This window comes from Lygodium microphyllum, chromosome 13 (assembly GCF_053477565.2).
Source record: "Lygodium microphyllum isolate KBCC chromosome 13, Lygodium_microphyllum_v1.1.10, whole genome shotgun sequence".
Taxonomy (NCBI): Eukaryota; Viridiplantae; Streptophyta; class Polypodiopsida; order Schizaeales; family Lygodiaceae; genus Lygodium; species Lygodium microphyllum.
In genome coordinates this window covers 38,086,410-38,158,498 of record NC_141147.1, presented here as the reverse complement: position 1 = coordinate 38,158,498, position 72,089 = coordinate 38,086,410, and the positions used below count along the sequence as shown (strand labels likewise).

The window sequence follows — 72,089 nt, the reverse complement described above, 5'->3', positions numbered from 1 at the left end:
ATGTGCCCTAAGCATGTCCTTGATGACTTGATTTATTTGCTCCGTTTGGTCATCAGTTTGGGGATGGTAAGCTGTATTAAAACAGAGTTGAGTCCCAATAGCTCCAAAGATAGCTCTCCAGAAGTGTGATGTGAAGAGAGAATCATGATCACTAATGATTCTTCTGGGTAACCCATGTAGCTTGAATATCTCCTTGATAAACAACCTTGCAATGTCTGAGGCTTTATAGTTTGTCTTTACCAGAATAAGGTATGCAACCTTAGTCAACATGTCAACCACAACCATGATGGAGTGGTATCCTCTCTGAACTTGGGGTAGGTCAATCAACAAAGTCCATACTGATGAATTCCCTTTTTATTTGGGGAATGTCGAGTGGTTGCAACTTCCCTGGCATTTTGACATGTTTGTCTTTGATACGTTGACAAGACAAACACTTAGCAAAATATTTGAGAATGTCACCATTAAGCCTCTCCCAATGGTAGCTTTTCCTAACTGCAATGAGAGTCTTGGCATAGCCAGGATGTCCTGAGAAAGGGGAATCATGAGCTTCCCACAATATCTTCTACTTAAGTGACTGGCTTGCTCGTATACATACTCTCGTCCTATAGTAGACAAGTCCACTACTGACAGAGAATTCATGATACTTAGCCTCTAGCTTTTGTTCCTGGTCCTTGATAGAGACTTCCCTTAGCATCCTTTGATAGGCTAGATCATGGCATCCTTCCTCTCTAGCTAGCTCAAGTATTAGGTCGTTTGGCATGGACACCTCTGTAGCTAGAGATCTAGCTATTGATGGATTTTGCAAGATTAGTGAATTAAGGAATGCCTTGCGATTGAGTGCATCAACAACTACATTCTCCTTTCCAGTTCGGTACTTGATCTCAAAATCATACTCCTCCAATACTTCAATCCACCGCCGTTGCCTCATGTTGAGCTTGTTCTGGGTAAAAATCCATTTGAGACTCTTATGATCGGTTACTAGAGTAAACTTGTTACCCAATAGGTAGTGTCTCCAAAGCTTTAGAGCATGGATGACAGCTAATAATTCCAGATCATGCGTGGCATAATTCTTTTCATGACTCTTCAATTTCCTTGAAGAATATGCTACTGGATGACCTTCCTGCATAAGTACACACCCCAAGGCAAGAATGCTGGCATCAGTTACTACCTCGAACTCCTTATTGAGGTCAGAAAGTTTTAGAATATGTGTTGATACCAAACATTGCTTCAATTGGTCGAAGCTATTTTGTTCAGGAGTTGACCATGTAATAGAAGTCTGCTTCTTTAGTAAGTCGGTAAGAGGTGCTGCAATCAAAGCATAGTTTTTGATAAAGACCCTATACCATCCTGTCAAGCCAAGAAAGCTACGTATTTCTTTGATAGATACTGGTATTGGCCATTCAAGCACATCTCTGACTTTGGCTGGGTCTACTGATATTCCTTCTGATGATACTATGAATCCTAGATATTCAATCTGATGCTTGAAGAATGCACACTTCTTCATTTTTGCATACAGCTTATGAGACCTCATTGTCTCAAGGACAATCCGAAGTTGAGGTTCATGATCTTCTTCCTGTTTAGAATAAACTAAAGTGTCATCGAAGAAGACGAGTACGAAGTCATCAAGATATGGTCTAAAAGATATCCTGCATTAACCTGTTGAAGGTGGCAGGCGCATTCGTGAACTCAAATGACATAACTAGGAACTCAAAGTATCCATATCTTGTGTTGAAGGTCGTCTTTGGGGTATCTTCTTCCTTGACTCTTATCTGATAGTAACCAGACCTAAGATAATCTTGGAGAAGTTCTTAGCACCTTGAAGGTGATCAAGAAGCTCATCTATTCTAGGAATAGGATACTTGTTCTTGACTGTTGATTGATTCAACCCAGGTAATCAGTACATAGTCGAAGTGTCCCATCTTTCTTTTTCTGGAATAGTATGGAGCTTCCCAAGGTGAACTGCTAGGCCGGATGTAACCCTGATCTAACAGTTGCTTGAGTTGTTCCTTCAACTCAATTGCTTCCGATATAGACATTCTATAGGGTCTCTTCGCAATTGGCGCAGCTCCTATTACTGGCTTGATCTCATGATCTACTTCTCTTTGAAGTGGGAGTTCTGTTAACTCTTCAGAAACTACGTCCCCGTATTCCTTTAGCCAAGTGACCAAATCACTTTACTTCTTTATCAATATTCACAGTGAAGACAATCGTTGATTTCAAAAAAAAAGTTTTATTCCATTCATATCAGCATAGCCCTTACAATTTCTTTCTTGGGGCGATGGAACAAGTTAATACTTAATTCGAGGAGAATAAGATGTTGTTGCATTCAGCTACAGGAACTGAGTAGTAGTACGGATTGGGGTCATCGATTTTCAGGAATCGATAGTTCATTGGAAGATTAGGGTATCTCTTCCTTCGATATCCATTCTTCTCATGACGCCCCAAAACCTTGATTCGGTCGGCAGGGATTCTTTGAATCACTTCCCCGTACACATACTTATTCTGGTTAACCCTTCGACCTCCAACCTGTAGGGTCGCATTTGTGTGAGGCTCAACAAAGACGAACAGCTTCACGATCTTTAAATCCTCCATCCACTTGATTCTCTTCAAGTTAATTTGAAGATACGCAGGTCGATGGGCAGCTATGTAATAGATCCCTGAAACACCCATCCATCTCTGTTCCATGTACACAGGTAATGGATTGTAAATGCGTTCTAGGATGTTCATCATCTCAACCCTTTGTCGATAATCCGTGGAATGCATAGCGGTCATAAACATAACTCGGAACACTAAGAACCTGTTCCATGCTTCATAATTCTGCAAGACAGCATTGGAGTAAAGAAATGTTTGGAACAGTAACTTTTGCTTTACTTCTTCTTATTAAAATTTCTTAAAAACAAGTCCTTTGCTGTTTGCTCTGATACCAACTGTAACTAGCCACTAGAATCATCCAGGACACGTCTTAGCAGTCCATCAGAAAGGATGTCTAGAAAACTCCGCCCAGCACTCCCATGGAATGTTACGGGTTTTGCAATCTAGGTCTTCCCGTGTCTGCCACGTAGCGGAAGTATCCTGGCCGTTCCCACTTCGGATCGACCTGAATTTGGGTTTTCATGTTTGGTCATTAGCTAGCAGCAACTAGCGTCAGACCCGAGCGAACTACTTTACGCAGAAACGCCAGGTCCAAAGCAGATTCACGTTGCACTTGGTTCAAGGAGAATGGGAAACGAGAGGGATGTAAGGCTCAACCTCTCTGCCATAAGGCATAGTCCCATTCCGTTTCCCTAAAACAACGTAAATTGGGTAAGATGTAACTCTAGGTCATCGTTCTCGTTATTCGTTTTTGATAATGATGATCATTCCGCTGTTCTTCAAGATTTTTGAGAAAAGTTCCCGGCTAACCGGGACCACCCATCCGTAGGACGGACCCATGGTCCATCCTCCGCACTTTCCTCAGTTTGTTTTAGTTATGTAATTATCTAACACATTAATTTGACATATAACAATCAGCTTCTTTAATTAACCCTGTTAAGCACTGGTTCCTTCACGTAATCTTATCACGTGACATAAAAAAACAATATCAAACAACTTCTTTATTATCATTTCATCATTTTATCTTTGAAATACAAGGAGTTACGCCCGTAGGCTTGTCCATAATCCGCCTGAAGGCTATCCAGTAATCCGCCAGGGATCACTATTCCAAGCTTCTGCCCGTAGACTAGTATGCGGGCCTCGAGATCCAATCCCGAGTCACGTTAGCCTCTTGTGCAGGACCCGGAAGGCGAGGGATTTACGGCCAGAGCCCCCCCTGGCACCCAAGCGTCCTCCTGCTCCAAGTAGAGCTCAACGGAAAGACCTCTCGCGGCGGGTTCGGTCCACGTTCCCGGCGCGGTCAACAACCCCCTTGGTTAGGGTCAGGCAGGCAGTCGGGGGTAACTGAAGCTGCCTCTCCCTTCAGGCCTTCAACCTGAAGCATTTAGATATCTTTTCATCCTTTAGTTCCTTGAGCAAACAATGCAAACAGTGATTTCTAAACTGTTACAAGCACAATCAATTCCAGTGGTAGTTTAATTTGGCCAACTGTTAAGGAGTGGATCCTTCTCTCCGAATGCACCCAGCATTCGATCTGGGATCAATTGCGACTTGGCAAGATCCCCAAGGGTTTGTTTGTTCACCCTTTTGTCCTTGGGTTAGGGTCATACCCTGCTAACCCAACTTAGCCAATACCTTAGGTTTTATTAATAGTAAATCCTGGCGACCATGTCGCTCTAATTTATTGATTGATCATTTGCTTCCAAGCAAATACCTAACTTCCCTTTACTTGGCAATTTTTCCCCAAGAAAGGTGATGTGGCAGGATGATTACTCATCCTCTTGCAAGTTAAACTTGTGCAAGAACCTGCCAACCTCATTCCAAGAAATGGCAAAAATCTCTTCTGATCAAACCACAAGACCATGCGACGTTGCTGCTTTGTTGCACAAGTGTCTCATCCATTCCATGGGATTATTTCACCCATTGAACGGCATTTTCTGGTCAAGAATTATGTTTAGACAAGAAGCAGGGTTTAGGGTGTCTTCTTACCCAACCCAATTCAATTTGCACTAGGCCGACACGATCGGTCCTAGGGATTCCTAACTCAAACCGAGTTTTAACATTTGAATGAATGATCCTTAAGGTAGAAACCCTAGATCGCTATTTGCATGAGCGTCCAATTTGACCCAACATTCCGCGAATGTGGGTAGGACCTTCGGTTCAACAGTTTCGAATTAGCAACAAGTTGGAACTAGGCTCAGTCTTTAACGTGCTAAACCCTAGTTAGCACTTGGGTTATTTATCGTATCGGTTGAGCCATCCTATGCGAATCCCTTGTGGGTTAGGCATTTTAGATAATTAGATCCACTTGTCTTGCGACAAGGACGAACCATCCCTAGAGATGTTAACTTGATCTTAAAGGAGAAAGCTAGTTGTAATATCTCACAATTCACGTAAACACGCAATTCATTGTTTCTACATACTCCTAAATTTGCAATAACCCTAGATTTTCTTTTTAAGATCAAAACGCAAGTTAAATTGCGGCATAACTTCCATTGATCCTACCAGGACTTGCATTCAAGAATCATGCCCACAATTCTTTTTCTAAGCTTTTAAGATTTCATGCTTTAATAAACCATGTAGCCTTTCCCTAAATACCACTCTTGATGAATGAAATTTTCCTTCTTTTTTTTTTCATCATATTGAAAATACCGATGACCCAATTTCATGTCATGAGTTAATTCTATTAATTGTTCAAATAGTCAATTTATTTCCAATTGCATTTGACATGCCTAGGTGTCTCCTAGTCCATGAAGTTCTCATGCTTAATGCATTACTTTTTGCGTGAAATCAAAATACTAAAAACCTGGACTCGTGGGCTCGAGGAAATGTCCACGTGAATGTTAGGAGAAGATCCTCCTGGAGGTGCGCATTGCGACTTCTTAGGGGCCATCGTAGGCGTAATTACGGACTTCTGGTTTGGCTTTTGCCCTTACATGATCGGTGAAACTCCTCAGCCTTCGTACACAGCCTCAAGATCTTGCCCTTCTCCCTCGTACGCGGGGGATCCCTTCCGAAGTGCGGACGGGATTTGGGCTTATGGCAGGCCTTGTGGGGTTAGAGCTTGGATTGTGGAGATGGGCCTTTTTTGAGAGAGCTGTGAAAATGGAGGCTTTATGAGATTCTTCTTCTTCTTTTAAAATGCGGGATAGCTAGGAATGGACTTATAGAGGCCTTGTGGAGTTTGGTTTGTGGAAATGGGACTCCAAAAAAAAAAAACTCTTGGGAATAGGGGCTTTTACGAATGGAGTTTCGGAAATTGAGGCCTTACGAGGGGGTTTGCGGAAAGGGCTCTTACGAATGGAGCTTGCAAGAATGGAGGCTTTATGAGCTTCTTTTAAAAACTGCGGGTGGCTAGGAATGGACTTATGGATGGCTTGTGGGATTTGAAGCTTATTTGCGGAAAAGAGCTCTTACGAATGAAGCTGCGGAAAATAAGCTTATGGGAAATGGGCTTCAAGGGAAGGCTTTTAACCCCCGGAATAGACCCTATGTGCACAAGGTCTTAGGCCTTGTTTTTTTTTTAAGAAGCTTCCAAAGCTTTAGGAATCTTTTGCTTCCCAGGAGTATGTGGATCAACGAGATGATTGAGGGGGAAGAATATGACGATTGGCGATGGCGGCTTCAGCCTGTGAGGTGGTGGCGGATTCAGTAGGCAGCAGTGGTGATCTTGGCACCCTCCATGACGGCGGCGACCCCAGAGCAGCACGACAGCTCTTCTTGCATGGCGACCTTCTTGCACGGCGGCCTCTTGCAACAACAGTCTTTTCCCTCCTTCTTTTGGGCAGAATGGCGTCCTCTCAGTCCCCTCTCCTTCGCGGCAGCCTCCTCACGGCCCTTCCGCGGCAGCCTCCTCACGGCCCCTCCGCGGCCTCTCAGCTTTTCCCACCACCCCCCTTCTCATCCCTTAGAGGGGGGTATTTATAGGAAGGGGGGTAAGGTCTCCCTCCCCCACGTGGTGCCTGCATGGCTCCTCTTCCTCCACCTCTCCTATTTCCCAACATAGCCCCCATCCTCTTCCCTCAGCCACGCTTCGGTTGGGGGAAAGAGGAAAAATTTTTTGAAATAAATCTAATATTATCCTCTTAACCTTCCCCCCAAGAGGAGGTTCATACGAGGATATGCAGGTTTCTTTAAACCATTAGTCGTCGTTTCTGCCACTATCGTATACAATCGCACTGTCCGTTAACATAATGCTAGCATTATCATTTGCCCGAGACTTCACACGGCCTCGTAACATTTTTAACGGGAATATTACAATTGGAATAGCTCGCACATGCACAAGCCAACTGATTTACATCAATCTACTCATGCTATGAATTGGCATGCATGGCTAGGTTAAGTGCACAACAAATGAGACATGTGAGTGTATTGATCAGTTCTCTCTCTCTCTCTCTCTCTCTCTCTCTGTGTATATATATATATATATATATATTGCAAATGCACAAGTCAACCTTTGATCTATATATACATCCAATCATCATGCCCTATCCAATCACATTTGTATAGGGCATGATTGGATGTATATTTGTAATACTCAGAAAGAAGTAAAGTTGGTAATGTATATCATGTCTATGCATGTATATGCCCTATACATGTATATCATGTCATATATACATGTATATCATATCTGTATGATCCTATACATGTATATCATGTCCTAGCTTATGATCCAGGTGTAATTATGTCGTATATAAATCCAATCATGCCCTATTCAAACAAATACCAGCTATTAAGAGGTTTGGTCATATTCAAGGACAGTATGAGAAATGAAAAATATGTGCGTTTATTTTCGCATCTATAAGCGCGTTTATCAATGCGGATATATAGATGCGTTTCTTATACTACCATGAATAGACGCGCTGATACACGCGCCCGCTTTTTCGTATGTACAGTGCGCGTCTATAGGGCCTTTCTCTTGTAGTGTTAGAGTGCGCACTCGTAATAAATTAAGGTTAGGATTGATTTCTAACCAATTTATTTTTGTAGCTGAAGATTGCTAGGTATTCACTTTTGTCAGTTTAATTGTATTATTTTTCTAACAATTGTGAATGCTTCAGTTGATGTGTAAAGCAAGCAGCGGTGGCATTGGAAAGCATTGGAGGATAGCGTGTATTCAAATTATCATCAATTTTTTATGGGCACGTATCTTAGGCATGGCGCTCATATTTTGTCGTGCTTATTTATTAAAGCGCTTGATATTTATTTATTATTTTTGTATGCACATGGGCGCACAATTTAAATATTTGTATTGGACATTGTATTTGGGTACCGCATGACTTCTTGGGCGCCCAATAGCTTTAATTCTTTAGTGGCACGAAAGAAAACACAAAAGCTAAAGCGTGCTATTTTGTAAATTGGGCTATTATTCGAGCTTGAAGATGAATAATATATAAAATACATGCTTTGGGGGAGATTGCACCCAATTGGTCTCTTATTCATATCGTGCAAGCTTTCTTCATTGGTTTTTGTGTAAAAAGTAGAGTTCTTTTGTTCTTGGGGACCTTCTGACACTCACTACACGCGCATACAGTGTCCGATCTTTGCACCACTGGTATCAGAGTGAAGCTGAGATCGAGAGCTTTGAATCGCTTAACATCTCGCGCGAAGGTGGAGCTCCTGGAACGATCGAGCTCTACAGTCAGTCTCGTGGCGAACAGTCGATACCAGCATGTTCCTGGTAGTTAAGAACCCCCTTGTGTACCCTCTGGTCGCGAAGGATCTCTCTCAATAGGCGAAGGACCGGCGGTAAAGCTTCTATATCAAGTCGTTTTATTTCAGAAGTTATAGAGAAGAGAAGTTTATCAACATTAAAGTTTTAAGCTTAAGGCTTAAGCTTTAAAAGCTTAAAGCCTTTCAAATCGTCGATTTGCTGTCGCAGTATGCCGTCGTCAGAATCAACGGTATGAAAAACGCCCCCCTTATGGCGACACAGCTTAAGCTTCATAAAGCTTAAGTCCATTAAGCTTAAATATCTTAATCGCCTAGATCACACTTAGCTTTCAACTTACTCAACCAACAAAACTTACCTTCTTAGCGGCCGTTCACACTGCTTGTAAGCTGAACCGATTTTGGAGCTTCGAGAAGTCCATGTTCACACTTGCAGTCTTGCTGAACCAGTTTCAACAAAAAAAACAGAAGTTCACACGTAGACTATACGCAACATTATTTTCTTAGAAGACAGTTGTGACAACGAGTTCCGCAATCGTAAAGGAGAAAGACCACAAAAGCCAAACTAAAATATATATATACACAAGCCTTGTAAACCCGCCTTTGAGCTACGATCATCCGGCTAACAAGGTTTCGAGTGTGTGAGATCTTTTGGAATTTTGCACGATGACTGAACAAAACATAGACAATCTTATGGCTGAAGGTGATCTACCCGAACCAACAATGGAGTAAAAGTTGGATTTGATTATGATGCAACTACAAGAGGAACGAAGAGCCCCACAAGCTTTGCAAAGCTGAATGGAGCAAATGTTGGATTTGATTCTGATGCAGCTACAAGAGGAACGAAGAGCCCGACAAGCTTTGCAAGCTCAATTGGCCAATCTGCAACAATCTACCACCGACCAAGATGGATCGCAACCTGAAGATCTTATACGACGTACCATTGATGCAACACTTGAAGCCCAATCCATTCGCAAAGAAACAAAGATAAGTAAAAGAAACTTCAAATTTCGTACTTTCAATGGATCACGCGATGGAAAGACTGTACTTGCTTTTATCAGTCAATTTGATGATTACTTGCATGAAGAAACATATGCTGAGAAAGACAAAATTAAATGTGTCACTAACCATTTAGTTGACCGAGCATCCTTATGGTGGATTGTGGTCCGCAAGAGCATTGATTGTCCCACTACATGGGAGACTTTCCAAAAGAAGTTTTTGCAGAATTTTCTTCCTTCGCAATTCCACGAAAAAGGCATCAAGCAATGGGATCTTCTATAACAAAGGGATCGCGAACCTATTTCACAATACAGTGAACGTTTTTGGAATGCCCTATTGCAACTACGTATGCTCGAAGATGTACCTGAATCAACTCATGAATGCAAGTTTATGTCTAGCCTACTTGGACATTTCTATGCGGAAGTCAATATGTTCAAGCCAACAACCCTTGAAGATGCAATCTCCTTGGCCCATGACACTGAAGACAAAATTTGCGGACGAGATAAGCGACCACAACAATTTCCAACTAATGATAACTTTGGTTCCAAAGTAATGCCAGGAGGCATATTACACGGTGGATTCCATGCCACAGTGGATTCCATGAGGTTTTACGATGGATTCCGTAAACTTTTATTACCGGGGCTCATACACAAAGTGGATTCTTTATGCGAGAAGTTGATGGGGATGCCTATCCCTTTCAATCATTTTGTTAATTTAGTGTGTACATGGGTGATTCCATAGCGGGTGATTCCGCAAAATATATATTTAAATTAATAAACGTTTATGAGTTTAGAGTGCGCACTCGTGATAAATTAAGGTTAGGATTGATTTCTAACCAATTGATTTATTTAGCTGAAGATTGCTAGGTATTCACTTTTGTCGGTTTAATTGTATTATTTTACTAACGATTATGAATGCTTCAATTGATGTGTAGAGATAGCAGTAGTGGCGGTGGAAAGCATTGGAGAATAGCGTGTATTCAAGTTATCGTCAATATTTTGATGGGCGCGTATCTTAGGCATGGCGCCTATATTTTGTCATGCCTATTTATCAAGGCGTTTGATATTTATTTATTATTTCTGTATGTGCATGGGTGCACGATTTAGATATTTGTATTTGGACATTGTATTGGGTATGCCTGATTTCTTGGGCGCCCGCCCATTAGCTTTATTTCTATTTGGCACAAAAGCAAACTCAAAAGCCAAAAGCGTGCTATTTTGTAATTTCGGCTATTATTTCAGCTTGAAGATGATTAATACATACAATACATGCTTTGTAGAGCGCTCACACAAGGCATGGGGGGAGATTGCACCCAATTGGTCTCTTGTTCATGTTATGCAAGTCTTCTACATTGATTTGTTGACAAAAAGTAGAGTTCTTTTGTTCTTGGGGACCTTCTGACACTCACTACGCGCGCTTACGGCATCCGATCTGTGCACCACTGGTATCAGAGCGAAGCTGAGATCGAGAGCTTCCAATTGCTTACCATCTTGTGTGAAGGCGGAGCTCTTGAAACGAACGAGCTCTATAGTCAGTTTCATCGCGAACGGTCGATACGGGTGAATTCCTGGCGGTCAAGAACCACTATTTGCATCCTCTGATCGCGAAGGACCGGCCTGAGGAGGCAGAGGACCACTTCTACATCTCTTTCTTCAAGATTTTTTTTTAAAACAGTACAGTAAGCTTCCATATCCACAAACTTTACGTCAAAGTTTATCAAGCCTTAATAAAAAATCTTATAAGAAGCTTATAAAAAAGCTTCAGCCACGAAAATTCACGACGGGCGGCAGCGGCATGTCGACGTCAGTAACGGCGTGAAAAACGGCCCCCCCCTCAAAATTCGTCGACAGTCAGCTTTAGTCTTCTTAAGACTAAGTAACTTAAGCTTTACAAAAGCTTAATCATCTAAGTTCTGCAAGTCCTATTACTTCTATAAGTCCTGCAAGTCCACATAAGTCAAAACATACTTATCTCAATTACTCCCATAAAGATTATTCCTACGCAGAAGCACAGAATCATGGAATTGCTCTCTAGAAGACCGTGTTCCTATTTGCAAACTTGCTGAACCAGTTTCAGCAAACGCAGAAGGTCATTCCAGTTCATACACAGTTTCCACGAAGACTACGAACACCGCAACCGCAAAAGACAAATACTATAAAAGCCAAACAAAAATATATAAGCCTTGTATACCCGACTTTGAGCTACGCTCATCCTGCTAATCAGATTTCAAGAGTGTGAGGTCTTTTGAATTTTACAGGATGACGGAACAAAATACGGACGATTTAATGGCTGAAGGTGATCTTCCCGAACCAATGATGGAACAAAAATTGGATTTGATTATGATGCCGCTTGATGAAGAACGAAGAGCCTGACAAGCTTTGCAAGTTCAATTGGCCAATTTGCAACGATCTACCACCGATAAACATGGACCGCAACCCGAAGATCTTATTTGACGTACCATCGATGCGACGCTTGAAGCTCAATCCATCTGCAAAGAAACAAAGATAAGTAAAAGAAATTTCAAATTTCGTACTTTCAATGGATCTCGAGATGGAAAGACTGTACTTGCATTTATTAGTCAGTTTGATGATTACTTTCATGAAGAGATATATGCTGAGAAAGACAAAATTAAATGTGTCACTAATCATTTAGTCGATCAAGCATCTCTATGGTCGACTGTGGTTCGCAAGACCATTGATTGTCCCACTATGTAGGAGAGTTTCCAAAATGAGTTTTTGCAAAATTTCCTTCCTCCTCAATTCCATGAAAAAGCCATAAAGCAATGGGATCTTCTACAGCAAAGAGAACGTGAATCTATTTCCCAATACACTGAATGTTTTTTGAATGCCCTACTGCAACTACGCATGCTCGAAGATGTACCTGAAGCGACTCACAAATGCAAGTTTATGTCTGGTTTACTTGGACATTATTATGCTGAAGCAATATGTTCAAGCCAACAACCCTTGAACGTGCGATTTCTTTGGCTCATGACACTGAAGACAAGATATGAGGAAGAGACAAGCGTCCACAACAATTTCAAGCAAATGGTAACTATGGTTCCAAGCAATTGAATTCAAAATTTAAAAGATTCAATCAAAGTCATTTTCTTCCATCTTCCTTCTGTAAGTCTTGGACACAACCACTGGCTTTGCCATCAAACACCAATCCAAACCCTAAGCCATCCTCACAACCAAATCCCAATATTCCTAGACTTCCTGGCATTGCCAACAATGTATCTAAAGCGAAACCAATAGTTTGTTACAAATGCCATCAACCTGGACATCTAGCAACCAATTGTCAATTGAAAAAGCCACATGTCCATATCAATTATCTTGGAGCAATGGAAGATGAAGAACGTGAGAAAATGCTTGACTTTACAGAAGATGAAGACGACATTGCCACTACTTCGGATATTTTGTCAGGTATGCCAACTCCACATTCTTTGTTGACAATGAAATGTTTTGTGCATGGTAAAGAAAATATTATTTTGCATGATGATGGTAGCACACATGATTTTATTTCTATAAAGTTAGTGAAAGAATTGAATTTACAAACTATTTCTACACATTATCGCATTAAAGCAGCATTCCTAGGCACAAGGTATAATGGAACACAATAAGTGCATAACTAAGAAATTAAAATTGGAGAATATACTAAAAGAATGAATTTTCTAGTTGTACCTTTGAAGTCTAGTGATATTATCTTAGGTATGCCTTGGCGTCATCAGTATAATCCTGACATAGATTATTCTACGCATTCAATTAAAATTTATTTTCAAGGAAAACAAATCACATTGCATGGTATGCACGCATCTAATAATTTTCACTGCTTACTCATACTCAAGCTAAACGTGCATTACGTAAAAGTAGCAAATCTTATTTAATTCGGGTGAATGAACTTCAAGCTAAAGAAAAACATATGCATCCTAGGCATAAATAATTTCTTGCTGAATTTAAAGATTGTTTTACTAACGATTTACCACATAGGCTACCACCCTCACGACCTGAAGATCACAAAATAGATTTAATTCATGGTACACAACCACTCTTGTAAAGCACCATATAGGCATAACCAAATTGAACAAAAAGAAATTCAAAATCAAATAGAGGAATTGCTTAACAGAGGATTAATTAGACCTAGTAGTTCTCCATTTGGCGCACCTTTTTTATTAGTAAAAAAGAATAATAATACTTATTGCATGTACATTGATTATCGTGCCCTAAATAAAATTACTGTTAAGAATAGATATCCGATACCTAGGGTAGATGATCTTATGGATAAACTACAAGGTTTTTCCATATTCAGTAAGATAGATCCTAAATCTGGTTATCATCAAGTGAGATTGGATAAATCTGATATATTCAAAACTGCATTTAGAACACAATTTGGACACTATGAATTTTTAGTGATGCCTTTTGGTCTAACTAATGCACCTGCTACATTTAGTCGAATGATGAATCGCATATTCTTGAAATATCAGCATTGTGTTATAGTATTCTTTGATGATATATTGGCATTCAGTAAAAATGAGAATGAGCATTATGAACATCTATCTTTAGTTTTTAAGTTGTTGAAAGCTAATCAATTGTATGCTAATCGAGAAAAGAGTGAATTCTTTCAAACATAAATTGAATATCTAGATCATATTGTTTCATCAGAAGGTATTAAGGTTGATCCTAAAAAGATAGAAGTAATTTTAAATTGGCCCATACCCAAAAATGTGCATGAGTTACGTTCTTTTCTAGGCATTGCTAGTTTTTACAAAAAGTTTGTGCGGAATTTTTTATTACTTGCATTGCCTTTGACTAAACTTTTAAAGAAGAGTATTGTGTATAATTGGACTGATAATCAACAAAAATCTTTCGATTTATTGAAACGTGCATTAACATATGCTCCTGTATTACAACTACCTGATTTCAATAGACCATTCTTTTTAGTAGTTACTGATGCTAGCGGATTTGGAATAGGAGCTGTCCTTATGCAAGTTAATCATCCCATAGCCTATTCTAGTTGTAAATTGAAACCATCTAAACTTAAATATTCTACATATGATAAAGAATTGCTAGCTGTAGTACAAGCCTTACGTCAATGGAAACATTACTTAATGGGTTCTGAATTTATGATTAAAACAGACCAACAAAGTATTAGACATCTCCTTACCCAACCCCAAATATCTGACCGACATATTAAATGGATAGCTTTCATTCAAAGTTTTCATCCCCTTATACAATATCAACTAGGAAAAGAGAATGTTGTAGCCGACGCTTTAAGTAGAAGACCAACAATTCATAATATTTATGTCATATCATTTGATTCCCTTATCCTTATAAAAGATACTTATCATCTGGATCTTACTTTTCAATCTGATTAGAATAAATTAGTTGCAAATAATTGGATTCCTATTGATTCATTGTCTTACAATAATGGATTCATGTTTTATGAAAAGAGATTATGTGTTACAGTGCCATTTAGATCTTTTGTTTTGAATGAGATTCATTGTCCTCCATATCAAGGTCATAGAGGTATTATCTCTACTTTGCGTACATTGACTGAAGATTTTTATTGGCCATATATGGACACTGATGTATCTAACTTTGTTTGTGAATGTTTAGTTTGTCAAAGAGTTAAGAGACACCATGATAAACAGTATGGTTTACTGATGCCTTTATGTATTCCATCACAACTATGGGAACCGATTTCTATGGATTTTATTACTGGTTTACCTAACACTAAAGCTAACCATGATATGATTTGGACTGTTGTAGACAGGTTTAGCAAACAAGCATATTTCATTCCATGCAAGAAAACTTTAACTGCATCTCAAGCAGCTCAATTGTTTTTGAAAACTGTGTTTACTAATCATGGTTTACCAAAAGTTATTATTTTTTATCGTGATTCTAAATTTTGTAATAATTTTTGGATTACTTTGTTTAGTAACTTAGGAACAAAGAATGATTTTTCATCTACATTTTATCCTGAAACTAATGGTCAAACAAAAGCTACTAACAATACTATTTTAGATCTTTTACGTGCTTACAATATTTCAAAACCACATACATGGGATACACATCTACATTTACTTCAGTTTGCATATAACAATACACCGCACACAGCTATAAAGAAAGCACCATTTGAAGTTATTTATGGTTATAGATTGTCTACACCTGTTGCATCATTATCAAATAAAATTCAGACTGTTGATGATATTGCTAACATACACACTACTATTTTTTATGAAGTTAAAGATATGCTTGCCAAAGCCTTGCAATCATATACAAAACAAGCCAATAAGAAAAGATATGCCATGAATTTCAAAATTCATGATTATGTTTGGTTACAAATAGAAAAACGTAGATTACAAAGTGTAGATAAAAACCCAATTGTGAAATTAGCACCTAGATTCTATGGACCATTCAAGATCATACACAAAATCAATGACAATGCATTTAAACTAGAACTTCCACAACATTGAAAAATCCACAACACCTTTCATATTAGTTTATTACGACCCTTTAGAGGCCAATTACCTGTATAATCTATCTATGAAAACCCACCTTTGTTAGATGAAGAGACTGAAATCCTTGAGCCTAAAGCTATTATAGATACTGACTTTATGACCACTAGAACTGGCTGTAGATATTCTAGATATTTGGTCAAGTTTAAAAACCATCTTGTTGAAGAGGCCCAATGGATGCACGCTAGAGACTTAAATGATTTCCCCACTCTGTTAGCTCCACATTGAGCTAATAGCAATTGAGGACAATTGCTATCCCATCTCGGGGGTATGATGCCAGGAGGCATATTACACAGTGGATTCCGTGCCATGGTGGATTCCGTGAGGTTTTACGGTGGATTTCGTAAACTTTTATTATCGGGGATCATACACAAAGTGGATTGTTTGTATGAGAAGTTGATGGGGACGTCTATCCTTTTCATGCGTCTTGTTAATTTAGTATGTACATGGGTGATTCCATAGCGGGTGATTCCACAAAATACATATTTAAATTAATAAACGTTTATGAGTTTAGAGTGCGCACTCGTAATAAATTAAGGTTAGGATTGATTTCTAACCAATTTATTTTTGTAGTTGAAGACTGCTAGGTATTCACTTTTGTCGGTTTAATTGTATTATGTTTCTAAGAATTGTGAATGCTTCAGTTGATGTGTAGAGCAAGCAGCGGTGGCATTAGAAAGCATTGGAGGATAGCGTGTATTCAAATTATCATCAATTTTTTATGGGCGTGGCGCTCATATTTTGTCGCGCTTATTTATTAAAGCGCTTGATATTTATTTATTATTTTTATATTGGACATTGTATTTGGACATTGTATTAAAGCGCAAAATTTAAATATTTGTATTGGACATTGTATTTGGGTACCGCCTGACTTCTTGGGTGCCCAATAGCTTTAATTCTTTAGTGGCACAAAAGCAAACACAAAAGCTAAAGCGTGCTATTTTGTAAATTGGGCTATTATTTGAGCTTAAAGATGAATAATATATAAAATACATCTTTTCTAGAGTGCTCACACTAGGCATGGCGGGAGATTGCACCCAATTGGACTCTTGTTCATGTCGTGCAAGCTTTCTTCATTGGTTTTTGTGTAAAAAGTAGAGTTCTTTTGCTCTTGGGGACCTTCTGATGCTCACTACGCGCGCATACGGTGCACAATCTGTGCACCAGTGGTATCAGAGCGAAGCTGAGATCGAGAGCTTCCAATTGCTCACCATCTTGCACGAAGGTGGAGCTCCTGGAATGATCGAGCTCTACAGTCAGTTTCGTGGCGAACGTTCGATATCAGCAACAGTCAAGAACCCCCTTCTGTACCCTCTGATCGCGAAGGACCTCTCTCGATAGGCGAAGGACCGGCGGTAAAGCTTCTACATCAAGTTGTTCTGTTTGAGAAGTTACAGAGAAGAAAGAAGAGAAATTTATAAACATTAAAGTTTTAAGCTTAAGGCTTAAGCTTTAAAAGCTTAAAGCCTTTCAAATCGTCAATTTGCTGCCACAGTATGCCGTCCTCAGAATCAACGGCGTGAAAAACGCCCCCCTTAAAAAAACGAAATGGCGACAGAACTTAAGCTTCATAAAGCTTAAGTCCCTTTTAAAAATGAAATTGCAAGCTCAATTGGCCAATCTGCAACCATCTATCACCTACCAAGATGGATCGCAACCTGAAAATCTTATACGACGTACCATCGATGCAACACTTAAAGCCCAATCCATTCGCAAAGAAACAAAGATAAGTAAAAGAAACTTCAAATTTCGTACTTTCAATGGATCAATTGATGAAAAGACTGTACTTGCTTTTATCAGTCAATTTGATGATTACTTCCATGAATAAACATATGCTGAGAAAGACAAAATTAAATGTGTCACTAACCATTTAGTTCACTGAGCATCCTTATGGTGGACTGTGGTTCGCAAGAGCGTTGATTTTCCCACTACATGGGAGACTTTCCAAAAGAAATTTTTGCAGAATTTCCTTCCTCCCCAATTTTACGAAAAAGCCATCAAGAAATGGGATCTTCTACAATAAAGAGATCGCGAACCTATTTCACAATACACTAAATGTTTCTGGAATGCCTTATTGCAACTACGTATGCTCGAAGATGTACCTCAATCAACTCATAAACACAAGTTTATGTCTGGCCTACTTGGACATTTCTATGCGAAGTCAATATGTTCAAGCCAACAACCCTTGAAGATGCAATTTCCCTGGCCCATGACACTGAAGACTAAATTCGCGGACGAGACAAGCGACCACAACAATTTCCAACTAATGGTAACTTTGGTTCCAAACAATTCAATTCAAATTTTCGAAGATTCAATCAAAGTCGTTTTCTTCCATCTTCATTCTGTAAATCTTGGACACGACCACCTGCCTTGCCATCAAACACAAATCCAAACCCTAAGCCATCCCCACAGTCAAATCCCAATATTCCTAAACTTCCTGCCATTACCAATAATGTATCCAAAGCAAAACCCACAGTTTGTTACAAATGCCATTAACTTGGACATCTAACAGCCAATTGTCAATCCAAAAAGCCATCCGTCCATATCAACTATCTGGGAGCAATAGAAGATGAAGAACGTGAGGAAATGCCGGACTTTACGGAAGACGATGACGACATTGGTACTACTTCGGATACTTTGCCAGGTATGCCAACTCCCCATTCCTTATTAACAATGAAATGTTTTGTGCATGGTAAAGGAAAGACTATTTTACATGATGATGGGAGCACACATGACTTTATTTCTGCAAACTTAGTCAAAGAATTGAATTTACAAACTGTTTCTACACATTATCGCATCAAGGCTGCATTCCTAGGAACGAGATATAATGGAACACAAGAGGTGCATAATTTAAAATTAAAATTGGTGATTATACTGAATGAAGAAATTTCCTAGTTGTACCTTTGCAGTCTAGTGACATTATCTTAGAAATGCCTTGGCATCATCAATACAATCCTGATATAGATTATTCTACGCATTCAATTAGAATTTCTTTTCAAGGAAAATAAATCACACTGCATGGTATGCATGCTTCCAATAATTTTCCACTGCTTACTCATACTTAGGCTAAACGTGCATTACGTAAAAGTAGCAAATTCTATTTAATATGGGTGAATGAAATTCAAGCTAAAGAAAAACATATGCATTCTAGGCATACAAAATTTCTTGCCCAATTCCAAGATTCCTTTGCTACTGATTTACCACCTGGATTACCACCTTCACGTCCTGAAGATCATAAGATAGATTTAATTCCTAGAACACAACCACCATGTAAAGCACCATATGGACATAACCAAATTGAACAAAAAGAAATTCAAAACCAAATAGAAGAATTGCTTAACAAAGGATTAATTAGACCTAGTAGTTCTCCATTTGGTGCACCTGTCTTATTAGTGAAGAAGAAAAATAATACTTATCGCATGTGCATTGATTATCGTGCCCTAAATAAAATTACTGTTAAGAATAGATACCCGATTCCTAGGTTAGATGATTGTATGGATAAGTTACAATGATCTGCCATATTCAGTAAGATAGATCTTAAATCTGGATATCATCAAGTAAGATTGAACAAATCTGATATATTCAAAACTGCATTTAGAACACACTTTGGACACTATGAATTTTTGGTTATGCCTTTCGGTTTAACTAATGCACCAGCCACATTTAGTTCTATGATGAATCGTATATTTTTGAAACATCAGCATTGTATCATAGTTTTCTTTGATGAGATATTAGTATTCAGTAAAAATGAGAATGAGCATTATGAAAATTTATCTTTAGTTTTTAACTTGTTAAAAGACAATCAATTATATGCTAATCCAAAAAAGAGTGAATTCTTTTAAACAAAAATTGAATATCTAGGACATATTATTTCATCAGAAGGTATTAAAGTTGACCCTAAAAAGATAGAAGCAATTTTAAATTAGTCTATACCCAAAAATATGCATGAATTACATTCATTTCTAGGTCTTGCTAGCTTTTACAGAAAATTTGTGAGGAATTTCTCATTACTTGCATTACCTTTGACAAAACTCTTGAAGGATATTGTGTATAACTGGTCTGACAATCAACAAAAATCCTTTGATTTGTTGAAACATGCTTTAACTCATGCTCCTGTATTACAATTACCTGACTTCAATAGACCATTCTTCTTAGTAGTTACTAACGCTAGTGGATGTAGAATAGGAGCAGTCCTTATGCAAGATTCTCATCCCATAGCCTACTCTAGCTATAAACTCAAACCATCTAAACTTAAATATTCTACCTATGACAAAGAATTGTTAGCCGTAGTACAAGCCTTACGTCAATGGAAACATTATTTAATGGGATCTGAATTTATGATCAAAACTGACCAACAAAGCATTAGACATCTCCTTAGTCAACCACAAATATCTGACCGACACATTAAATGGGCCGCTTTTATTCAAAGTTTTCATCCCATTATACAATATCAACCTGGAAAAGAGAATGTTGTTGCTGATGCTTTGAGTAGAAGACCGACAATTCAAAATATTTCTGTGATATCATTTGATTCCCTTATTCCTATGAAAGATACTTATTGGATTACTTTGTTTGCTAACTTAGGAACAAAGATTGATTTTTCATCTGCATTTCATCCTGAAACAAATGGTCAAATAGAAGCTACTAATAGTACTATTTTAGATCTTTTGCGTGCTTACACTATTTCAAAACCACATACATGGGATACATATCTACATTTACTTCAGTTTGCATATAATAACACACCACATATAGCTACAAAGAAAGGACCCTTTGAAATTATTTATGGATATCGATTGCCTATACCTGTTGCATCATTATCAAACAAAATTCAAACTGCTTATGATATTACTAACATGCATGCTACTATTTTTAATGAAGTTAAAGATATGATTTCCAAAGCCCAACAATCATACACAGAACAAGCAAACAAGAAAAGACAGGCTATAAATTTTAAAGTTGATGATTATGTTTGGTTACGAATTGAAAAACAAAGATTACAAAGTGTAGATAAACACCCCGTTGTCAAATTAGCACCTAGATTTTATGGACCATTCAAGAACATACACAAAATCAATGACAATGCATTTAAACTAGAATTACCACAACATTGGAAAATCCACAACACCTTTCATATTAGTTTATTATGACCTTTTAGAGGCCAACTACCTGTACACCCTGTCTATGAAACCCCTCCTTTGCTAGATGATAAAACTGAAATCCTTGAGCCTGAAACTATTATAGATACTGACTTTATGACCATTAGAACTGGCCGTAGATATTCTAGATATTTGGTCAAGTTTAAAAATCATCCTATTGAAGAGGCCCAATGGATGCACGCTAGAGATCTAAGTGCTTTCCCCACACTGTTAGCTCCACATTGAGCTAATAGCAATTGAGGACAATTGCTATCCCACCCCGGGGGTATGATGCCAGGAGGCATATTCCATGGTGGCTTCCCTGACCATGGTGGATTCCGTGAGGTTTTGCAGTGGATTCCGTAAAATTTTATTACCGAACTCATACACAAGGTGGATTCCTTGTGCGAAAAGTCGATGGGGACGCGTATCCTTTTCGGGCATCTTGTTAATTTAATATGTAAGCGGGTGATTCCATAGTGGGTGATTCCATAAAATACATATTTAAATTAATAAACGTTTATGAGTTTAGAGTGCGCACTCGTAATAAATTAAGGTTAGGATTGATTTCTAACCAATTTATTTTTGTGGTTCAAGACTGCTAGGTATTCACACGGTGGCATTGGAAAGCATTGGAGGATAGCGTGTATTCAAATTATCATCAACTTTTTATGGGTGCATATCTTAGGCATGGCGCTCATATTTTGTCGCGCTTATTTATTAAAGCGCTTGATATTTATTTAGTATTTTTTTATGTGCATGGGTGCATGATTTAAATATTTGTATTAGACATTGTATTTGGATACCGCATGACTTCTTGGGCGCCCAATAGCTTTAATTCTTTAGTGGTACAAAAGCAAATACAAAAGCTAAAGCGTGCAAAAAGTAGAGTTTTTTTGTTCTTGGGGACATTCTGACGCTCACTACGTGCGCATACGTCGTGCGATTTGTGCACCAGTGGTATCAGAGCGAAGCTGAGATCGAGAGCTTCCAATCGCTTACCATCTTGCGCGAAGGCGGAGCTCCTGGAATGATCAAGCTCTACAGTCAAGTATCGTGGCGAACGGTCCATATCAGCATGTTCCTGGCAGTCAAGAACCCCCTTTTGTACCCTTTGATCGCGAAGGACCTCTCTCGATAGGCGAAGGACCGGCGGTAAAGCTTCTACATCAAGTCGTTTTGTTTGAGAAGTTACAGAGAAGAAAGAAAAGAAGTTTATAAACATTAAAGTTTTAAGCTTAAGGCTTAAGCTTTAAAAGCTTAAAGCCTTTCAAATCGTCGATTTGCTGCCGCAATATGCTGTCCTCAGAATCAATGGCGCCGTGAAAAATGCCCCCCTCAAAAAAACAAAACGGCGACACAACTTAAGCTTCATAAAGCTTAAGTCCATTAAGCTAAAAAAGCTTAATCACCTAAATCACACTTAGCTTTCAACTTACTCAGCCAACATAACTTACCTTCTTAGCGGTCGTTCACAGTGGTTGTAAGTTGAATCGGTTTTGGAGTTTCGAGAAGTCCCTATTCACACTTGCAATCTTGCTGAACCAGTTTCAACAAAAAAAACAGAAGTTCACACGTAGACTATACGCAACACTATTTTCTTAGAAGACAGTTGTGACAACGAGTTCCGCAATCGTAAAAGAGAAAGACCACAAAAGCCAAACTAAAATATATATATATACAAGCCTTGTAAATCTGCCTTTCAGCTACGCTCATCCCGCTAACAAGGTTTCGAGTGTGTGAGGTCTTTTGGAATTTTGCACGATGACTGAACAAAACATGGATGATCTTATGGTGGTTGAAGGTGTTCTACCCGAACCAACAATGGAGTAAAAGTTGGATTTGATTATCATGCAACTACAAGAGGAACAAAGAGCCCGACAAGCTTTGCAAGCTCAATGGAGCAAATGTTGGATTTGATTATGATGCAGCTACAAGAGGAACGAAGAGTGCGACAAGCTTTGTAAGCTCAATTGGCCAATCTGCAACAATCTACCACCAACCAAGACGGATCACAACATGGACGATCTTATATAACGTACCATCCATGCAACACTTGAAGTCCAATCCATTCACAAAGAAACAAAGATAAGTAAAAGAAACTTTAAATTTCGTACTTTCAATGGATCACGCGATGGAAAGACTGTACTTGCTTTTATCAGTCAATTTGATGATTACTTCCATGAAGAAACATATGCTGAGAAAGACAAAATTAAATGTGTCACTAACCATTTAGTTGACCGAGCATCCTTATGGTGGATTGTGGTCCGCAAGAGCATTGATTGTCCCACTACATGGGAGACTTTTCAAAAGAAGTTTTTGCAGAATTTCCTTCCTCCTCAATTCCACGAAAAAGCCATCAAGAAATGGGATCTTCTACAACAAAGGGATCGCAAACCTATTTCACAATACACTAAACGTTTCTGAAATGCCCTATTGCAACTACGTATGCTCGAAGATGTACCTGGATCAACTCATAAACGCAAGTTTATGTCTGGCCCACTTGGACATTTCTATGCGGGAGTCAATATGTTCAAGCCAACAACCCTTGAAGATGCAATTTCCTTGGCCCATGACACTGAAGACTAAATTCACGGACGAGACAAGCGACCACAACAATTTCCAACTAATGGTAACTTTGGTTCCATAGAATTCAATTCAAATTTTCGAATATTCAATCAAAGTCGTTTTGTTCCATCTTCATTCCGTAAATCTTGGACACGACCACCTGCCTTGCTATCAAGTAAAAATCCAAACCCTAAGCCATCCCCACAATCAAATCCCAATATTTTTAAACTTCCTGCCATTACCAATAATGTATCCAAAGCAAAACCCATAGTTTGTTACAAATTCCATCAACCTGGACATCTAGCAGCCAATTGCCAATCCAAAAAGCCATCCGTCCATATCAACTATCTGGGAGCAATAGAATATGAAGAATGTGAGGAAATGTCGGACTTTACGGAAGACGATGACGACATTGGTACTACTTTGGATACTTTGCCAGGTATGCCAACTCCCCATTCCTTATTAACAATGAAATGTTTTGTGTATGGTAAAGAAAAGAATATTTTACATGATGATGGGAGTACACATGACTTAATTTCTGCAAAATTAGTCAAAGAATAGAATTTACAAACTGTTTCTACACATTATCGCATCAAGGCTACATTCCTAAGAATGAGATATAATGGAACACAAGAGGTGCATAATTTAGAAATTAAAATTGGTGATTATACTGAACGAAGAAATTCCCTAGTTGTACTCTGTAGTCTAGTGACTTTATCTTAGGAATGCCTTGGCGTCATCAATACAATCCTGATATAGATTATTCTACGCATTCAATTAAAATTTCTTTTCAAGGAAAACAAATCACACTGCATGGTACACACGCTTCCAATAATTTTCCATTGCTTACTCATACTTAGGCTAAACGTGCATTACGTAAAAGTAGCAAATCCTATTTAATATGGGTGAATGAAATTCAAGCTAAAGAAAAATAGATGCATCCTAGGCATACACAATTTCTTGCCCAATTTCAAGATTGTTTTGCTACTAATTTACCACCTGGATTACCACCTTCACATCCTGAAGATCATAAGATAGATTTAATTCTTGGAACACAACCACCATGTAAAGCACCATATAGACATAACCAAATTGAACAAAAAGAAATTCAAAACCAAATAGAAGAATTGCTTAACAGAGGATTAATTAGACCTATTAGTTCTCCATTTGGTGCACCTGTCTTATTAGTGAAGAAGAAAAATAATACTTATCGCATATGCATTGATTATCGTGCCCTAAATAAAATTACTGTTAAGAATAGATACTCAATTCCTAGGGTAGATGATCTTATGGCTAAGTTACAAGGATCTGTCATATTCAGTAAGATAGATCTTAAATCTGGATATCATCAAGTAAGATTGGACAAATCTGATATATTCAAAACTGCATTTAGAACACAATTTGGACACTATGAATTTTTGGTTATGCCTTTCGGTTTAACTAATGCACCAGCCACATTTAGTCATATGATGAATCATATATTTTTGAAACATCAACATTGTGTCATAGTTTTCTTTGATGACATATTAGTATTCAATAAAAATAAGAATGAGCATTATGAACATTTGTCTTTAGTTTTTAAGTTGTTTAAAGACAATCAATTATCACTACAAGATATAGGCCTTATACTGACGTTTAAAGCGACGAAAATGCAAACAACAAAATTTGCCCCCGTCGTCGCAAAAAGCATCGTTATTGGCGTCGCCATAGAACAGTTAGTATTGGCGTCGCTATTGGCATCGCTATTAGCGTCGTTATACACGTCGCAAAGCGACGGTTTGCAACGTGCATAACGACGCTAATAGCGACGCGAGCAATAAAATTTGCGATGCTAATAGCGACGGTAACAGGGAAAAAAAATTTGTGGCAGGGCCGCAAGCTGCTCTGCCACATATAGCACTGTGTGCTTTATGAGAGCCATACAAAATATTTTCTGCACTACTGTGTACTATGCACTTGCAAACAAAAAAACAATGTATACTGAAATCATAAAATTGATACATGAAATAAATACATGATTGCATAAAAAGCGATTGGTACAATCATGACAAGATATCACTAATACATAGAAAATATCTACATAGATCAGGCGACTCAAAAATAAAGGTGTGTGAGCTCTAGGGATCCAAGGGCGAGCTACGCATCCTCGTCCCCCGAAAGCTCGTCCCGCTACAAAGGAGTATCCAACGGGCTCTGTAGAAAAAGAAACAACACATTAGTCCACCATACAATAATGCATTCAAATATCTCATGGCAACTACGGACATGAAATGTGAGTGACTTACAAGGTCGCCGCGTCTATACAATCGGCTGATCAATGCCCTGAGACCGTGCCTCTCTACATATCGAGTCTCAAAGCTAGTCGGATCACGATTTGTAATGGAGTCTCATTTTCTCTCCCTCTCTCAATATATATACACAAATTATAAAATAAAAAGGGAGAGGGAGAGAGAGAATGCACTCTCCCTACCTCTCTCTCTCCCTCTCTTTCTCTTTCTCTCCCTCTCTCATTTCCTCCCCCTCCCTCTCCCTCTCTTTCTCTTTCTCTTTCTCCTTCTCTCCCCCTCTCTTTCTCTTTCTCTTCCTGGTGCGCAGATCGGTCGCAGTATGCTTACGTAGTGAATCCCGGAAGGTCCCCAAGAACAATGAACTCTACCTTTTTGCACAAAAAACAATGTAAAAGCATGAACGACAAGAAGCAAGAGACCAATCGGGTTCAATCTCCCCCCATGCCTTGTGTGAGCGCTTCACAAAGCATGTATTTTATGTATATTTCCATCTTCATGCTCAATAATAGCCCAATTTACAAAAATATGACAAGCTTTTAGCTTTTGAGTTTGCTTTCTACAAAAATAGGAAATAAAGCTAATGGACGGTGCCCATGGAGTCTGACACGCCCAATCTCAATGTCCAAATAGAAATAACATATCCGTGCGCATAGGCGCATACAAAATAATAATCAATAATCGATGTCTCAATAGACATAACAAAATATAGGGGTGGCGCCTATCAAAATATAATCCAAAGGTCGAATACTCGCTAGACTCCAATGCTTTCCTCCGCCACTGCTGCTATCTCTACACATCAACTGAAGCATTCACAATCGTTAGTATAATAATACAATTAAACCGACAAAAGTGAATACCTAGCAGTCTTCAGCTACATAAATAAATCAACTGGTTAGAAATAAATCCTAACCTTAATTTATTACGAGTGCGCACTCTAAGCTCATAAACGTTTATTAATTTAATATGCATTTTGCGAAATCACCCGCTATGGAATCACCCATGTACACACTAAATTAATGAAACGCCCGAAAAGGACAGGCGTCCCCATCAACTTCTCGCACAAAGAATCCTCTTTGTGTATGAGCCTCGGTCATCTAAGTTTACGGAATCCACCGTAAAACCTCACGGAATCCACCGTGGAATATGCCTCCTAGCATCATACCCCCGGGGTGGGATAGCAATTGACCTCAATTGCTATTAGCTCAATGTGGAGCTAACAGAGTGGGGAAAGCATTTAAGTCTCTAGCGTGCATCCATTGTGCTTCCTCTACAGGATGGTTCTTAAATTTTACTAGATATCTAGAATACCTTCGGCCAGTTCTAGTGGTCATGTAGTCAGTGTCGATGATGGCTTCTGGTTCAAGTATTTCAGTCTCTTCCTCTAATAAAGGTGGGTTTTCATAAACAGGGTGGATAGGTAATTGGCCTCTAAATGGTCTCAATAAACTAATGTGAAATGTATTGTGAATTTTCCAATGAGATGGTAATTCTAACTTGAATGCATTATCATTAATCTTATGAATGATTCTAAATGGTCTATAAAATCTAGGAGCTAATTTGACAACTGGATGTCTATCTACACTTTGCAGTCTACATTTTTTCTATTCTAAGCCAAACATAATCATCAACTTTGAAATTCACGGCTTGTCTTTTCTTGTTGGCTTGTTTGGTATATGATTGTTGGGCTTTCGCAATCATATCCTTAACCTCATCAAAAATATTGTTATGCATACTAGCAATATCATCAGCACTCTGAATTCTATTAGACAAAGATGCAACATGTGTAGATAATCTATATCCATAAATGACTTCAAAAGGTGCTTTCTTTGTAGATGTGTGCAGTGTATTGTTGTATGCAAATTGTAATAAATGCAAATGAGTGTCCCATGTCTGAGGTTTAGAGATAGTATATGCACGTAAAAGATCTAGAATGGTGCTGTTTGTGGCTTCTGTTTGTCCATTTGTTTTTGGATGAAATGCAGATGAGAAATCAATCTTTGTGCCTAGATTTGCAAACAGTGTAATCCAAAAATTGTTACAAAATCTAGAATCATGATCTGAAATAATCACTTTTGGCAATCCATGGTTAGTAAAAACAGTTTTCAAAAATAACTGTGCTGCTTGTGATGCTGTTAAAGTTTTCTTACATGGAATGAAATATGCTTGCTTACTAAATCTATCTACAATTGTCCAAATCATGTCATGGTTAGATTTAGTATTTGGTAAACCAGTAATGAAATCCATAGAAATATGTTCCCAAGGTTTAGATGGAATAGACAAAGGCATTAGTAATCCATATTGTTTACCATGATGTCTCTTTATTCTTTTACAAATCAAACATTCAGAAACGAAATTAGATACATCTGCATCCATATGCAGCCAATAAAAATCTTCAGTTAACATGCGTAATGTAGAGATGATACCTCTATGACCTTGATATGGGGGACAATGAATTTCATTCAAAACAAAAGATCGGAATGTAATAGTAACACACAGTATCTTTTCAAAAAACATAAATCCATCATTATATGACAATGAATCAACAGGAATGAAATTATTTTGAACTAATTTTTGCCAATCAGAATGAAAAGTAATATCCTGGTGATATGTATCTTTCATGGCAATCAAAGTATCAAAAGATATGACAGAAATATTATGAATTGCAGGTCTTCTACTCAATGCATCAGCAACTACATTTTCTTTTCCAGGTTGGTATTGAATGATAGGATGAAAACTTTGAATGAAGGAAGCCCATTTGATATGACGGTCAGAAATTTGGGGTTGGCTAAGTAAATGTCTAATGCTTTGCTGGTCGGTCTTTATCATGAATTCTGAACCCATTAAATAGTGTTTCCACTGTCTTAATGCTTGTACTACTGCTAATAGTTCTTTGTCATAAGTGGAATATTTCAGCTCAGAGGGTTTCAGCTTAGAACTAGAATATGCTATTGGATGATTGTCTTGCATTAGTACGGCTCCTATTCTTGATCCGCTAGCATCGGTCACAATTAGAAAGAATGGTCTATTAAAGTCAGGCAATTGTAGAACAGGGGCATTGGTTAATGCACGTTTCAGTAAGTCAAAGGATTTCTGCTGAGTTTCAGTCCATTGATAAACAATTCCTTTCTTAAGAAGTTTGGTTAATGGTAAAGCAAGTAATGAAAAATTACATACAAACTTCCTACAGAAACTAGCAAGACCAAGGAATGAGCGTAACTCATGCACGTTTTTAGGAACAGGCCAATGCAATATTGCATCAATTTTCTTAGGATCAACTTTAATTCCTTCTTTTGATACAATATGACCTAAATACTCAATTTCTGTCTTAAAAAATTCACTCTTTTCAGGATTTGCAAACAATTGATTTTCTTTCAGTAATTGAAAAATTAATGATAAATGCTCATAATACTCTTTTTCACTTTGACTAAACACCAAAATATCATCAAAGAAAACAATCACACAATACTGATATTTCAAAAAGATACGGTTCATCATTCTACTGAAGGTGGCAGGTGCATTAGTCAATCCGAATGGCATGACTAAGAATTCGTAATGGCCAAATTGTGTTCTGAATGCAGTCTTAAATATGTCAGATTTATCTAGCCTCACCTGATGATATCCAGACTTAAGGTCAATTTTACTAAATATAGAAGATCCTTGCAGTTTGTCCATAAGGTCATCAACTCTAGGTATAGGATACCTATTCTTTACAGTGATCTTATTTAAAGCTCGGTAGTCAATACACATACGATAAGTATTATTCTTTTTCTTGACTAAAAGTACAGGTGCACCGAATGGAGAACTGCTAGGTCGAATTAAACCTCTATTTAGTAATTCTTCAACTTGACTCTGGATTTCTTTTTGCTCTATTTGATTGTGCCTATATGGTGCTTTGCAAGGTGGTTGTGTGCCAGGGATTAAATCAATCTTATGGTCTTTTGGACGTGAAGGTGGTAAACCTGGTGGTAGGTCTTCTGCAAAACAGTCCTTAAAATATGCAAGAAATTCCTTATGCCTAGGGTGCATATGATTTTCCTTTGCGTGCAATTCATTCATCCAAATGAGATATGATTTAGTACTCTTGCGTAATGCACGTTTTGCTTGAGTATGCGAAAGCAGTGGAAAAATATTAGATGCATGTATACCATATAATGTAATAGATTTTCCTTGAAAATTAATATTCATTGTGTGTGTGGAATAATCTATATTTGGATTATGCTGGTGTCTCCAAGGCATTCCTAAAATAATGTCGCTTGACTGTAATGGGACAACTAAGAAATTTCTTCTTTCAATGTATGAACCAATTTGAATCTCTAAATCTTGAACTTCTTGTGTGCCATTGTACCTAGTGCTTAAAAATGCAGCTTTTATGCGATAATGCGTAGGTACAGTCTGTAATTTCAATTCCTTTACCAATTTTGCTGAAATAAAGTCATGAGTACTACCGTCATCATGCAAAATAGTTCTTTCCTTTCCATGCACCAAACATTTCATAGTCAATAATGAATGTGGAGTAGGCATACCTGGTAAAGTGTCGGAAGTAGTAGTAGTATCGTCCTCATCTTCAGTGAAATCAGGCATATCCTCATGCTCGTCTTCGTCCATGGCTCCAAGATAGTTGATATGTGCTGGTGGCTTCTTTGAATGACAATTTGCTGCGAGATGCCCAGGCTAGTGACACTTATAGCATACTATTGGCTTGGCTTTGGTTACATTATTTGCAATGGCTGGAAGTCTGGGTACGTTTGGATTTGCTTGTGGAATAGGCTTAGGATTTGGATTGACATTGGATGGTAATGCAGGTGGTTTAGCCCAATTCTTGCGGAAAGATGGTGATGAGAAACGACCTGGATTAAACCTTCTAAAATTGGAATTGAATTGTTTAGATCCATAATTATCATTGGCTTGGAATTGCTGTGGTCATCTGTCTCTTCCGCGTAACTTATCTTTAGTGTCGTGAGCTAGGGAGATGGCGTCTTCAAGAGTAGTAGGCTTGAACATGTTCACTTCAGCGTAGTAATGTCCAAGAAGTCCAAACATATACTTCCGCTTATGTGTCATCTCTGGTACGTCTTCAACCATGCGTAGCTGTAGGAGTGCATTCCAAAAACGCTCTGTATACTGAGGTATAGGCTCACGATCCCGTTGTTGAAGTAGATCCCATTGCTTGATAGCCTTCTCATGAAATTGAGGTGGAAGAAAATTCTACATGAACTTCTTCTTGAAATCTTCCCAAGTAGCAGGACATTCTATGCTCTTATGTACTACAGTCCACCAAAGTGATGCTCTGTCTACCAAGTGATTAGTAACACACTTGATTTTGTCTTTTTTTGGATAAGTTTCCTCATGGAAATAGTCATCAAACTGGCTAATGAAAGATAAAACAGTCTTTCCTTCTCGTATGCCATTGAAAGTGCGAAATTTGAAACTTCGTTTACTTATCTTTGATTCCTTGCGAATGGTTTGTGCTTCAAGAGTGGCGTCAATGGTACGTCGAATCAAATCTTCAGCTTGAGGTTCTTCTTTGTCGGTAGACGCTCTTTGTAATTTTGTCAATTGCGCTTGCAAGGCTTGCCTAGCCCTTCATTCTTCTTCTAATTGCAGCATGATTAGGTCCAGCTTTTGTTCCATGGTAGGCTCAGGTAAGTGGCCTTCAGCCATAGGATCATCCATATGTGGGGTCGTCATCTTGTAAAACTCAATAAACCTTTCCCACTCAAAATCAGATTAGCGGGATGAGCGTAGCTCAAATTCGGGGTTACAAGGCTATGTATTTTTGGGTATTTCTTTCTCAATTTTTAGAAAATCTGCAATATTTCCTTCTTTGTTTGCTGAAAATATTTCAGTGAACCTGTAGATAGGTAGAAAACTTTGCCACGAACAACTTTCCAGTTCAGAGTTTTTGCGCAGGAACAAGCCTTCTAGGAGTTTTGAGCACTAGTCAGTTCTGACTCCAGTTTTGAGCACTAGGCAGAGTTGCAGACTTGCAGAACTTAGGCCGACTTGATGAACTTGCAGGACTTGATTCCAGTCGACTTGCAGAACTTGACTTCTGGTGCGCAGGACCCGGAGTTTGGTGACTTTCTTGCCCTGTGTGACTTGCAGAAACCTTGCTTTGACTTAAGAGATTAAGCTTGAAAAGCTTAATGAGGCCGTCGACTGATTTCGTGGGGGGGGGGGGGGGGCGTTTTTTCTGCCACGCGGAAAAATCGGACCTCCTCTGAGATGAAACGATTTGTTTTTTTGAAGTTTAAGCTTCTTTTCCAAGCTTCTAAACTCTTAAGTTCAACTTTGAAAAAAGGGAGATATGGATTTTCTCACTGTATAACCACGACTTGATGAAGGAGATGAATGCGTGGTCCTCCGCCTACACAGCCTGGTCCTTCGCGATCTGACAGTAGAAACAGGGGTTCTTGATTGCCAAAAGTCTGCCTGTATTGACGGTTCGCAACGAGATTGACTGTAGAGCCCGATCGTTCCTGGAGCTCCGCCTTCGCTCGAGATGGGTAGCGATTGGAAGCTCTTGATCTCAGTTCCGCTCTGATACCATTGGTGCGCAGATCGGTCGCAGTATGCTCACGTAGTGAATCCCGGAAGGTCCCCAAGAACAATGAACTCTACCTTTTTGCACAAAAAACAATGTAAAAGCATGAACGACAAGAAGCAAGAGACCAATCGGGTTCAATCTCCCCCCATGCCTTGTGTGAGTGCTTCACAAAGCATGTATTTTATGTATATTTCCATCTTCATGCTCAATAATAGCCCAATTTACAAAAATATGACAAGCTTTTAGCTTTTGAGTTTGCTTTCTACAAAAATAGGAAATAAAGCTAATGGACGGTGCCCATGGAGTCTGACACGCCCAATCTCAATGTCCAAATAGAAATAACATATCCATGCGCATAGGCGCATACAAAATAATAATCAATAATCGATGTCTCAATAGACATAACAAAATATAGGCGTGGCGCCTATCAAAATATAATCCAAAGGTCGAATACTCGCTAGACTCCAATGCTTTCCTCCGCCACTGCTGCTATCTCTACACATCAACTGAAGCATGCACAATCGTTAGTATAATAATACAATTAAACCGACAAAAGTGAATACCTAGCAGTCTTCAGCTACATAAATAAATCAACTGGTTAGAAATAAATCCTAACCTTAATTTATTACGAGTGCGCACTCTAAACTCATAAACGTTTATTAATTTAATATGCATTTTGCGGAATCACCCGCTATGGAATCACCCATGTACACACTAAATTAATGAAACGCCCGAAAAGGACAGGCGTCCCCATCTAAGTTTACGGAATCCACCGTAAAACCTCACAGAATCCACCATGGAATATGCCTCCTGGCATCACTTCCTCCCTCTACCTCTCCCTCTCTTTCTCTCTCATTTCCTCTCCTAAACAAGCAAAAGAGAAAGAGAATTAAACCCTAAACAAGCAAAAGAAGGAGAGAATAGACTCATCAATGAGATATGGCGAGGTTTGGCGGCTCCTCTTCGCGATGAAGGCTCCTCCTCTCCTTTGCAAATGACGGCAGCAGCGGCGACGGTGGCGGCAAGCCTTCTTCCTCTCCCTCTCTCACGATGGTCTCTCTTTGTCTCGCTCTCACTCTCAAAATAGTAGACGAAAAAACGTGAAATAAACCTGCGCTCGGTTTTGGCTTGTTTTTTTCCCTATGGGGTGTTGCTATTTGCATCGCATTTGCGATGCAAATAGCGACGCAAATAGCGACGCCACGACCTGCGTCACTACCCGTCGTCGCTTTAGGCTTAAAGGACATATTATTTTATCAAAAGGTATTAAAGTTGACCCTAAAAAGATAGAAGCAATTTTAAATTGGCCCATACCCAAAAATGTGCATGAATTACGTTCTTTTCTAGGTCTTGCTAGCTTTTACAAAAAAATTGTGAGGAATTTCTCATTACTTGCATTACCTTTGACAAAACTCTTAAAGAAGGATATTGTGTATAACTGGTCTGACAATCAACAAAAATCATTTGATTTGCTGAAACATGCTTTAACTCATACTCTTGTATTACAATTACCTGACTTCAATAGACCATTCTTCTTAGTAGTTACTGACGCTAGTGGATGTAGAATAGGAGCAGTCCTTATGCAAGATTCTCATCCCATAGCCTACTCTAGCTGTAAACTCAAACCATCTAAACTTAAATATTCTACCTATGACAAAGAATTGTTAGCCGTAGTACAAGCCTTACGTCAATGGAAACATTATTTAATGGGATCTGAATTTATGATCAAAACTGACCAACAAAGCATTAGACATCTCCTTAGTCAACCACAAATATCTGACCGATACATTAAATGGGCCACTTTTATTCAATGTTTTCATCCCATTATACAATATCAACCTGGAAAAGAGAATGTTGTTGCTGATGCTTTGAGTAGAAGACCGACAATTCAAAATATTTATGTGATATCATTTGATTCTCTTATTCCTATGAAAGATACTTATAATCAAGATCCTACTTTTCAATCTGATTGGAATAAATTAGTTGCAAATAATTGGATTCCTATTGATTCATTGTCTTACACTAATGGATTTATGTTTTATGGAAAAAGATTATGTGTGACTGTTCCATTTGGATCATTTGTTTTGCATGAAATTCATTGTCCTCCATATCAAGGTCATAGAGGAATTATATCTACTTTGCGTACATTGATTGAAGATTTTTATTAGCCACACATGGACACTGATGTATCTAACTTTGTATCTGAATGTTTAATTTGTCAACGAGTTAAGAGACACCATCGTAAACAATATGGTTTACTAATGCCATTATCTATTCCGTTACGACCATGGGAATAGATTTCAATGGATTTTATCACTGGTCTATCTAAGACTAAAGCTAACCATGATACGATTTGGACTATTGTAGACAGGTTTAGCAAACAAGCATATTTCATACATGACAAATATGATCAGCATGCATGGCTGAAAGATTAGTCTCATGATCAGCATCATCAATGCAAGAAAAATCTATATCATCATACCTCGCTCGTGAAAGCATATCAACTACTACTGGATTGTCTTTACTTGCTATAACATAATATTAGTGAGTTTGGGAATCTCCCAATTCCCATTTTTTGAATACTAAAAAGGTGGCACCCGGATAACATGCCCATAAGTTTCTCCAAACCATATGATGTGATACATCATTGGAAAGCGTTTGAAAAATAGAATCTATTGAGCTATAGACTGCTCAATTTGGAGTCACAGTGTTCAAGTTATGACAAAACCAAAGATTTGACCACGTGTCTCAAATTTATGGAAAATTCCAATTTTCCCCAATATGGTGTCACTACAACAGAAACGAGGCATAGACGCGCATGCACAAGGAACTTTCAATCGATCCCCATATAGGAAAAAAAGAGAATTCCCCATGGAATTCCCTAGTTGAAAATACATATAAGTGGGAAAAGTAAAAACTAGGGAAAATGGGACATTTCCTAGTGAGAATAAGTAGGGAATCACATAAGACCTTTCCTATGTAGGAAATATTTCCTACATAGGAAATATTTTCTACATAGGAAAATACAAAATTTTCTATGTAGGGAATAATTCCTATATAGGAAATATTTCATATATAGGAAAAATTTTCTAGAGGTGATTCCCTAGGTACTCTCACTAGGAAATCTCTCATTTTTCCTATTTTTTACATTCCCTACTTATATGTACTTTCAACTAGGGAATTCCGTGGAAATTCTCTTTTTTCCTTATCACTTTATCTACTTTGCCCTTCCTCTTAGACATGCTAATATCAAACAAGAAATTGCACAATAAATTTTTAACTAGAAAATTGTATAGAGAATGTCATCATTTCTAAGTAAGGATCAATAACATACATCTAATGATCAAAATAGATTAAACAAATTAAGGCATCAACATCTACTTCTAGCAACCAAAAGAAAAATGAAAATAATTTTAAAGGAGCATAGAACTAAAAACTAATTAAGCAACATGTGTGTCTTGATTGTTTTATCCCTTAAATCTCTAATATGTTGCAAAGTAATAAATGTTTGTCTACCCTCTTCTCTAAATTTCAACATGGGTGGCTGATAGATATCATCATATGATGGTATGCGTATCACTCCTATTGATACTCAAGTGATCAAATATCATTAGTTAGTATAACCATTTCAAAAAACGACTCATTATCAACATAAGAAAGCTAGTAATACCTGATTCTTGGCTTGAAGAAGTGTTAAGGCAAGCAATCTCAATGTCTTGCTTTCTTGCATTGTCTCTTGTGTCATCTTTAGTAACTAAAAACTAATTAAGCAACATGTGTGTCTTGATTGTTTTATCCCTTAAATCTCTAATATGTTGCAAAGTAATAAATGTTTGTCTACCCTCTTCTCTAAATTTCAACATGGGTGGCTGATAGATATCATCATATGATGGTATGCGTATCACTCCTATTGATACTCAAGTGATCAAATATCATTAGTTAGTATAACCATTTCAAAAAACGACTCATTATCAACATAAGAAAGCTAGTAATACATGATTCTTGGCTTGAAGAAGTGTTAAGGCAAGCAATCTCAATGTCTTGCTTTCTTGCATTGTCTCTTGTGTCATCTTTAGTAACTTGTTTACCTATATATACATAGAGTTAACCAAAGCTCACGATAATACAAGGTTATGAAAAATTTCAATAACACAAAAGAAAGTAATTAGATATTTTGTATAAATTTGGGTCACCAAATTTATACAAGTTTTTTATCCTTAAAGTTGGTACCTGCATCTTGACTTGAAGAAACATTATTGCAAGTAACCTCCTGATCTCCCTTTCTTACATTACCTCTTTTCCCACCTTTTGTTGTTCTTTAATCTATATTTATATATATACACATAATTACTCAAAGTTTAAAAATATGAATAACTATGAACATTTTAAATTAGACAAAGAGACTAATTAAAGCTAGTTAATCTCAAAATGAATCACCTAATAAAGCAAGATGTAAAATATGTACAAATTTTAATTTTCAAAGTTTAGTAGAAATAAAGACATATACCTGTATCGTGATTTGAAGAGACATTAGGGCCAATGACCTCCTTAGCTGTCATTGTTCCATTATCTCTTGTACCATCATTTATGATTTTGTTACCTTTATGTACACATAATAAACCAAAGTTTAGAAACATAAGAGACATTTATAAAACATCAAAACACGCATACCTTTTTTGCCCTGTTCTTTACACCATCTGATAGTAAATTGAGTAGGTGAAAACAAGGAATTCATTGTTCATACTTTTATGGGCTCACCAACTTCTCCTTCTGGTTTGAAGCATCTTATAGACTTCTTGTTGAACAGTGCACGAGAGAGATGAGGAATGGAGGAAGAGAGAAGAGAAGAGAGACATGGGACACCGGAAGTGGAACCCCAGAAGTGCATCAAGTGAGCACACATTAGCTGCAACATCAGCTCCTTAGCTAGAATAGATAAAACATCAAGCAGAATAAACATAAGCTTGAACAGATGAATCAACTGAAAATAGACAAAACAACAACTGGAAACAATGAAACATCAGCTAGAACAACTCAACAGCTGGAATAATAATGAAACATCAGCTGGAACATTTCAACAGTTGGAATAAGAATGAAATGAAATATCATCCCATCAGCTCGAAACATTTCTTATAAACAAAGCGTTGAATAATTTCAACGCATTAGCTGTAATATAGATGAAATGGTATGAAACGTAGTATGAAGAGCCAAAAATCAGCTAGAAGAAAGAAACATTTAGAATAATCAAATGATGAACAAACTACCAACAATCATCAGCAAGAGCTCATTATTTTTCTTACTGCTGCTCAAAGCCCAAGCAAACATCTCAGCAATCTGCTTCTGGGACTCTAGGAACATCTTTGTACGCCTGGCCTCCAGATCATCACGAAATCGCTCAGACTCTCTCTGCATCTGCAGTTTCATCTCTTCTAATCTGAGAAAGCGCTCCCCCAAAGTGCTATCACTGGGGGTTGTTGATGCCACAAGCTGGACTTTGAAGAAGTCCTATGGTTGAGGAATCTATCCATCTTGAAAGCCTTCGCGGCCTCATAGTCTATACTGCGGCTGCGCTTCTTGTGGAGAGATGTGTAAGAAGTATCATGGTCATCCAGAGATCGGTTGCGATACCAGCATTATCACTTATGGGACCATATGCATCTATGGCTAGACAGGTGGCAATGGTACAAAGCATTCCAAGAGCTACAACTGTGATCCCGTACATGGCTGCTATGGTATGGCTGACATAGATGGCAACAACAATAGCAAATATTGGAACAATTACAGACTTGTAGCCAAGTGCCAAACCAAAGATGACATTGGTAGTAGCTCCTGTCCTGCAAGAATCAGCAACATCCTGGACTGGTCTGTATGTATTGCTGGTGAAATACTCTGTAACGTAGCCAATTACCAACCCTGCCTAAAGCCCTACTCCAATGCAAAAAAATAGTTTCCAATTTTGAACCATCTCTGCACCACCGTTAGGATCATATATGTAAAACGTGGATGGTAGTGCCAACCAACAAACAAAAGCTGCACCGAATGTCATTAAGATGGTGGATATCAGCAACTGTCTCTTCAGTGTAGATTCAATATCCCTTAGATTTGAGATCTCGAACACATCAGTTGCGAACAAGGTTGTGATGAGGCACACCACAATGCCCATAGAGTTAATGAGTAGAGGGAAGCACATAGCAGTGAAGTCATGATTTGTGCCAAATGATGACATCGAAGCCACAACAAGAGCTGCGCAAGAAGCTTCAACAAAGGAGCCAAACAAATCTGAACCCATTCCAGCAATATCTCCCACATTATCACCCACATTGTCAGCAATGATCGCTGGATTTCGCTGATCGTCCTCTGGGATATTCCTTTCTACTTTTCCAACAAGATCTGCTCCAACATCCGCAGTTTTGGTATAGATTCCACCTCCAACCCTTTCAAATAGAGCCACGGATGAGCATCCAGGCCCATTGCCAGTGATGGCCTCAAAAAGGCCCTCCCAATCATCCTTGTAATAAAGCTGGAACAGTTTTATAGTGATGTATAAAACTATGAGGACATTAGCAGCAAGTAAGAAACCCATCACCGAATCTGATTGGAAGGCGATTTTGAATACTTTGCCTTTCCCTTTTCTGGCTTCCAAAGTTGTGCGAGCATTCGCATATGTTGTGATCATCATGCCCAAAAATCCTGACACTATGGACGTCAAAGCTCCATTAAAGCTCCCAATATAAATGCAACTGTAGTGAAAATTGTTGTACAGAGAGCTTTGGATCGTATCTGCAAGGCTGGGGCTTAGTACTGAACCCCTTCACAGATCCCAGGAACAAAAAAATGATAGCAGCAAATATGCCCATGAAATAAACCAAATACTTGTACTCTGTCAACAAAATTGAAGTGGCTCCTATGGATATGGCTTGCTGAATTTCAGCGCATTTCCTAATAGCTAATGCATCTGATTCCTCATCCAATCTATCCTCCTCGTCACAATCTGATGATTCATTGACAATGTTGTGACTGTGGGTGTCGTTGTTGTCGAGGAAGGTGTAGCCATTGCTGGCAGGCCTGGACTTGTGCTCGAAGGCCAAGAGACCGGTTGCGATAGCGATCTGGTGGTGGTTGGTCACAATCATCTGCATCTTCATTACTTAATAAGTTAGTTATACCATCTGCACCAGCAATTATACCCCACAAGTTAGTTAACAAAATACTGCTAAGGCACAAAGTAAAACCGCTTCAGGAGCTACACTACATTCTTGCAAAGTTAAGATGTTGAATTGGAAAGGTGAGCAAATGCATCATTAATCTCTGCCCATTCCAAGTACATATTCATGTCTCCCTGCATGTCAAATGCCACTATCACTGTCACTGTCTCACTGTCACTGTCTCACTGTCTCACTGTCACTGTCACTGTCTCCCTACATCAGTACCAGGCTGCCACTGTCTCCCTGCATGTCAAATTCCTACTAGTTCTCGCCCACAATCAGAAAATCAGTGAAAAAGCAATTTCCATTCTCGTCATTGTACTCAAAGGCATATGCCATGATGCTTTCTTCTGTTAGCCCTGAGCTTTTGCCAACTTTTATTACCCTCCTCCCCACGATGCTGTTGATGTTTTCTTGCAAGTCAATAGTTATAACATCTCCCATCTCACCTGCCCCTTTGATAGTAGTTGTGACTTTGGAGACATCAAAACTGCCCTAAATGGAATGAAAGCACCATCAGCTCGCACAAATGTCTCTGCCGCATGAGCAAACATCATCAAGTATCAATATTGTCATATCAAGAAACTGAAACCAGAATTCTTATTTCAACTCATAGAGAAGTTTATAAAATGGACAATACAGAATGCCTTAACAACACACAGCTCAAAAACAAGTAGCAAAGAGGGAAACCTGGATTCACACTTGTAAAAATGCCATACCATCACTCATCTAATAAAAGACGTTGCCCTTTCCACTGCACCCAAATAAACACCAGGACCAACATTTGGAGGCAGTGGATGGAACATCTTCTGGTTGGGGTAGTCCAAATCAACCACAACATGTCGATTTGTCAGAAACGCAACCTGACGAGTCCCTGTCCTACTCTGTACTATGGCTCCAAGTGTACCAAATGTCTCTTGACCTGCAACCTGTGAAATTCACCAGAGAGAGAAACGTATCAAAATTGTCAAACTAGTAATGATGCAACAATTATTTACATATATTGCAACTAAAAATCTGCCAATCTTCACCTCTACAGTGTAAAAAACGCCATTAGTTGTTTAATTGATATATGATGAAGCATGTACACACTCTCAGCATTTCTCAAAGTTTATGGAAAGGAGGGGAAAAATGTGTGGAAAACATCTAATGACACGAGAAACACAAAAACACATGAGATGGTCATTTCTATTTTCTATACACAAATATGGACATCATCATGCTGCAATTGAGTATATCGGCAAACAAAATGATGATAGATTCGAGAGTGATGCCCCTCGAATATCAATGTAGACATATCAATCTGCCACTAAACTATACACTATCATAATGCATCAAATGCCCTCATTTGATATGCTAGTTTATACAACTCAATTAAATAAAAAATACTAAACAGTTTGTTAGATCAATATAAGACATCAATCTTGATTACATAAAAGGGCCTATAGTTGATCCGAAAATTGAACTAAGACCACCAGCATGACATCAAAAGGGTCGACACATCCAGATTATGACGATGCTCTAAGGCTATGCAACTAATCCTTGAGATAAAATTTAGAAACTTGGTTGTAAGATGCACACCTCCAAAACAAACGTAAAATTATAGAATGACTAAATTTCAAGACAAGCACTTTGTATTCAAACTTTGAAGTTATTCACTGGCTTTTTACCTGAGATCCTGGACCGATGGATGGATCATTGCCCCTTAAACCTTCAACCAGCTCTGTGTATACCTCTTGCTTAGGGGTTGCGGCTGGAATACCAAAATAAGAGAACTCTACCACATCAACATCACACCATATGCTTGTTAGAGTGCAGTGGTGTGGAAGCGTAGGACAGAGAGAGAACGCAAAGAGAGAGAAGAGAGAGAAAGAGATAGTGGAAGATGAAGATCTGTTGTATAAAGTGTGCTGTATACAAAGATATGCAGATATGTACACGGGTGTAGTGCGCTGGACTACGTGTCTCCACCTCTACGATGCAACTGCTGTTCACCTCGAAGTCCGCTGCAGTCTGCACTGTCTCCTGTCAGAAATCTGCGAACAAAGATGGAATCTGCGCGAGCCACCAATTTGTAATCTGCGGTAGAAAAGTGTCTGTAGACTGCAAAAATCTCAGCTATAAATAGCCAGAAAACAGGCACCAGAAATAGGCATGTCGGATGCATTAAATGCAGCCAACTGACAAGACAGGTCGGATTGCCACGTGGCAGTCCAACTGTGCAGTCCAACTGCACCTGGACAGAATTTGTCCGACTGGATCTGACTGCTAATAGGCATGTCGGCTGCATTAAATGCAGCCAACTGATAGGACAGGTCGGACTGCCACGTGGCAGTCCAACTGTGCAGTCCAACTGCACCTGGACAGAATTTGTCCGACTGGATCTGACTGCTAACAATGCCTCCAATTGGTCAACCATGAGAGTTAAAGAGGACAAACTCTTGCTATAAAACACATGTAGATGAGAGTTAAAGAGAACAAACTCATAGCAAGTTTGATGCTGTCAGTCGTGAAAGTATTTGATGTGGTGAGCCTTGATTTGGTCCTTCATTCATACTAAGAGAGATCAAAATTTTCCTACAAGGTTAAATAGAATTGGCTAAGCAGCTGCATATACTGACTTAAGGTTTAAAACTCTTCTTTGGCCGAGATGCATGCTGTAGATAGGTCTTCTGCCTTTTACCAAGAGAAAAATACAAAACACTGATCAATTAGAAAGGACATATAGGAAGACAGAAGGAAATCCCTTGCTACCTTACAGATGTATAGGAGAGAATAGCCCAACATGCTTTCCTCCCCTCCTTGCTTTTTATAGTACTCTATTTTAATATTGGCCTTGTTGAGCATGTTCTTAGCACAAAACGCATGCTTTTCTTTTAGCTCTCTTATTTTTTCTCAAAAGATAAATTCAAAATTTTTCCAACCTTAATTTGTTCTTCTTTTCCTCTTGTGTTTTCCTTTTATTATGATGCACTTTCAATGTTCCATTGAGAATTTGCAAGAGTTTCTACATTGTTTGAATTATTTCACCTACCTTTGAGATTGGTGAGAATTTGATATGCTCCCATCGATACTTTTCTATGGAATTTCTCAACTTCAAACCCTAATAAAATGAGAATATCCAATGAGGATTTCTTTGTTTTGGAGCACTAGTTCTTTGTAAAGGTAATATACTTCCACCCTTGTAAGGCTATTTAGATGTAGCCTTCTTGTTATTCAAGTCACCTCATAGTGAACCTTAAAGTAGCTTCCCATCTATCATGTTGCAAGCTTCCACATAGAGCTAGCTACAATAGTTGGCAATCACTAGAATCCTTGGTACTTATATTTTTGTGTTAATATATGAAGTTTATAAGTTTAGTGCTAGTTTGAAAGGTGATAATATTTCATCATACAACTAGCAATGTAGTTTGCTTTATTTTCTATAGCCACATGTTTTGGGCAATGCAATTTAGCTTTTTCTCAATATGGCTACGCGCTTTGCCTTGGTGGTTCTTTTTTTCCATGTGCACTTCCATGACCAATATGGTCATGCACTTGGTAATGTGCTTTCCTTTTTAATATGGCTATCTAATTTTCATGATGGGGTATATATGATTGTGTGATTTTCTTGCCATGCACTTTGAATGTTTGCTCTTGTTGCTCATTTGGAAAGTACGGAATATGATGTTAGTGTGTGGATTTTCTATTTAATCCATTGGTGCAATATGCTTTTTTCTCACTAATATAATCATGAGCTTTGCAATAAGATGGATGTCATGGCCATGATATATGCTTGGTCAATGTGGCCATGTACTTTGCTCAACATTGTAAGTGTTATTGTTGCTAAATGCAATGACTCTATTGTTGGGGCCACACAGTTTGTGTTATTCATGTGTACTAAACATCTTTCTTTTAATTTTCTTTTTTGTTATTGTGATTACCTTTCAACAATTGTGGTCTTACTTTTGTGTCAATGTGAAATGCTTAGCTGCGAGTAAGTATTATACAAATGTAAATGTCTAATCAATGAATATTTATTTACTAATTATACCTAGAAAAATCATGAGTTCCAAGTTAACTTGATAGAATATCTATAATTCCCTAGTTGGAGGATAGTACTTCCTAGTTATGACTAGTAAAAAGTAAAATTTTCTAATTAGGTTGATATTATTACTAGTTATACAATAACTTGCTAGATAATGTTGCTAGATAGGGCTTCAATTTTCTAGATACTATCTAGGAAAAGGATGTTACTAGTTAGAAGAGACTAGTGATGGCAAAATTATCTAGTTAACTAGAAAATTCTACATTCTTCCTAGTTTGGTTAGTAATCTTTCTAGTTATAATGTGGACTTTCTATATAGTAAGTGGTTTAGAGTTTCTTGTGACCTTTGTCCTTACCTTATCGAAACCATCATTATCAACTTGAATTGAGAAATAGAGAATTGTGATAATGTAGGGAATGCAATTTCCTAGTTATAGATGGGGAATATGTACTTGTCTACATAGGAATGTTGGAGAATTTCCTATATTTCACCAAATTGCCTATGTGGGGAACGATTGAAAGTTCCTTGTGATGTTAGACGCGCAAAGTCGGGTGCGTCTATCAGAGCGTCTATAAATGCGTGTAAACGTGCGTGTAAATAGACGCAAATTTTGCGTCTATATATATGCGCACAAATAGACGCTAATATAGACGTGCTAGCAGAAGCACAATTATTTAACCACCTAAAATTAGCAATTCACATAATTGAAAAACCAAAGTTAATAATTATTTAACCACCTGAAATTGATTCCTGAGCATGCACATGTGCGCATGATAAAAACCATAGAATTAAGAATACACATTGAATCATTGAATTAAAAAAATAGAGTTAATAATTACTTTTTCATGCTCTCTAATGAATGGCAATTCCTCAAGCCTGATATAGGTAATTAGCGGCAAGCGACAGAAACCTACGATTAGTAGCAAGCATTGCAATATATGTATCTCGTAATTTCTCTATGTACTTGAAGATGATAAAAGATACTTCCTTTTTATTATGGAAAATTCAATGCTTGGTTTAAAATTGACTATTGATTCTTGAATATGCACGTGTGCGCATGATAAAAAGCATAGAATTAGGAATACACATATATTGAATCAATAAGCAAATTAAGTATGTTACAGTGAATGATCCATCTCATCTTCAATGAGATCAGCCCTTGCTAAACTATCTACTTCTACGTCTATGTTACCAAGAGGTAACGAAACAAATAAGTCTATCCCACTATCAGATGTGTTGCTATATTCCTCAATAACTTCATCAATATCATCGACAATCACATTATTGTCTTCTTCTGCATTTCCTTGAACATCATTGCAAGGTTCATCTTGTACTATATCACGTATATCATCCATTATGGTGTCATCATGCACATCATCATTATTTGTTGGATTGTCATCTACTATCTCCATGTCGGTAATATTACCATATATTGGTTTTGAACGATTAGATATAGGGATGACATACCACCATCGGTTATTGTTTACCATTGGATGATACACAACCTGTATTTGAAAAACAAAAGAAAAAAACTTAAGTACTTATTATATTGTGTATATGTATCACATGTATACATATAAAAAAATTAGCCTTTGCATATATACCTGCTTGCATTGTTGAGGTAGTACTAATGTGTCATTCTTGTTTTGGTGAAATTTTGTAGAGTCAATGATTACAAAACCACTTGGATGGCGTCTGATTGTGCAATGCTCACCATTTGTTACAACTTCTTTAAACCACTTCACATCCAGTACATATATAAAGAATCGTCTGAAGTCAAGCTTCAGAATATCTTGGATCAAGCCACAATAACCTTCCATGGTACCATTGCCAGCCTCGAATTGAGCAAGGACACCACAATCTTGGGTATTTCTCTTTTCATCTATACGTTGAGTTCGAAGATGTTTACCCTCACACCAAAGTGCATTGAATAATGTGCACTAGTAGTAAAAGATAAAAGATCAAACATGTCAATTATTTATATAAAATAAAACTTATAGAAACAAATTAATTGATAGTATGTCTCACCTTTGATAAGCAACCTCGTGCGTATTCCCACTCTTCTTGAGATATATTAATTTCCTCCTCTTTTTCCATTCTCTCCATTTCCTCATGTAACCAATCTATGTCAATATGACATGGGAGCGCATTTAGATGATCTAGAAATGAGACATTACGTCCATATCTAGTGCGAAATTCTTGTCTTTCGCTTTTTCTTCTTTCCCTTGCTTCATTATATAGTGTCACCCATTTGCTCATAACATCACTATTGAGCACACAAAAACTATTTAACTTACAAAGTTCTTCTTTTGTTAGCACTTTACTCATTCCTTTTCCTTGAGGTACTATAGAGGTCATCCTCAAGTCTTCATCATCTTTCCATAGTCGTGGTTGAGAGGGATCCACTTCAGCAAGATATTCAGAGATATAAACAAGGGATGATTGCACTAACCAACCCTCAGCCATGCTTCCCTCAGGTCGTGCTTTTTGCCTCACAAAATCTTTCAAGGTTTTCATGAAGCGCTCAAGAAAAAACATCCACCTTACATAAACTATCCCACAAAGTGCGATCTCATCAATCAAATGTACGAGTAAATGTAATTGAGTAGTCAAAATGGATCGAGGAAAAATTTCCTCTACCAAACAAACCACCTCAAGAGATAATACTCGAGTATCTTGCAATGTGTTTGGATCAATTTCCTTCGAGCTCACGTATCTGTCAAGATGTATTTGAGAATTGTTTATTTTTGTGTAGAAATTCAAAGATATATAATGAAAAAATACAATGTATACACACCTCACAAGCTCTCCCATCTTGTAAATGATATCACGTACATCTTTGGAGGCACAATGGGATATGCTAGTAGGAAGTACGAACTGAATGTAAACAATATTCATAGATGCAAATTGTCAGTAGAGGAAAAAGTCATCATACCCCAAAGTTTACACATAGTTACGCCACTAATTACTATATTCATGGTTAGAGATACCCTTACTTGAATCATTTTGTGCCAATCATGGGACTTCAAACCACATAGTTGCTCCACACCTCTTTTCTTTTTCTTTATGAAGGCTCCCTTGAGACATCTCATACATCCTGTGGGTGTTCAAAAGCTATATATTTGTTCCTTCACAATTTTTTCCTCGTTCTTTGACAATATCCAAGGTGCATGGGGTAGCTCAATCTTTCCTCTGGGTTCAATTCGTGGCCAGGCTCGTCTCATGCGACCAATGTTACGTAAATCCTCCCTTACATTAACTGAATCGCGAGCCCCTATCAAGTGATCCCATAATGTAGATACAACATTTTTGAATATGTGCATGGGGTCCAATAGGTGATTGATCTTGAGTTCAATCCAATACGGAAGATGAAAGAATATAGAGAACCTAACAAACAAACAATATATTATGTAAACATTTCATCATGCTAAATACTTTAAAGTCAAATCGATAGAAATATACTTCTTACCGACTCATGCCGAGTGGAGGGTAGCTGTCGGCATTAATCCATCTCTCCTTCCAATCTCGAATGGTTAGAGATTGTGGAGTCATTCCATTAGTAGGGAGAACATATTTGGGATGGTCAATAGGAAGAAATCGATGATGATTGTCATAGATAACCTTCTTTAAACGTGTCGGCCTAGAGGAAACTAGAGAGGGACCGCAAATAGGACATGCATGATATCCTGACGTGGTTTAACCTGAAAAAACAAGTGAATTAATAAAATGCAATTGATTCAAGTCTTGAATTTCAAATATAGAGTTATATACATGTACCTGAACACTCTCCGTATCTTGGAAAGTCATGCATGGTCCACAACAACATGGCCTTCAATGTGAAATCTCTAGAGGATGCAAATGCACTTGTATCTTGCACCTCAATACCTTCCCATAACATTTCTAACTCTTCAATCAAAGGCTTTAAGTAAATGTCCATGTTTTTTACCTTGTGCTTTCTAGGAATCAGAAGGGACAACATCACATGTCCCTTTTTAATTGCCATGGATGGAGGAATATTATAGTTCACCAATACCACTGGCCATACACTGTATGATGTGCTTTTGATGCCAAATGGATTGATTCCATCCATACCTAAACCAAATCTCAAATTTCTTGGGTCTTCTTTGAAAACGGGCCACAAATTATCTATATGTTGCCATGCGGGTGTGTCTGCAGGGATCCTCCATTTTCCATCACTTGAATGATGACTAGCATGCCATGACATGAGCTTTCCAATAGACTTACACTTGAACATAAGTTTTATACGTGGAACAATAAAAAAATGTCGCAAAACCTTACGAGGCACATCCATTGACTTCATCTCCACTTCATATCTTGATTCGCCGCAAACAGGACACTCTCGTGCGAACTCATGAATCCCACGAAATAAGACAATCATTGACACATACATGGATCTTGACATAATCGAGGCCTCCTAGAGATGTCAAGTAATGTCTTGCTTGCTCTCTCTTAGTTGGCAATTTGTTTCCTTTTGGAAGCATTTGTGATAATAACCTACATATATTTTAAAAGTGAGTTAAAAAACCACCAACGTATATTTCTGTCTGATTTCAAAATAGAACAATTAATATTATGATTCATATATAAGCCAAACTGAATTGATACCTACTTCAATAACGCATCCAAACTGACATTACTCCATCCATAAATTGTTTGTAAGTTAAGTATCTCGAGGGACGCACGAAGAACGGAGTACGTACAACCTTCATACAACGGAGTAGATGATGCTACATATAGTGGATCATCTGGCTTCGTAGAGTGACCTTCTCCCTGAACTGGTTGTGAAAATAGATGGTGTACCATGTTGTCCAAAATCTCATCCTCTACGACTTGATGGGGCATTTCATGAGGGGTACTATCATGGTCGTCAGTCTCTACTCTTCTTGAAGACTCTGCCTCCTCGCGTCGACGTTTTGCAGCCTCTCAATGCCCAGGAGGGAGCATCTGAGGATGTAGCACCACATCCTGCTCAACCACAAAAGGGAGTTTCATGTACGTTGATATATAATTCCTGTAACATAGACTAGCAATCTTAGTGGTAAAAAAAAACAATGAATACCGGTGATTTTTCTTGGTCCCATTCTCCATACAAGCTGAGGTGTGACATTGCAATTCGACGTGCTCGAAAAATACACCCTCGACAACGATCACACATGCATCTAATTTTTCGTCGTAGCCATGCATCTCGATTATGAAGACCCAATGTTTCATCCTCACCTGAGGATGTGCTCATTGACTCACCAGCTTGCACTACACTAGGTGGTGACGACATCGACATGATTAAACCTAATTCATGACAACATCAAAATATTTGTCATTGATATGTTTACATAAGATCTTAATTTTAAATATACAAAAATCATCATCTTAAAACTTATCTTAACTTATCTTAACTTATCAAAACTTAAGAAGAATTCACTATCAAAACTTATCTTAAAAACAAAACATCATGATAAATCCCAAATGCGCGTCTAAATCCGCATCTGCCTACTCGTCTATATTCGCGTCTACAATCGTGTCTATACTCACGTCTATCTCAAAAACAGATGCACATATACACACGAAAATAGACGCACACGTCAAAATTCAAACCATATTTAAATCATTTCTTTTCAAACTGCGCCTTTCGTTTCCTGTGTTTTTTGCAGTTCTGAAGCTTGAGTTTAGCCGACATGCAATCTCTTCATGCCTCACCTAGTCTCTTCATGCCTCACCTCCTCATGACTCACCTCTTCTTTCATTTCAAACACACAAGAAGGGAAAAAGGAAAGCCAAGGAGAGGAAGAAAGAGAGAACAAGAAAGAGGAGAATAAGAAGAAGCAGCAAGCAAGCAAACAAGCATCAAGGGAGGGTAACTTACCAAGGAGAGGAAGAGGAGAAGGAGAAGCACCACCACCCGCCACACGAAACACCCAAGGTGAGTCTCTCTCTCTCTCTCTCTCTCTCTCTCTCTCTCTCTCTCTCTTTGTTTCTCTCTTCCTCTCTCTACTCTGTCTGTGTATTGCTCATTTTTTATTCCATTATAATGTATTGCATTATGTAAATCGTCAATGGTTGTCATTGGTCCAAAATCGGCTGACCCAGCGCGTCTACTACCGCGTCAACATCTCAGTGTAGACGCGAACATAGATGCGCAAAAACTGTCTCCTCTCAGTGCGTCTGAGAGGGCGTCTTACAGCGCGTGTGCTGGCGCGTGTGCTCTGCAATGCACACGCGATGATACGCGTGCTGTAAAGAATCGTAGCCATGCATTTTACACGCAATTTTAGACGCACATTGACCTGGGATACGCGTCTGGAAGCGCGTTTGTGCTGCAGGTTAGATGCGCAAATAGACACACATTGACCTGGGATGTGCGTCTAGCAATGCATTTGTGCTGCAGATTAGATGCGCAAATAGACGCACATTGACCTGGGATGCGCGTCTGGCAGCGCGTCTGTCTGCATGTTAGATGCGCAAATAGACGCGCTCGACAGAAGATGAATAGCAATGTTATGTCAAAGGCTTAAAAACTGCAATGTTATACTTTTATACACATTAAAAACTGCAAGATCCTATTATGTGATATCACCTAAAGCAGAATCTTGTTGCGTGGTATTGATTAACTCCTAAATAGAAGTCTAGTTAGATCTAAAAGTGACAAATTAGAAAATGGTATACTTTTATACACATTTATACAAACATTACATTCTTTACATAAAGTGAGATTGAAACTTGTGTGTTCTACATGTGGATCTCGTGAATTAGAGCCCTCACCTAGGCATATAGGCCTCAATGTGCGCTCTAGTCTATGGATAGTCACCTCCACCCCTCATCCATGAGTTGCTTGTACTGCATAATATCCTCCTATGTTTTTTGTATGCAAATAAATTTGTCTTTTTCTTGTGTTTTTTTTGCAGATATCGTATCCTGGTTCATCTAGCAATGACCCAGATGTGGATCGCATGAATGATACATTGGCCTCCTTTGGCAGGGGGGTCAATGCATTTTTTGGAGGTTTTCCTAGTAGGGAAGACTTCATGGGAGAGATGACCAGACACCTTGGCTGCTCTCCCACAGTGGACGAGGTGTTCAGTGCCATGTTTGGGACGCCTCTAGCATCTTTGCCTGGCACTACTTCCCAAACTCCACATGCAGGTACTCCACATACAGGTACTCCATATGTAGGTACTCCATATGCAGGTACTCCACGTGCTCCACGTGCATCGGCTGAAGAAGAAGCATCTGCAGAAGCACGTGCATCTGCAAAAGCTCGTGCGTCCAGCGAGGCAGAGGACAGTCGACAGAGAGGGAGGAGGGAGAGTCAAGGGGAAGGACGAGGGTTATGTGGGGGTTGCCTAGGAGGTGGCGAGTGATCACCCTCACCAGTAGATCATGTAGAGGAGGTTGTACGCCATTACTATAGAGTTACAGATGCCGGTGGCATCTTTCATGATGATGAGGGAAGGGATGTAATGGCATACATGAGGAGCGTCGTGCATGCAACGTATAAAGATTATTTCATTGCCCTAAAAAATCAGAAAAGCGGCTTGTGGTAGGAGGTGTTGAGGGTAGTCCATAGGAGGTACCCAAATCTTGAGGGTCAGTGATTCTCGGATGATTGGGGACGTACAAAAGAAAGGGATATGCTTCACAACAAAAGATCCCACCTCATGACACAGGCCAGGGACTCACTACGGAGGCTGGAGGAGGGGTGTGGAGCCTACAACCAACCACCTATGTGCCACCGTGTAGAGTGGAAGAAAGCCAAGAAGAAAGCAGCTGAGAAAGTGAAGAGTCACGAGCACACAGAGGAGCGACGGATCCAAATGAAAACAATGGGATCGTCGCATTACGGATTGGGTGGCAGAGAGTCGTGGAAGGCAGAGTTTGTAAGTATATTTTGATTTCTAGTTTTTTTTAATGTATATTTCTTTAAATTCTTTATATATTTTAGTCTAATATATTGTGATATCTAATTGTTTGTATATCTCCAAATGTTTTGCAGACTACCATCGTTGGTAGGACACCTACCCCTAGAGAGGTAGGTTACCATCGAGGCCATAAGCGCGCAGCGACATGGCTTCACTTTTATGAGGAGGGTCTCATCACTGAGGACCAATACAACCGGGCCATGAGGATTCCACAGCCAGAGGAGGTATGTTTTTCTTACTTTCATATTAAAAGTATAACTAATTATAACTTTTTCTCCACCTTGTCTATGTAAGCAACCCTAATCTTTTGTGTGTGTAGGCAAACCCAGATATGGAGCATAGCGAGGAGGGGGATAGCGATGCTAGTAGCCATGGTGGTACTAGTGAGGATGTTTCCTCTTCAGATTCGTAGAGGAGCACCATACCTCCTCATGAGGCCTTCTTTTCTTGTATATGTATGATATCTCTTTGAGCCTACTGCTTACGGCCACGCTTTAGGTCGCAAGCACTCAAAACTTCCCTTGTAAATGCTTTGATATATAATGAAAAAAATAGACTTTCACTTTCAATTCTCGTGCCCGTAAGATACATTGTCTTTTTCCCAAATACACAATCTGATGTATGGGAGGGGAAAACAAAAAACCAGAGAGCTTTGCAACCACATGCTCTCTGGTTTTTTTTTTCCAATTCTGTTTTGCGCGTCTATCAACGCGTCTAAATTGTAGGTAATTAGCGTTTATTCGCGCGTCTATAATGCAAACTACACGCGCTTCATAATTCAAATTAAAAAAGGAAATGAAATATCTTTTTTTTTAAAAGATCATTTTTTGTTTTCTGTTCGCATCTATTAGTGCTTGTAAAAGTGTGTCTAAAAGCGTGTCTATATACGCATGTATATGTGCATCTATTGCGCGTCTATTTGTGCGTGTAAAGTTGTCGATACATGCGATTATAGACGCGGAATGATAGACGCGCAAATAGACGGGCAGATAGATGCACCCGTAAGTTTTTCTCTGTATTCAAAAATCGCGTCTAAATGTGTGTGTATGAGGCTTTTTTGTTGTAGTGTGTTCTATGGCTTGAACTTAAGATTCATGGATTTTATGTACCCAATTCACCCAATCATGGAAATATCTGGAGTAGAAAAACTTGTGATCATACCTAGAAGAGGCAAACAATCAGTCTCAACCACACCATAGTAGCTCCAATGAAGTACTCTCTATCCGTAGCAACTCCCAAGAGCTCTGTCTTAACCTGTGAATACCTTTGTTGTAGTTCATCTAGGACTTTCGCCCCAAATCGAATAGCATACCTATTTGCATATGCATCATCTTGGCCAACAGCCCATCCAATGTCGATAGGACTAGTATCAACAGTAAGAACAATAGGTCTCCCACACTCATATTCTGCCTTTCAAAGAGTTAGAGCAGCTCTCAATAATTTCTTCAATTTCTGCATGGCTTTAGTATGTTTTATCTCCCAAGAAAAACATTACCCTTTTCTCAAGAGCTGGTAGAGATCATCTACAATATGAGAAAAATAAGGAATCCAAATAAGATAAAACACACAAGCTCCAAGAAACCTGCGAACCTCCAAAGGAGAAGAGCAAGTCTCTACAATCTTCTCTATGGCATCAACCTTCGCAAGAGAAGGGTTCCTGCCATAATATCCACACATATGTCCAACAATCAAAACTTCTCTTGCTCCAAAAATAGACTTCAACCTTGATAAGGTCAAATTCACTTCTTTTAATCTGCAAAGAATCCTCTCAACATCTCTAATATGTGAAGCCACAAAGAATCTGCATCCATGGTCATCTAAAGAATTATCTTTTTCTTCTTCCAAACAACCCTTGATAGGTAAATCATCAATGAAAGGCATAGTAAGCTTAGGAATAAAATCTTGTAGAACCTTGTTTGTCCTATTCATCATATGGGCAACCGAACTAGTAGCTCATTGATAGTTAGTTCTTTATTATGATACATGGAGAGAATTGTTTCCAGGAAAACTTGAGCCCAAATGGAACACTCCCTACAAGATTATAAGAATAGGGAAGAATGAATCTGCGACATTACTGGCTGATCTTGAGGGAGTGGAATTTAAAAATAAGGTTAATCTTAATAAGATTAAACCTTATTATCTCTAAATGCACTAACAAAATAAATGCCTTGCAGGTCAATACTAGGCTAATCAAGAACCTGCAAGAGATGGAAGAGGTTGATGGGCCAGTTGATTCCTTACTTGGAACACCAATACTTGGAGCAGAGATATCATCAGGGGAAGCTTATTTGGTGGAGTAAAGGATATAAGGTGGAAGCATACACATTGAGACAAGGCCTAAGGATGTCTTCATCATAGTCAAATCTTTGCTCTCAAGGGGAAGCTAGAACTTATCATATCCAGAATAAAGATCACCAAGTGAATAGATAGCACATCCAAAAAAAGCTTTAGTGAACTCATCCACAATAGACTAAGCACCAACATTTCGAATAGTGACCTTGTTTACTGGCTGTAGGTCCTATATGAATCTGAGTGTCCCATTCTTCTCAAGAACTGTGAACCATCTGTTGGAATATGGAGCTGAAGATGGGTCTAGAATCCCCATCCTGATTTGCTCCTTCAAAAGGTCTACCAATTTGGGAAAGTGAGCCCTTGGCACAGGAATAGGCCGTAGATTCCAAGTGACATGACATGGAATGGTAAAGATAACCATAGGTGTCACAACCCTAGGATCAATGCATCCAATCTCATGTGGAAAGAAGGCAAAAGCTTTTTCATGTTTGCATAACATCTCTTCAAAACAACTTACCTCTTTAGGAGGCAGAAAATCTTCAGTCCCAATCTTCATCTCTTTTAATGTCTCAAGTGAAAACTTATGTGCGATACATGCAAGATCTCGCAAAGGAGGTTTCATAGCATATCTCCTAATCATCTCATTACCATCCAAAGGTAGCGGTCCTGCAACTGTTCTAACCTTCTTGTCAAGTGTCTTATATTTTGTTTGAACTCTGGCTTCATTGCTACAACTTGCAAGTTTCACCCCTCGATGAAAATACCCTCATAAACATAAATTTGTAGTGTATAAACAACAACACCCAAATATTTTTGCTGAAATATGTCAGTAAAGAATACTTTTTGTTGAGAATCCTCAACACCCAAATTCTTTTGAAGCATGAAATCAACAATTTCACAATACATCTCCAAACAATGGCCTTGTAAGACATATGACAACTCTTCATTGTTAGCATTTACCAATACCAAAAGTTCTTCCATGGTATCTGAGCATGAAAGGCCATCATAGGGACCATCTATCTAGTCTTCTTCTTGCAAAACACATGTAATCATCAATTCTTTTTCTTTTCTTTTTCACAAATATGCTGAAAACACAAAGTACTTTCAATGGATATACCATAAACACATGAGGAAAAAGTGCCGATGCTAGGAGGCGAGAGGTTTCCTTGACTCGTACCACCATCGTCTCACAAGATAGTGGTACCTAACCAAAATCCGCCTCTCTTGTTGGAAGAGGGGAATCCCTCAAGGAATCCTTATTTCACTAATGATTGATACAAATGGTCATGAATTGGATAACTCTCTTTCCATCCTTGCTTCGGATCCGTGCATAGGCAAATCCATCATCTAGAACCTTAGTCTCCATCCAAGACTCAGCAAATAAATGGCTATCCCAAAATTATAGGATAAGAACAAGAGTTTTGAAAAAATAAATGATAAGACTCATCCACATCTCCAATATAAATCTTCAGGTTTGGACATATCATCCTGTCCTTCTGGACCACCAACTTCAGTCTTTTCGCCTCTTCAAAGTCTTGATAGTCCTTACACTCATAGTCTGGACTATCACACCATACACAACTACGAAAACAATCATTTCTGGAAGAATTCATAGGAGTAGAAGAGGTTGGGATAGAAGTTGGAGCTAAGCTAAGTGGTTATTGTTCTCTTTTGGTCATCTTAATTTGAAGATTTTTCAAGTTTTTTGAAATTTCCTCCACCATGTCTTCGACAGTCGGTTTGGCAGATAGTCTGACAACCGCAGTAGGAATAGGTATAGACATAGGAGAAGGTATAGCCATAGGATAAGAAGTAGGAGAAGAAGTGGAAGGATCAACAAGAGAGGTAGAAGAAGTTGAGGTAGGAGAAGACATCGCTAGAGGTATTTGCATACCATTCTGAAAGTGAGCCTTCCATCTTCGCCTCTTCGTCAATGTGGAAACTGCTCCAATAACATCTTGCCAATCCGTCTTCAATCCCATAGGCTGTATACCATCTTCAAGAAGCTCTCCCAACTCGTCCTGAAGTGCAGGATCAGTCGCCTATAAGAATAACTCCACTTTCTCTGAGTTTAGAGCTCTTTGTTCAAGTGCATCCAACTAGTTGTATCGTTGTTCAAACTCGCACAATAACTCGGAAGCAGCAAGTCCTTTGTTGGGCTGATACACCCACTCTCTGAACGTCTTCCGCATAGCAATACCATAATCCTACATAAAATGTTCATCTCTGAGCATCTTCTTGAAGATATTCTAGTTTGAATTTTGCACAAATAAATCAGTCACTCTGACCCGCAAAGTAGGTGTGATAAGTCATACGAAATAGTTGCTCCAGTCTTGGTAGAAAATCCGAAGAAGTGCATCTGGCTTTCAAAGGCTTTAAGATAGGTTGAGACATTCAGGCCATCAAATAATTTACACTCACTTACCATAGCCTCAATCGCCTTGGTTACACCATGCGTATACTCTTGTTCTTGATACAACATTCATTGTTGATCCAAATGTTGTTGATGTAATTGCTACTACTGCTGCTTAGATAACTGCTTTTGTTGATTCTGCATCATAATGGCTGAAGAAAGAGTTTGCAATAAATTCTTCATCTCATCGGTTGAAAAGAAAGAAGCACTCAATGATGAAGTGGGTGGAGTATTCAAAGAGTCTCCCATCTCGACAATCAGAAGCAACACTTTTACATTGGGTTCACCAGGTGTTGCACGGAATATGCATAGAAGTTCACAGAAGTCACTCGTCGTATGGACAGTTTGCGAGATGGGTACAAAGGATGATGAAGAGTACTCAACTCAAGGCAAATACATGGAGTAAGAAGAATGTTTAGGTTTCACATTCAATCAGTACATATGTGGGCAAGGTAAGACATAAGAAATCATATATGCAATCAAACTTGCTTTATATTCGAGATCAAGATACAAAGAAATAATCTTTCAAGGTAAGAGATCCACTCCATGGTATAAGCACAAAAATGTAGAAGTAAAGTGGTATTATAGAGAAGGTGTGGATAAAGGATAATACAATTGTATGATGACATGTGATGAGTATGTGAGAACAATTTGATATGCGTCAATTGAATGATTAGTACAAAGATGAAGCATCCTTGTTTGAATGCTTTGGTGAAAGTCATAAACTTGTTGAAGCCTTGGTCATGTTGTGGCCTTATGTCATCTTCATGTCCTTTGTTTATCTTCGTGAAGGTGACAATAAAAAAGCTTTTACTTCATAGTAGTAAACCACCATATACGGACAATCAATATAAGAGGATATTGAATTTTTAGATACCAATGTATTGATCCTTAGAAGCTTTATTTGGACAGGAACATAACGGAAATTGGCAAATTGAACAAGAGGCCATATTGCCTCCTCCATCATGAATGCTAGTGTGAGGTCTCTTTTTAGATCCTCGTTTATTTCTTTGAACGTTCTTCCGGAAGCAAGGCTCATGGAGGTGAAGAATCCCTGTAAATAAATTGGTCCAAAAATAAAACTATCAGCCAACACCTTAGTTACAAGGAGCCGTAATGAATTTGGTTTCATATGCACCTTATGATTTACAACGTACTCCAAGGCCTCGTACCAAGGTGACTGACGGGTCCTACGAACGTCACTCTGAAAGAGCGTAGCAAAAGGTGGCAATGGTGGTGAGGCTACGGCCGTTGAATCGATGGACTCTGCCATGGCGTCGCCCGCCGCCCACAAGATTCCCGAGGTGACCTTCTGCGTTCAAAACGGCTTGACCGAGAGTCTTAGTCACCTTCAGTCTTCTCTCTCGTCGGCATTTTCTTCTGTTCTCTGTGGCTTCGTCTTCCTCATCCACGTCCTTCTTCCGTCACCTCACGGCTTCCTCCTTCTTTCTCATGTTCATGACATTCCATTACTGCAGCTTGACTTCGTCTTCATTATCTTCATGTTGACAAGTCATCCCACGTTCATCTTATGCTGTTGTCTTCTTTCCGTCATCTTTGGCCATTTTGTTTCCTATAGGTCTTTGTCATTTCAATCCCTCCGTGCGCATTCTCAATCCACCGTCTTGGTCAGCAGGTCTTCGCCTTCATCGTCTGTATCTCCTCTTTCCCTCTCCCCCCCCCCCCCTTCCTCGAGCTCATTGATCTTTATATTTGTTCACCAGCCCGTAAGCTTTTTGGGAAAGCTTCCAAAAACCTTGACCGTAAAATCAATGGCGATGTTAATATCATTCTACTTTTGTCCGTTTGAAATGCCAATCAAAAGATTTTAAAGCATCCCTTCTTTTTTATCATCATCAATTATGTCATCACTAGTCTGACATCATTAATTTAATCAGGCATGCCTCCTCAGCCTTTTCACCCTAAAACTATCATAATAGCCCATTATTTTTAGAAAAGCTATTAACCAAGATTGTTGCACTAAAGGTGATTAGTTTTAATGAGGGTTTAAGTTCCTTGCAAGGCACTTTTATAGAGCAGTCATTCTGCATACAAAGCATGTTCAGCATGTTGAAGTTTCATAGATGGGAATAAAACATTCCTCCTTTTTACAAAGTGTAAAAGCAAGTTTATATCTCCATAGATTTCAAGAGAGGTCATTATGCAAGTTCATCCTAATCCTCAACGGAAATGTTTTCGAATTTTGCACTCCTATTTTTGAGAGGTCTAAAATGCAATTTTTGCATGAAAACTTACTATCTCTAGGCCTTCCAATAGCTATAGTTGGTTCCATCAAATTTTTAAATATTGAAGATAGCAATGTCGCGAGAACTACTAGCCCTAATGAGATCAAGCAAGCTAGAATGGAAAAATGAGTTATTGTGATACCCTACCTACATAATATAAACCCCAAAACCACTACTAAATCAAGAAAGAGACAAGAGATATTGCCAAAGGAATGAGCTATCTATCAGCTATAGGCAAGTAGCTATTAAGTCCAAGTGACTAACCTCAAATAAAATGCATAAAACTAAAATAATAGGTTACTATAATAAAATGCAAAAAGATTCCAGAAACCAATCACCAACAACTAAGAGGGAGGAAGCCAATAATAATTGGCCTTGAGGTCTTACACAAATGGAGTGTATGAGTAACGGTACATACATTAGGCATAGGTGTCATGCACATGATAGATCTCAAGGGTAAATGAAGAGAACTCCTAGATGCATAACTCAATAAGCAAAGCTCAATACATAATTCAGAGGCATATAAATACCAATGACAACAGCTTGATAGACATAAGTATCAAGTCCAAGCTAAGAGATCAAGTCAACCTATGATAGGGCAACTACATCCAATACATAACAAGAGAGCATGTACATGTCACAATAAGTCCCACTGTCTCATTGCAATAAGCTCAAGCTCAGCTGCATAACCAAACCAAATGTTGTATAGTACACCCAAGTGTCAAATATGGCTTAATATATAAAGCCAAATAGGAGCATTGAAGCAAAATTTAGAAGCAAGACAAGCAAATAAAGCTTAAAACATCATGTGGATGGCATCCATATATCCAAGATCCAAGTGATAGAAATTTGGAAGCATCAAACCCAAGTAGTCTCTACAAGTCTCTTGTTGTAGCATCTAAGTAGCATCCAAAGACAGGAATGATAGTCAATGTCAAATCATCCATGTTCTAATCTTAGCTTAAGTGCATGTCATAAACATATCCATATGCATACATGAAAATCAAAGTATTGATATATCCAATATGGGGTACTTGAGTACTTCCAAAGTATAATGAGCTGCATAATCTTTCTCAAAAAACTACTTCCTATCCACTATAAACAATAGTGATATGATAGTGAAAATTGAGCTAATGAGAGCTCAATCAAAGCCCAAAAGTGTTCCAAGTCGTATATCAAGCATCCCCAAGTGTCAAACTAACATTTGGGCATCAATACCAAGTCCTGGAAGAATCAACTGACAAAGGCATATGCTTTTTTTAGATAAATGACATTGAGCCCTATTATTTCAGTAATGGAATCTCTGAGAAAATTGTACCAAATGTGTACTCAAATTAGCTCCATAGTATGTCACATCAATGCCATATCATCCCCTATGTATCTAGCATCCATACATGCGCACACTGGCATTCTGGAAGCATATATAAGCTCCAATGTTTCAGTAAAATATGTTCAGAACTATATAACACTAGGTATATTGCTACATATTTTAGCAAGGAATGGAGCTTGAGAGCTCTAATATGCAAGTGACCAATGTGGGGAAGAGTCCAAGAGGTTGCCCAAATGCCAAGGGTTGTCGATGATGACCACACAGGAGCTTCAAGAGTTGGTTTGGATGATCAAGCTAGTTAGTGGAGGGCCAATAAACAAGTGCAAATTACATTGATTCACTTATGTGGCTTGTGGCTAAAATGTGACACAAGGAAAGCATCAATATATCTCAAGGAAGCTCTAAAATAAGCCTAAACTAATGGAAAGAACCTTGGAAGAGATAGACCTCACTGCATACCTTGAAGGTTGGCTATCCATGACTATGCATTGCTGTAGGTAATTGAATATAAGCTAAGACAATGCCAGGATAGGGCTCAAGCTCTCAGCCAAGATGGCTCTAATAGAAACACAAGATGTGGGAGCTTCAATAGTAAAAATGTGTTACCGACCTTCCCTTTACTCAAATTTCACTAAAAGAATAAACAATAAAGTGACAGTGCTAGATGCCCACCACCTACAATGTACAGGTATGCGAGCACTGTCAATGTAGTAACACATGGGTGGCTAGGTACTAGTGTATTTACCCCCAAAATATATCGGTGCATATTTTAACCTCGATATTATTTTGCATAGTGATATTAAAAAATGTTCAAAACTATGTCGATAAGTTCCATCAATATCACTACATTTGTTGTAGTGTCTCTCAAAGCTAGCAATTGACTATACACACATGTTTGCATGATTTTTATGCCACTTATTGTAGTTTGTAGTATTTAATATACGATGTACCATATTACATATATTATTTCTATCTCCTTTGAAGAGTGGTCATCAATATCCCCTCCCTCCTTATCAACCTCTTTGTCATTCTCCTCATCCTTGTCCCCTGCCTCCTTATTGAGCTCTTTAGCCTCCTTCTCATCCTTATCCTCATTACACTCCTCATGTGTCATCACTCTTCATATTATCCTACTCTTCACCCTTCGTAATGCCCCCTTTATTGCCCCCTGCTTCCATTCCTTCCTCTTTATTTGCATCATTGTATTACTATAGAACATAGGAATAACTAAGAAGTTTCAATATGTATGAAAAAAGAAATAATTAATAATTACATTTTATTGTGTTTTCTCACATATTTACTTTGTGACTTAAGTTACTCATGAATATATATGTGCATCACGTAGGTTCAAAATAAGGTATTTTTAAAATATCATTTCTATACAATTTTTACATAGAAAATGATATAATATAAAGAAGTTATTTACAAATTGAGTAAAAAAGGATTATGTTGTATTTAGGGAAAACTCACAAATAAAGATATTTATAAATCGGCCTTGAATACACATGATGTAGAGGATATACATATAGTAACTTCCTCGAGCTCTATGATGATACCCTTCTCATATGAATTCAAAGTGTGTCAATCCTCTTATGATAACAGTTATAAGCTCTCTTGTAGCTAATGGATTCTTAGTCCACAATGCTAAAAAAATGAAACATCATGAGTATTAGAAACAATCAATCAAAAATTAAAGTATATAAAAACTTAAGAAGTGATTTAGATACTTAGAAGTGGACAAAACTCCCCACGCTCTGTCCTACTCTATACTTTAGCTAGGCTTCACCCCACTCTAAACATGAAGCTCAAATAATTAGTTTCTTTTGCCCTTAAACATATGCTCAATCTCTTGAAAAAAAAAAGCATATCTAGAGATATTCTAGGACATATGCAATGCAATAATATTATTCTAATGATGAATTCATTTATTAGACCAAAACTCAATCTTTGTGTGATTTCAATCATATCAAAAGAGAATGAGATTTTACGCCTTCCAGTCGTTCCAAAGTAATCAATCATTATGGGGCACATACTAAAAGGAATATCCTTCTTGCTAGGAAATATCACTTTTCTAGTACTTTTACTCTTGAAAGGAATATATTGATACATTTATTGACCCTTGTGGATTAATTGATGGGATTTTTTGACTTTTTCTTTGCCTTGAAGATATACTATACTTCCTATGTGAAAATTGAAAGGGAGAAACGGATCGAAGGTTGGACTCGAGAGCTATGGCAGGAGAGCAAGAAAGGGAGAGACTAGAAATGGGAACTCCAACAGTCACAATGTGTGACCGGGCCTTCCTTTATTCAAACTGTCACTAAAAGAATAAAGAATAAAGTGACAGTGATGGGCGCCCGCCACTTGCAATGTGCAGTGGTGGTGACTGTCAGTGTAGTAATATGCAGGCGGCTAGGCAGAGGCGCCTTTACCCCCAACAACCTCCCACTTAAAGGCGAATCTGCCCCAGTGAGGAGTGAAAAGAAAAAGAAAAAAGACAGTACAACATGTACACATGTAAAACAGGATGAGGAAAGATGTCATCACATCCCACGCCCATCAACCTCCTGAGGAAGGCAAAGCGCTTTATAGAGAGGCTTTTCCTGAGCATATCTGCAAGATTCTGGTCAGTAGAGATCTTGACAAGATCAACAAACTTATCCTCAATGACCCCACGTATGAAGTGATACCTCACCTCAATGTGTTTCTCTTCACATGGAAGACCGCCTAACTGAATAGCACTCATAGAATCTGAATGAGTGTAGGGATAGCATCAATACCAAGGTCAACAACCAAACGACCCAACCAAATGGCCTCCTTGCAAGTCTCAGCGGTTGCAACATACTCGGCCTCTGTAATAGTAGAAAGGGCCTGCATTTTTGCACTCTGGACATCCAAGAAACAGCACCTCCAGCATAGGTGAATACATAGCCGGAAGTAGACTTCCTACTATTTGCATGTCCTACATAATCAGAGTCAGTGTACCCCATGACTCTTGTATCCTGGCTGCCATAGTATATGCACATATCTGCAGTGCCCTTCAGGTACCTCATGATACCCTTCACGGCATCCCAATGCTTCTTGCCAGGTGTAGCCATATAGCGTGCCACAACACCAATTGGAAAGGCAATATTTGGACGAGTGGCTATCATGGCATACAAAGACTGCCCACTACAGATGCATAGGGAATCTTGGCCATCTCGGCCCTCTGCTCATCTGTCTACGAACAATTAGGGTGTGATACCTTCACATAAGAAGGCAATGGACAACCAATAGACTTTTTGTCCTGCATGCGGAAGTGCTCAAGGACTTTATGAATGTACTCGCTCTGTGACAAGTAGAGGAGTCCCTGATGCCTGTCGCGTCTAATGTGCATATTAAGTATGTGAGCGGCCTATCCCAGATCTTTCATCTCAAAGCTCTTATTGAGCTGAGCCTTAAGAGCATCTAGCTCATCATGAGTTTTCCCTGCTATCAGCATATCATCCACATAGAGTACCAAAATCAATAAAGAACCATCACGGGCTTTCTTCGTGTAAAGACACGGATCCATAGCACTCCAGCTGTAGCCTTGTGATTGCATAAAGGCATCAAACTTATGATACCACTCCCTAGGTGCTTGTTTCAAGCCATAAAGACTTTTTTTCAATTTGCACACTAGGTGCTCCCTGCCAGGTTCTGCAAAGCCCTTAGGCTGCTCCATATAAATCTCATCATGCAAGTCCCCATGTAAGAAAGCCGTCTTGACATCCATCTGGTATAAATCCAAGTCAAGATGGGCAACTAAAGCCAAGACTAAGTGCAGGGTGGTCATATTAACCACAGGAGAAAAGACCTCATCAAAGTCCACACCTTGCTCCTGCTTAAAACCCTTTGCTACAAATCTAGCCTTGTATGCTGGCTTGGGGTGTCCAGAGGTACTTTTTATCTTGTACACCCACTTGCATGGCAAAGCATTCTTGCTCGTAGGCTAGGAAACCGAATCCCAAGTGTTATTCTTATGCAGGGAGTCTATCTTAGATTGCATAGCCCTCTTCCAGGAGTAACTGTCACCCCCTGCGCATAGCCTCATCATAGGTGAAAGGCTCTCCTGCATCTGTAACCAAGACATAATGCATCGAGGGCTGAAATCTATCAGGTGGACATCTGTCTCTACTAGACCGTCTCACGGCAGGCTCTACTGCTCGTGCCCAACTACCTGTCCAACACCTTGACCATGAGCATCTGTTGCAGCTATAGGCTGTCCAACTGGCTGTGTGAGAGCTCTTGGATCCTCCTCAAATGAGACCCTTTGAATCTCAACAATTCTCCCAGGATGCCTATGCATTTTGTCTTCATGGAAGACTACATCATGATTACGGATGACTTTTCCCGTGTGCGGATCCCAGAGAAGATAAGCCATCTCACATGCATCCCCATAACCAAGTAAAATGCATTTGACACTCTTGGGATCCAGCTTACTTCTCTTGTCCCTGGGCACATGGAAAAATGCCTCACATCCAAAGACACAAAGATGCGCATAAGAGGGAGGTTTTCCAGTCCATACCTCCTCTGCAACTTGGAAATCCAAACCACTAGAGGGTGATCTATTTATGACATGCACAACTGTACTAACTGCCTCAGCCCAAAAGCTCTGTGGTAGACTTGCATGGCTAAGCATACTCCGTACACGCTCCTGGATGGTTCTATTCATCTACTCAACCAAACCATTCTGGGAGGGATGTAGGGGGCAGTCAACTAATGCTTAATACCCCTCTCACCACATAACTGCTCAAAAGCACGTGAGACATACTCACCCCCATTATCTGTCCTTAGGCATTTTAGCCTATACCCAGAGTGGTTCTCAACCAATGCAAGCCATCTTTGAAACACATCCAAGACATCGGATTTCAACTTAGTGGGATAAGCCCAAACTTTTCGTGAAAAATCATCTATGAACGTAACAAAATACTTTGCACCACCCATAGATTGACAAGGCATAGGTCCACAGACATCCGAATGTACCAATGCGAAGGGCTCACTCATGCATGGCCTACCAGAATTCTTATGCATAGACCTAGTCTGCCTACCATAAAGACAATGCTCACATGAATCAAAACATGCATAATCAAGGGGCGGTAAGTACTGTAAACTAGAAATAATTTTCATTCCCTTCAAAGACATATAGCCCAAACGGGCATGCCAAAGAGATACATGTGGGATAGAACCCACAGACAAAACATGATCAAGGGAAGAAGCTGATACAGTCAAGGGGTAGAGACTGCCAGCCTTGACACCTCTCGCAATCACAAGTCTGCCACGAGTGATCTTCCATGCAGTGTCTCCAAATTATACATGATATCCTGCGTCATCAAGCTATCCAGCTGACATGAGACTCTGTGTCAAAGCAGGTACATGACGTACATCGTGCATAACAAAACTACTACCAAATGGAAACTACATCCTAACATCACCAATGCCCACAATATCAAGAGAGCTATCATCACGCAAGCGCACAGAACCCGAAACAGTACGGTATAAATGAAACCACTCTCGGCAAGGTGTCACATGAAAGGACGCACTTGAGTCCAAGAGCCAACACTGTGCATACATAGAGTGTATCTCTGTCATCTGTGAAGAAGCACTAGAAGAAGCTGCTAGGATATAATCATAATTATCAACATTCTTAGGCTACATAACATTGATCTCTTCAATTTTAACACTGGACTTTGCAGGTACTATGCTGCGATCAGAAAACTTATCCTGCACTTTGTCTTTCCCCTTATCTTTGCACCTTTCATTGCGCAATTCATGGCATTGTGGCCTAATATGGCCCTTTTTCTCACAATGGTGACAAGTAACATCGCATTCCTGTCACAAGATTTGCTACGTGACTTCCCACGAGACTTGGACCAAGATTTCTAAGAATCCCGTCCATGGCCACTATCACTGCCATGCTTTCCATATCCATCATTCCTGCCTCTAATTGTCATAGCATGAGACACATGAGAGGCATCCAAATTCTTACGGTTAACCTCTTCCTACAGAAGAGCACTCTCAACATCAAATAATTTCAAGGTAGTAGTAGAGGCACATAATGCAGTGCGGAATACATCCCATGCTCATGAAGAGTACCAAGCAAGAAAAGAGGAGTGACATCCTCTGCAAAATTGATGTCCTGCGAAGTCAAGTTCTTGAGTATAGCATGGAACTGGCTCAAGTAAGTATACATAGTCACATTCTCCTTTATGCGCAGATCCATAAGCTGCTTCAGCCAATACATCTGACTCGCTCGACTTTTCTTGTCATAGAGATTTTTTATCTTTTCCCACAACTGCCATGCACTCTTTCTTCCTCAAAGACATTATAGTGAACCTATTCTGTGAGAGACAATACAATAGTGGACTTGCATAACTCATCAAGCTCAAGCCATTCCGCATCTGGCATAGTTGCAGGCTGATGCCCGCTTAGCCTCAAAGGTTTGATCTGCGATTTTTGCACCAACACCTACCAAATCTGACTCTTCCAATAAGAGTAATTCATACCATCAAGCTTAGTGATGTTGAAAATAGCGTGATCAATGGACGAAATCACCATAATGTAGGCTGGAAGATTGTAGACAGTTCAAAACTGCTTCCTGTTTACTATAGAAAATGACAAAAAAATCACCAAAATCGAGGAAAAATGGTGAAGAAAGTGGAATCAAAGCTTCTGCCCACCAAGTACTAATGAAAGTACATCATTTCAGAGTGTTTCAGCATGAAAAATCCATGTCAGTTCATACATATATGCTAGCTATAATAAATTTCAAATTTTAGTAAAAGAGAGCTAATAGTGCCAAAATCAAATCCCAAGGCAATTAGATACTGGCAAGACAAAATCCGGCATCATGCGGGCCTAGCATAAGTATATGACGGTCGATAAGCATGAATCCAACACCCAAGTATATCATACAAACATCTGCCACCAGTGAGTAGGCACACCCCCCAGGCAACAAGGCAAAGTGTTCCTACCACTACCAAAACTTGACACAAGTAGGTGTCAGTTCACAAAGATACGGATCCAAAACTGAGACTTAGCTCATAAGCATACAGTGAACCAAGACATATGATGTATCATCCCAAAAGGTAAGAAGTCCCAAAGTCTCAAGTGTCTGTAATTGCTCAATAGCATGTAACGGTTCAATGCATAAAATTACCACTTGCTCAATGTCTGATAAGCATTCAAGAATGCTCCCACTGGCACAAAAGCCATATGTACAAGCTCAAGAGCTCAGGCCAAGGCAAGACACAGTGCCAATGACATAAGTCCAAAACAATATATCAATGGTACATCCCAAACATGTAGGTGGTAGAGCATCTGTATGTAGCATCCATAAGCATGTAAGACATCAAGTACATCCCAAGATAGAACTCTGGCAAGCCAATAAATAGCTCAAGTAAGCTTCGATAATCCAAGGTCAAGCCAAGACCGAGCTCCAGTAGCAATAGGCTCCAAACAATATAACTAGCATGTAGTAATGGCATAGGCTAAGTATGTCAAGACCGGTCAGACATAAGCAACATACATGCCATAATTATATCCAAGACAAAGCATCCAAATGCTTTGCAAAGAGAGCTCAAGCTCAACCAATGATCCCGAATCAAAACCAAGCTCTACGTCGAGCCCCCAATGTCAATACATCACCATATATGTCCGAAACATAGCCCGAAAAGCATAGGCATAAGTATACATGAGTAAAATGACTTCAGCCAAACTGTGTACAACAGTGACTTACTATTCAAAATTGAGAATTTCAGCACCAAAATCAGCTCCAAATGGTTGCCAAACAATAGGCATACATTCCCCTAACATCCGGGCATCAAACGGGACCAACCGGGCATCAAATGATAATGCCAAACAAGCTGTAGCATCAAACGTCAGTGTAACACTTTCATAAACTGCCTGTGGATTGTTATAACAGTCCCAAAATAGTGTTAAATCAATCCAAATGCTATGTCAACACATCAACCATCAAAACCAAGCATCAAAACATGTTCATATGCCCAAAATGGAGCCTTTCCAAGTGCCAATGGAGGGGGAGAGCTGTTGTCGTGACTGTCAATGCTGAAGACACATATAGAAGGGATGCATGATTCTGCCAACTATAAATGCTAGTCTTGGGGCTGCAAAAATGGTGGTCAAGCTTCGGAGGGGTCCGGTTAAAGCCAAGGAAGGCCTCAAACAAGCTCCAGCAAGTCTTGTTCAAAGGCAAGTGAGATATGAAGCAAGGGAGCTTCAATCGTGGTTGCCCCAATGTTGTTTATAGCTTGTGAGATGTGAGAACTGAAGTAAATCCTGAAGAAAATGATCAAATACCTCTGATGTAATTCCGTGAAGGTGCTCAACAATGCCGGGAAGGTGCTTGAGAAGCCGGGGAATGACGGGAGCTCGAAGAAGTCGGATATGGCTATCGGGAAGGAGACCCAATGCAAGTAGGGAGTCAATGGGATACTGAGAATGCCATGAACCAAGCTCAAGAGTCGAAAAGCAAAGCTCTGATACCAGTTGAAAGGGAGTGACATATCGAAGGTTGGACTCGAGAGCTATGGCGGGAGAGCAAGAACAAGAAAGAGAGAGACTAGAAATGGGAACTCCAACAGTCACAATGTGTGACCGGGCCTTCCTTTATTCAAACTATCACTAAAAGAATAAAGAATAAAGTGACGGTGACGGGTGCAGTAGCGGTGACGATCAGTGAAGTAATACATGGGCGGCTAGGCTGTAACGTGTCCACTTGTATCCTCAGGACACGTCTTAGCAGTCCATCAGAAAGGATATCTAGAAAGCTCCGCCTAGCACTCCCATGGAATGTTATGGGGTTTGCGATCTAGGGCTTTCCGCATCTGCCACGTAGCGGAAGTATTCACTACAAGGGATCGGGCTCATACCCGCGCTCCTAGCCGCACAAAATGACTTGGGAAAAAAAGTGTCGGGCCCGTGTAATAGCGCGTGTATCATCGCGGCCAGAGACATGCGCGTAAAAGCGCGTGTACAGTGACAGTCAGTCGCGCGAATACACGACCCCATACAAGCGTTCTGCGCAGTTTTGCTGCAAATTTACACGCGAATCTAACAGACTATCCGCGCAAATATACGCGATTTTGATAGATGACACGCGCTTATACACGCGATTACAGAGGGAAAAAAAAAATCCAGAGAGTGCTTTTGGGTGCCTGGATGCTGTTCCAGCATCCAGCCACCCAAAGGCACTCTCTGGATTTTTTTTTGGTGCATTGCACCATAAAAAAAGAGCGATTTAGATTTCAAGACACGAATCAAGACTCACTCTCTATGAATACACGATTCAATATTACTATCTAAAACTTAATACACGACTCAAGACTCACGATTCAATACATTGTCAATACATGATACATTTGTGTACAAGGGAGTCCATATGTCAAAATAGCCCATGGCTTTAATTAGGAACAAATATATACAAAGTCAAATAGGGAGCTAGGTGCAAAAAAGCCCATGGCTTCAGTTACAAAATTTTTTTGTACAACCACATCCTACAGTATTCTGAAAGCTAATCAGAGGATGATGAGGACCCTGTGCTCTCTCCATGATCAGAGGAGCTCGCATCGGTATATTCCGATGAGTGGTGCTCGCCTCCACCAGGAGCAGTGGCACGAACATCAGCAGTGGCGGCTGGATCATCAGGGGCAGGAGCATCAGCAGCTTGTGCCTGTTCAAGAAATATACCGTATGTAAGTATACATATATATGCAATTAAATAAACTGAAATCATTCATTTAGAGTTTTCAAGTACCTGTCGACCGTATGGTCTCATGGCTGCGTCAAACTGTGCATCCGTAATACGTCCCTCGTTTCTGAAGATGGCCCACGTGTCACGTCTGCTATTGCGGCGAGCATACGCAGTCTCGTGGGTTGTGGGCCTCCTCCCCATAACCCGTCGCTGTAACATAATCAAGATAGCTTGTAAGATCAAAACAATCATAGAATCAATGAATTTGGCAAACAATCAAATAAAGAGGCAAGTTACTTATGAAATCTGCCTCCCACGACTCGACGCCGCCAGATCCGAAATGCGACGATCCAATGGTCTCCATCTGGATCCGTCGTGCCTCCACATGCTGCCTGCTCTTCACGCCTCCCTCTGCGCGCTTCTTTGCCTCCTTCCACTCGCGTTTGTGGGCAGTGGCAGGTTTCTCACAAGGATAGCCACCCGCAGCTACATTCACCCCATCATCGTACGCGAGTTTCTTAAGGTGAGATCTTTTATTACTTAAGATCTCCCTTATTCGCGTCCTTCCCCATACATCCGAGAATGTCGCTCGTGGGGGATTGGGGTACCGACTATGTACACTATCTAGGACCTCCCTAACTAACCGGCTATCCTGATCTTTAAATTTTACAAAACAGTTTCTATACATGTTTGAAACTACCCCCCGCATATACTCCATCACCTCTTTCCCTCTCGCATCCATGACTACCCCGCCCCTATCCGTAACATCGTAGAAAATCTCTCCCTCCACCTCTCTCGCCTCCTCCGACTCCTCACTGTCTCCTCGTACATGCCTCCCTCCATGCCCTCTCTCACCGCGTGCCCTACTACCCCCCCCACCAAAGCACCCGCCGCATCCTCCACTCCCGCTCTCCCTACTGCGGCGTCGGCTCTCATCTGTACTGCGGGAGTAGCCATGACTAGGGGTGGCTGCACGTGACTGTGTACGTGACTGTGGCTGTGAGGGAGCACGTGATGGTGGCCGTGAGCCCTCACGTGACGGTACAGAGGAGGGTGTGCGTGAGTGTGTCCGTGCAGGGGTGTGTCTCCTCGGTGAGCGTGTATGCGCAGGGGTATGTCTCGCCGGACTCGCAGGCATAGACGGCAGTGGAGAGGCTTGTGTACTTGGGGGCGCGGTGTGACCTGGGAGTCTAGGAGGAGGATGGGCATACATATACTCTGTCAGCTCCACTGGATTAGGATGGCGCCCAAAATGGTTTATCATCTCCATCATCCAAGTGGCGTATGCCCACGGATCGGAGGAAGAGCCTGGATCCATGAAGAATCTGCAAAGCGTCGAAATTCCGCCTCAATGAACCAAGCAAAACATGCATATAAAAAATAAACATATCTCCTACAATATATCTCCTCAATATATCTCCTACAATATATAACCTACAACATATATCTACCATTCTAGAAAATAAACATATCTCTTACAATACCAAACATCGAATTAGTAGAAGATCATAAGCCAAAAGAAGAAGTTCATTTCGAATTAGTGACGAAATTCATGAAAAACAAAAACTCTTTCCTCTATCTTGACGGACATTGTCCATCAAGGGAGAAATGACTAAACACATACACAAGGGTTCCTTCTTCTCTCTTTCCTCTATCTTGACGGATGTCGTTTGTTAAGAAATAAATAGTTAAGCACATATACAATGTGTGTGAATTCCTTCTTCTCTGTTTCCTCTATCTTAACGGACCATATCGGTCAAGAGAGAAATAGTTAAGCACATATAGAATGCGTGTGAATTCCTTCCTCTCTCTTTCCTCTATCTTAACGGACATCGAATTAGTAGAAGATCATAAGCTAAAAGAAGAAGTTCATTTCGAATTAGTGACGAAATTCATGAAAAACACCGCAATCCAAGTCCAAACTTGCAGCTAAAACTCAAGAGTAAAGAATGAACAGACATGGTGCCCAAATTTGCAGCTCAAACTCGAGAAAAAAATGAACAGACACAGCGCGTGTACCGGCCCGTGAAAAGAACCGTGTGTAAAATCGCGTGTACTGTCTGTACACACAGACCAGACGCGAGTCTACACGCGGTACCGACGATAAAAATTTTGAAAGGGACCGACCACCGAAACGGTCAGATGTACTTATAAATTCTATCCTCTGTCGCTTTCAAGTACACATAGCATGGGTGGAAAGAAAGAAAGCGACAGATTTGCCAAAACAAACAAACGACAACCAACCTCTTTGAAAAGTCTTTGAAAAGTGAGTTCGTTGATTCTTGCTTCTCTCTCCCTTTCTGTGTTGTCTGCACCCTTTGCTTCTTTTGGGTAGTCCAAGAGGGAGAAGGCTGGTTGGAAGAGGCAGGTTCGGGGGTTTGGAAGAGCTGGAGGCAGAGGTACTGTAGCGACAAAGAAAGAAGAAGAAGAAGTGTTTTGAAAGAGGGCTTTTGAAAGAGGCATAGGATGTGTATGATTTCACTAAAAACTGATCCTACTTCTGTATTGGTTATTTTGGACATAGCATGTCATCATCCTCTTCAAGCAGTTCTGGTGAGGATGAGACAATGCGTCATCGTGATCGCGACGTGTGGC

The 72,089-nt window shown here is 39.3% G+C and overlaps 1 protein-coding gene and 1 pseudogene across 1 annotated transcript; both read right to left on the bottom strand.

Moving 5' to 3' along the window:
* Positions 1-37,870: 37,870 nt before the first annotated feature.
* On the bottom strand, positions 37,871-39,461 carry LOC148026521 (pyrophosphate-energized vacuolar membrane proton pump 1 pseudogene; annotated as a pseudogene).
* A 29,853-nt stretch (positions 39,462-69,314) lies between these two features.
* On the bottom strand, positions 69,315-69,858 carry LOC148026520 (uncharacterized). The gene is made up of 3 exons (XM_087690467.1): positions 69,792-69,858; positions 69,558-69,724; positions 69,315-69,473 (listed from the first exon to the last, which is right to left on the bottom strand). Exons 1-3 carry the CDS (start codon positions 69,856-69,858, stop codon positions 69,315-69,317), a joined length of 393 nt encoding a protein of 130 aa, XP_087546593.1.
* Positions 69,859-72,089: the final 2,231 nt, after the last annotated feature.

Bases quoted from the DNA above. Each gene is read 5' to 3' on its own strand.
- LOC148026520 (XM_087690467.1), bottom strand. From the start codon at position 69,858: ATGGAGACCATTGGATCGTCGCATTTCGGATCTGGCGGCGTCGAGTCG. The intron at 69,725-69,791 runs GTAACTTGCCTC...TGATCTTACAAG, and splicing joins GTGGGAGGCAGATTTCATAA to CTATCTTGATTATGTTACAG. The intron at 69,474-69,557 runs GTACTTGAAAAC...TTTCTTGAACAG, and splicing joins TGAGACCATACGGTCGACAG to GCACAAGCTGCTGATGCTCC.